The 72,089-nt window shown below is 39.9% G+C and overlaps 2 protein-coding genes and 1 pseudogene across 2 annotated transcripts; 1 reads left to right on the top strand and 2 right to left on the bottom strand.

Moving 5' to 3' along the window:
- Positions 1-2,412: 2,412 nt before the first annotated feature.
- LOC149214194 (phospholipase A1-Igamma3, chloroplastic-like) lies at positions 2,413-3,108 on the bottom strand. Its single transcript, XM_089389321.1, has one exon. The coding sequence runs from the start codon at positions 3,106-3,108 to the stop codon at positions 2,413-2,415; it is 696 nt and encodes a 231-aa protein (XP_089245447.1).
- A 28,821-nt stretch (positions 3,109-31,929) lies between these two features.
- Positions 31,930-35,399, bottom strand: LOC149214193 (phospholipase A1-Igamma1, chloroplastic-like). Its single transcript, XM_089389320.1, has 2 exons — positions 34,130-35,399; positions 31,930-32,132 (listed from the first exon to the last, which is right to left on the bottom strand). Exons 1-2 carry the CDS (start codon positions 35,397-35,399, stop codon positions 31,930-31,932), a joined length of 1,473 nt encoding a protein of 490 aa, XP_089245446.1.
- Positions 35,400-62,786: 27,387 nt separating this feature from the next.
- On the top strand, positions 62,787-63,800 carry LOC149214192 (tubulin alpha-2 chain pseudogene; annotated as a pseudogene).
- Positions 63,801-72,089: the final 8,289 nt, after the last annotated feature.

The following is a 72,089-nucleotide window of genomic DNA, read 5'->3' as shown; positions in this document are numbered from 1 at the left end:
TGGGTTCAGGAGCCATCTCATGGGCTTCTAAGAAGCAGTCCATTGTAGCATTGTCTACAGCAGAGGCTGAATATGTGGCAGCTACAGTAGCAGCATGTCAAGCAGTGTGGATGAGAAGAATGTTGAGAAGCTTAGGCCAAGAGCAGGCAAAAGCGACAGTGATTTTTTGTGACAATAGCTCAGCTATTGCATTGTCAAAGAATTCAGTGTTTCATAAGAGAACGAAACACATTGATACCAGGTTTCACTACATCAGAGAATTGGTGAACAATGGAGAAATTGTCCTAGAACATTGCAGGACTCAAGAACAGGTAGCAGACATCTTGACAAAGCCACTGGATCAGAAGAGCTTTGAATTTTTGAGGAACTGTCTCGGTATGACCGAATGCCCAGCTGTTGAAATTAAAGGGGAGTGTTGAAATCTAATTTCAACGCAGACCATCAGAAACCGTGAACCAAGCCAGAAACCGTTCACCGGATTTTCTCGGAGCGATTTGCCGACGAAGGAATAATCCGGCAAGGAGCTCTGATATAATTTGGAGCCGACACGTGGTTCAGCCCTGACGTAACGCAACGTAAGAATCTCGGGAGTTAATGTTCAGCATATGTTGGCTTTCCGATATTCTCCTCCTCCGTTCGATCTACTCCACCTTTTTCGTCCGTTGATTGCCCAAACCTGCATACGGAAAACATTAAAGCTCATGCGTGGAGTAAAATTCAAGATTTGCTGTTGACCCCCGAAAAGGGAATTAAATGTCTTTAATGATGTTCGTAGTTTTTTTTGGTGGAGGGCTTTAATTTTGGTTATGGGCATATGTCCCATATGGTATATGTTTCATGTTTTTTTACGGCACGTAAAGTTTTTTTTATGTGTGTTAGTTGTATGTTTTTAATAGGCATGTTTTGTATTAAAGTTTCATATGTATATGAGCCAATGTGCTCCATGTTTTTTAAGAGTTGACTTTTATTATTGTGTGTATGGCACATGGGAGAAACATAAATCTGGTGTTCCCAGCAGCAGAACCAGAGGATGTATGCACAACAGTGCACAAATATATTTTGTAATGTTTTGTGAGGCATTGAAAAACAGAGGAGTAAGAAAAACCATGTGTGCAAAATGTGTGGTTTTGCACAGCAGTGCATAAAGAAAATGGTGGAACGAATTTTTGTAAGCTTGTGTAATTTTTATTTACAGGAGTAAAATTATGTAAACTTTTATTACACCAGTAAGTTGTTTTTCACAGCAGTGAATATAAAAGGGATTTTACAGTGGTAAATCTTTGTATCAGTTTTTAAGGAATAGAATGTTTTTATGGTGGTGAAATACTCTGCCTCTCAGTGAAATTTTTTTTAAGTCTTGCCTGAGCACAAATGATCCTGGAAAAGTAGAAACAGAGCATTGCCTCTGTGTGAGTGAATCTTGGTTTTTGATATTTTCTCCATTAAAAATTCCCAACAGTTACACTACGTTAAAATACATATTGTTTACGGTGCAGCCTTACGTTTGTCATATAACAAGCATTGATTACTCTGTTCGTGAGTGCATATTGTTTGCCCCACAGCCTTAGCATCCACAGCCGTTTCAATTGATGATGATGAAATAATAGATACTATTATGCTCATCCAACATATTCCTGTGCCCTAATCACAATGGACTTTTGATTTGCATTATCTATTTTATGATCACATATGATTGGAATTGGATTGCATGATCAACTAACCACTTTTTCGCTAACAGATCACTGATTGGCTGACAACCTCATTCTATGACAAATACAGCTAACAAAGGCCATATACATCATGGAAACAGCCCGATACGATTTCTTCATGGGGTTTCGGGAATACTAGAGTAGCCATATTCAGCCTTGCAAATTCCATCTTCGTGTTGCTGCTGGAACCAATGAGGACGAATGCCAAGGTTTTCGATCAGTAAGTCGCAGCTCTTATTGACAAGAGCAGGGTCTCTTCCAGAAGATATGAAACGTTTACCCTCTCCTACATAACCGTCGATCAGGTGAAGATACACCTCTAAATTGTGCGCGTTAACAAGATTGCAGGTATGTTTCAAAAAGGGGGAGTTATTGTTGTCCAAAATAACTTCGACCCCCACATGAAAATACGCCCAGGGAAGCCAATTCAACAATTTTCTGAACCATCCCCATGAACTCTCATTCACAATAAGTCCAGGAAATTTGGGAACAATATCGTTCTTATTCACCAAACGAAGCACCTTAACGCCAAGTTCTTCCATTCTTTGGGCGAAGGCTCTATTCCCTACGCGTGGAGAGGCGAATGCAAACACAGTAACAGGTATAGGGCGTGCTGGTGAATGTAAGTTCAGAATTTGTTTAACATCATATGAGCATAAGGTTGCGAGAGCATCTCCTAAACTGTGCCCAGATAAAGTAACACTCAAGGCCTCGTCCTTGTATGTAAGAGTCTTATAACTTCTGAACGAGCAGATTTTCCTGTAGAATTATAACAATTTAGAAATCCCTTCTCTACTCGGACGCCCTTCTCGTTGAGACCATTAGTAGTTGATAATCGAGCAGGAACTAAAAAATCGGTGAGATCTTGTATCCATTCTTGAGATGTTTGGGTTCCTCTCCACGCTATTATAATATCTCTCCGGCCCGCTCTTCGTATTTGTTGAGCATCTGTGCAGACAGCAATAAAGCCAATCCAAATAGATTGCTCTGTCTGGCTCCCCAATATAATATCAGTCTCAGTATACAAATACTTGGTGACTCGATACCCGTAGTAAGCTTGCCAATTACCGGCCACGTTATAATTACTATAAAATATTTCATCAGGGCTGTATTTACACCCACCATAAGAACTCATGCAAACTTTACTATCGAATGCATCATAGCATAACTGTGCGAAATCACCATATCTAAGTATCTCCGCTTTCAAAAGTGGATTGATTGGATTTAATAACCCATTCCACCAGTTTGCTCCTTGGATATCTCGCCACATATCGGCAAGTAGTCCGGTGTGATGAATCCCACTCGAATTGATTTTGATTGGTTTTGGTGCCCGGAATTCTTGATGCAGAAGAGTACCATCGAAGCTTGAAGTTGTCAAACATGAAGGAATTACCCTCATCCTATACGGGTGCATCATCTGATATAACATTCTAACAATTTCTGAGTTTCAACTACAGTTCTAAGATTTCTGAATTGCAATGTCGTGATCAAGTGAAGACCAGGGGGGCTAACGAGGGCTTAGCTTCAGCAGTTTTACATATGTGCAAGTAGGTATGTATACACAGATCATGTGGCTATATATAACATAGATTAGAGCGTGGTGCTGTGTGGATATGATAATTTGCAGAAACACGCACGTTTGATTTTGAATTTTGAAATTTTGACATGGTTGCAAAAGCGTAAGAATTCTCTGTGATTTTCCGATCCTAAATTGACTGCAAATTCCTGGCGTCAACGAAATACTAGGAATTGTTCAAACCTAGGGACGTACGATTACATATTTCTCATCCTCGTTGAAGGTTGCCAGAAAATTTGGCGTGCCATGTCTGTCATGTAATTGGACAAATAGTTTGATGGCGGGCGCACTTGCGGCAGCCAGCTTCGCATAGCAGCAGGTTAGACTTTGTCCATCGCATCAATCTAATCGTTGTCATTTCATCTTATCCACAGTAACACATGCCCATCTTTATCTCAAGCTGTAATTATGTTATTTTTTCAAAAACGGCGAATCTCGTCAAGTTTAACTATTAGGGGCTTTGCCTTTTTATGGTTGTTTTTTGTTAAAAATTTCGTACAGATTTTTTTTAATTATAAATTTAAACCATAAATATAATTTTGTAAAAATATGGTAGGATTGTTTGAAATTGAGGATTTATAAGATTTATGAGTTTTGATTGAGATAAATCTATTTTGGCAACCTAACTCATTTTCGATTATCATTTAATCCCGTTAATTTATTTAATATTACCATTTTGCACGTTTACACTCTTGTTATTTCACCGTTGTTCATTGAATCCGTGACCTTTTAAATCATCTTATAATTTAAAATTTCTAAAATTTCTAAAAATCACACATTTAACAGACGGATATTGCATCTAGATCATATGTGGAAACAAATCGTATTACTTTTCAGATTATCACGTAATTCAGCAAATAATTTATTATTGATTCTTAAACTGTACGACACATCTGCAACATCCTTCTTCTTGAGTAATTGTTTCTGCTTCTCTGAATTCTGTAATAATAAATTCGTGTCGTCGCCGCCAACTTCTTACGTACCGTTCGACCATTGGAGGCGAGAACCTTATTTTGCTATTCACGATTAACGATGTCAATAATTTTAGAATGCAATAAAAACGATAACAGTCTTGGCAGCTTATACACCGTGTCAAATAATGTAGTTTTAACTGTTTGGTATAATTTTCTGAAACAATTTTGACTAAAATTTGATAGAGATCTTTTCGCTTCAGAAGTATAATATGTGGTTTTCGGAGCTATAGAATTCAAATAAATTTATTTATTAAAAATTATATTTTAAACAATAATAATGGTAATTTCTGAATAATTTATCAATCGTAAATGATTTGTTTTTCAGTTGTGTGCGTTTAAGTCTTTTGAAATATCTAGCCAATAGTGACATCTATAAAATATTATATCTAGTGTATTGGAAGTTACCTATTTTGGAGAAATTCCAATTCATAGTAAAAGAAATGTTATATGATCACTAAAACATACAATAAACAAAGTGTTTAGTTAAAAGTTAAAAGACATTTAACTCATTAATGAGTGTTTCATATAGTTTATAGTACATCAGCCTTATAAATTAAATTATAATGTCAATATATCTCAAAACACTTATCTAATTATTACACTTTATCAAATTTTAAAAAATAGTAAGTTAATTTTTTTATTTTTTTTAAATTATTATCATTATTATTAAAAAAATAAATATAAGAGTTATATATATATATATATATATATATATATATATATATCTTAAAATTTGTAATAAGATTTCTATTATAACTATATTAGTAATCACATTATTATGAAAATTTTTAACTTGTAAATAAGTTCTGTTATAATACCATGGTTTATTATGACATATTTTTAATTACTTAATTTGATTAAAAAACAAAAAAAAATCATAAATACTTTATAAATAAATATAAACTATTAATTTAAGACTATTATTCAAAATATTTTGTAATATTTTATGAATATTAAATCTGTACCATCTAATTAAGAATTAAATAAAATTCTTAAAATAGTATTTCAAAATAAATGCATATATAAATATAAGAAAATATTAAAATAAATTCAAATTAAAATTCTGAAAATCTTATTTCAAAATAAACACATATATAAATATAAAAAAGCATTAACAAAATAATTCAAAATAGTATTTAGTGGTTTCAAAATAGTATTTAATGGTATAAATGAATAGATAAAATATATTTAAACAAATAATAAGCATGATTTTGAAGCAGTTTTCGAAAGGACAAAAAGCAAGAAGGGGACAATTTCTTAATTTGCTGCTATGAGGGGAAAGTCTGCCACATTATTTGCGGGGAATTTCAACTTTGGGAGTTTTCATGGAAATCTTATTACTATCGCCCTTGCTTGCTCAATTCTATTTAATAATTTAAATAGAGGATCTACTCTCTAAATTTCATGTTGAAATCTTAATTGGTACTTTAACCATAATGAGATAGCAGGTTTCCTTCTTTCCACTTATTTTTAGTGAATTTAGGAAGGAAGGGGGATATTTGAGAATTTTAGAACGGAGCTTCTTTTATCAAGAAAAGTTTAACTTGCTCTCATTTAAATCATAAAATTGTTGATCTGCCGAGAGAACATAGTATAGATAGATATAGATATAGATTTTACCATTGAAGAATTTCATGCCACGAGCATGAAGGGAGATGCATGATGTCAAATACTAGATCTAAAAAGGAAAATGCGGACTTATGAGATTTTGACTTTGGAAAATACGTTGATCGTTTCCAATACAATTACAAAAATACGGGTATTTTTAGGTCGATTGCAGATTCTCCAAATATTTAGGAATCGGATAGACATGGGCACTATCAATTTTTTGACTGTGCCTATGTCCGTCCAATTCCTAAATATTCGAAGAATCTGCAATCTACTTAAGCTCATGGCAAACATACAAACTTTGGGTGATTTGTGAACAGCGAGAACACTTTGATTATAGATACATATTGTTCCTGAGTTGTTTATATATTAGAATAATGTCAGCGAAGTGGTACATCTATGCAACTGTGCAACAACACTTTCTTGCTAAAACAATGTCAGTGAAATCCTAGTGAATAATGATCTCAAACTTTCCTAATTTATTTATTTCTTTAGAACTTATTAGAAGCTCCATTAGATTTCATCTCTCCCTCATCCCCAGTAGCAAACTTCTCTATCCGTGGATCTCTCATTGAAAATTCCTTGGAATCAGAAATCGGTAGGGCGGTATCTCTCATTGATAAAAGCATTCTAACCAGTGGAGATTTCTCTGATCCGCTGTCAGATGGACCTGCTATTGCATCCGCGGTTAACCAGCCTTCCGCCCTCGAAATTAACTTTGGTCCCTCTTCAATCCTTCCCCTTGACCCCTTGTGTAAGGACTTGCGGTCCGTGCGACAGATCCGATGCGAGGAGGCGAGCTATGGCTAAGGCAAACGAGCAAGCATGTGATAATGTGCGTGGAGAGTCTTGGCTGGGCGAGTTTATACCATGGGGATGAGTTGGCGAGTCGCCCACGGGCCAACCTCATAAATTTTCCATGTTGGCGAAGGTTTGTGGGTGGTCCCGGGTGATAGGCGGGCCGACCAACAAAGCTGGATGAGTTTGCAAGTATGGAGGGCGTCGATCGGACGAGTTGGACAAGTCGGCCGGGTGGCACGACTCGCCCACCCGCCATATATATGGATGGTGCGGTTGGGGAGCAAAAACGATCAAGCAAATCAATCAACAAGCATTTGGAGGAGTCAAAGGATGAGCTCGAGGTGCAAAGGTGCAAGTTTGAGTGTGGAGAAGCAAGCTTGAGGTGCAGGTCGCATGGAGGCACATGCGCCCACCTGCCGGGCAGGCTGCATGAGGTTGAACGGTTCGGTTGACAGCACGAGTGGAAGGCTGCACGAAGGTGCATTCGCCCGTCAGTTGTGACACGGGTGGAGGGTGCACCGAGGTGCCCGCTCGTCGGTTAAGAGCGCAGATGGAGGGTTGCACGAAGGCACCTGCTCGCCGGTCGGTTGTGTGCACAGGTTGACGGCTGCATGAAGGCGCCCGCCCATCGGTTGGCGAAATTGGGTGGGGGGCGAACGAATATGCCCAACCGATAGTGCGAAGGTGAGACGGTGAACTTGGGTAGGGGTGAAATGAAGACGCTTTCCCGCGGTTGGAGTTTTGTGTGAGGCTGCATGGAGGTGTTGTCGATTGGAAAATCTGGCTGTGTGGAATGTAAGAGTAACCACCATGAAAAGCATGCACGAGGTGGGAAACTCGGTTGCAAGACACGAAGTCGGAATTTTGGCTAAGTATAAAACTTGGGGTTTCCAAGGTATACTTGTATTTTATGAAAGATTGAAAATATATTGAATTAGGGCAAGACTCATATTCAGGGAGTTTCCCCTCCGTTTATACTATTGTAATTGTGTTGTATATTTATAATTGATGTGGATAATGAATGTGTATAGGTGTTCATTAGTATAAAGGCTAATAATAATACTTGGTGAAGAAAAATAAAACTAAGTATCGAATGTTAAGGCGTAGTCGATGAACATAAGTATTGGTGAAAAGAAAGTGTTCGGTGGTGCCACACCTCGCTGTAAGCGGTTGAAAGACTACCACAGGTGTAGTGGCGTGACAGTTGGTATTAGATCAGCTGATTCGGGCATTGAAGGTTGAAGCTGCTACACAACTACACTATAAAGTGCAATTGGTATCAGATCTCATGGTTGAAGCTAGTGATCGAGAGCAGGGTTGCTCCTGACGAAGTGACAGTGGAAACAGGTACTTGTAGGTGAAGGAAGTTGGTTTCACATACAAGTGAAACAAGAACTGGTTCAGTTTGCAGGGAACTGGTGAAGCTGGTGGATGGTCTATACTAGATCACAAAGAAGGAAAGAGGAAGCAGAGATGGTAGGTGAAACTCATGATGTATCAGGTGAATCTAACCACAATGCGACCGAGGTTTTCATAGATAGGATACTAGAGAGAATGGAGGAATTGGAATCTTACTGGTCTACAAATATGACTCTGGTCACGAAGGAACTAGAGGCTAATGTGTAGATGAGGGAAGAGCTCGATGAACTCCAGACTCGACATGAGTACACTGATCTTAAGTGTACACAACTTGAAGATGAAGTCAAGGAGATTGGAGAAGCGAGGGATCGAGGTCTGGTAGGGCGCTTAAACTTGCAGAAATATCTTGACGATGTAAGAGATGAGATCGTGGTGTTGAAGAAGGTCATGAGACATAACTCAGGTGGAGGAGTATCTCATCTGAAAGTCAATGAACTGAAATCTTATGATGCTACAAGAAGTGTGAAGACTCTTGGTAACTTTCTTTGGGATATGGAGCAATACTTGGAATTCTTGGGTCTATCCGATGATGAGACAAAGGTGAAAGTGGCTGCTCAATTCTTGACGAAGGATGCCAATCTATGGTGGAGAAGGAGAATGGATCAGATTTCTAATGGTAATGTTGATGACATTACTTCTTGGGATGATATGAAGAAAGCTTTGGAGGCTCATTTCAGTCCTCAGGATGAAATGTGGGAAGCAAAGATGAAGATTAAATTTATTAAGTAGACAGGGAACCTACAGACATATCAGTGGGAGTTTGCAAGTGTGGTTCTGGAACTTCCTAACATGGCGGAGAGGGACAAGGTGTTCAACTTCATTATTGGATTGAAACCTTGGGCATGCAATGAAGTGAAGAGGCAGAAAATAAAGACGCTTGAAGAAGATTTTGCTGCTGTGGATCGATTGGTGGAGCATTATAACGAAGCTTCTGATGAGAAAAAGAAGAAGTTCGATAACCCAAAAGAGAAGAAGAAAGATGATGGTTTGAAATCGGATGAGAAGACGAAGACAAAGAAACCATTGAAGTGTTGGATTTGTGTTGAACAACATATGGTGAAGAATTGCCCTTCTAGACCAAAAGTGGCCACTATTGCATAATATAATACGAAGAAAGAAGAACCTTTTGTGGGGATGATGTAGATTCTTGGAGCTGCTACTGCTACAAAAGTGGTCTCTCGGAGAGATCCTGAAAGGAACAGTTTGGAGTATGTTCGGATGAAGATTGGAGGTATGGAGGTACTCACTATGGTAGATAGTGGAGCTACTCATAAATTCATGAGTGAAGATGTTACGAGAAGGATTAGGCTGAAATTTGTACCGGTGAAGGCACAAATGAAGACGGTGAATTCTCCTCCTGATTCTATACTTGGTGTAGCTGAAAGGGTGGACACAACACTAGGTGAGTGGACCGGGAAAGTCAACATCACTATAGTGTGGATTGATGACTATGAGGCTGTGCTGGGGATGGAATGCTTGAAACAATATGATGCTATGATTGTTCCACATTTGAAGAAGTTGTACATTTACGATGGAAGGGAAGATGTACCCATTGGTGTTCCAACCATTGGTGTGACAAGGCCAGATTGTAAACTAGTAGTGATGTAGATGGAGGATGAGAAGTGATTGGATGATGTATGTAACCAGCTGTCTATTGCTGAGGCAAAGATTACTGAGCAGTCATTGGTTATCAAGACACTATCTGATAGTATCTTGGATTTGTCAAGAAGGCCAGAGGAGGTCAAGTATGATGATGACGAGGATGTTTATGTGAGACCGAATGTCCATGAGGAGGATCGGGTGGTATATCTGCAGAGGATGGGGATAGAGGATCCTCACAGATGGATTGAGCTTATTAGTGAGGGTGAGCCTTCAGGCTCTACTCCCTCTACATTTTCTTAAATGACATAGAAGATGGGGCTCATTGTTAGCTGCTCATGGTAGTGAGTCCTTAAAACAAGTTGAGCAGGTATGATAGATGGTGTATGAATGGTTTGGCATGAGGATCATGACATGTTGTAGATGGGATGGAGCTTCCATGGACCTGAGCATGGCAAAGATTCTTGGTGAGTCCAGGATGTGGCAGAGTCTGAGAAAGACTGGTGTAGGCATAAGGATGTGCATTCTTATGGTTTGAGCGTGACAGTTGGACTGATCACCCGACTAGTTCGAATCATGAGGTTGGGAAGTGTGCAGAGAGAAGTTGTCATTATGTTGGAGTATCTGACGACAGTTCATAGAATGGGATGACACATGATGGAGACAATTGTTTCACATATGTTGCAGGGATGTTTGTAGTGTATGGACTGGCTGATATCATGGACCGAGGATGAGATGATTATCGTGATGAGATGATGATCTTGGTGGCAGGATGGTTACCGAGATGGCTTATTTTCTAGGACGACAATGACTTCTCGTGGAGGAGGATGTATGGACCTGCGGTCGATGCGATGGGAAGGATGCACATCCGGTGCGAAGCGGCAAGCTACGGCTAAGGAAAAAGAGTGAGCATGTGATAATGCATGTGGAGAGTCTTGGCTGGGTGAGTTTATACCGTGGGGACATGTTGACGAGTCACTCACGGGCGGACCTCATAAACTTGTGATGTGGGCGAAGGTTAGTGGGTGGTCCCGGGTGATAGGTGGGCCAACCAACAAAGCTGGATGAGTTTGCGAGTATGGAGGGCGTCGCCCGGACGAGTTGGATAAGTCAGCCGGGTGGCATGACTCGCCCACCCGCCATATATATGGATGGCATGGTTGGGGAGAAAAAATGATCAAGAAAATCAATCAACAAGCATCCAGACGAGTCAAGGGACGAGCTCGAGGTGCGAGGGTGCAGGTTTGAGCATGGAGGAGCAGGCTTGAGGCACAGGTCACACGGAGGCACATGTGCCCGCCGGCCAGGCAGACTGCATGAGCTGCACAAGGTTGAACGGCCGCATGAAGGTGCACCCGCCCATCGGTTGTGGCACTGGTGGAGGCTGCACGAAGGTGCCCACCTGTTGGTTAAGATCGCGGGTGGAGGGCTGCACGAAGACGCCCGCTTCCGGTCCATTGTGTACATGGGTGGAGGGCTGCACGAAGGTGCCCGTCCGTCGATTGGCGAACTCGGGTGGAGGGTGAACAAAGGAGCCCACCCGATAGTGCAAAGGTGAGACAGTGAACTCGGGTAGGGGTGAAATGAAGACGCTCGCCCGCAGTTGGAGTTTCATGTGAGGCTACACAGAGGTGTTGCTGGTTGGAAAATCTGGCTGTGTGGAATGCAAGAGTGACCACCGTGCAAGGCGTGCACAAGGTGGAAATCTCGTTGGCAAGACACGATGTTGGAATTTTGGCTAAGTATAAAACTTGGGGTTTCCAAGGTATACTTGTATTTTATGAAAGATTGAAAATATATTGAATTCGGGCAAGACTAATATTCAGGGAGTTGCCCCTCCCTTTATATTGTTGCAATTGTGTTGTATATTTATAATTGTTGTGGATAATGAATGTGTATGAGTGTTCATTAGTATAAAGGCTAATAATAATACTTGGTGAAGAAAAATAAAACTAAGTATCGAATTTTAGGGCATAGTCCATGAACATAATTATTGGTGAAAAGAAAATGTTCAGTGGTGTCAGACCTCGCTATAAGTGGTTGAAAGACTACTGCAGGTGTAGGGGCACGACAATTGGTATCAGAGCAGCTGATTCAGGCATTGAAGGTTGAAGTTACTACACAACTACACTATAAAGTGTAGTTGGTATCAGAGCTGACGGTTGAAGCTGGCGATCGAGAGCAGGGTTGCTCGTGACGTAGTGACAGTGGAAACAGGTACTTGCAGGTGAAGGAAGTTGGTTTCACATACAAGTGAAACAAGAACTGGTTCGATTTGCAGGGAACTGGTGAAGCTGGTGGATGATCTATACTAGATCGCAAAGAAGGGAAGAGGAATTAGAGATGGTAGGTGAAACTCATGATGTATCGGGTGAATCTAGCCATAGTGCGACTGATGCTTTCATAGAAAGGATACTAGAGAGAATGGAGGAATTGGAATCTTACTGGACTACAAAGATGACTCTTGTCACGAAGGAACTAGAGGCTAATGTGTAGATGAGGGAAGAGCTCGATGAACTCCAGACTCGACACGAGTAAACTGATATTAAGTGTACACAACTTGAAGATTTAGTCAAGGAGATTGGAGAAGCGAGGGATCAAGGTCTGGCAGAGATCTTGAACTTGCAGAAATCTGTTGACGATGCAAGAGATGAGATCGCGGTGTTAGAGAAGGTTGTAAGACATAACTCAGGTGGAGGAGTGTCTAATGTGAAAGTCAAGGAACCAGAATCTTATGATGGTACAAGAAGTACGAAGACTCTTGGTAACTTTATCTGGGATATGGAGCAATACTTAGAACGCTTGGGTCTATCCGATGATGAGACAAAGGCGAAAGTGGCTGCTCAATTCTTGACGAAGAATGCTAAGATGTGGTGGAGAAGGAGAATGGATCAGATTGCTAATGGTAGTGCTGATGACATTACTTCTTGGGATGATATTAAGAAATATTTGGAGGCTCATTTCAGTCCTCAGGATGAAACCTTGGAAGCAAGGATGAAGATTAAATTTATTAAGTAGACAGGGAACCTACAGACATATCAGTGGGAGTTTGCAAGTGTGGTTCTGGAACTTCCTGACATGGCGGAGACGGACAAGGTGTTCAACTTCATTATTGGATTGAAACCTTGGGCATGCAATGAAGTGAAGAGGCGGAAAATAAAGACGCTTGAAGAAGCTTTTGCTGTTGTGGATCGATTGGTGGATCATTATGACGAAGCTTCTGATGAGAAAAAGAAGAAGTTCGATAAACCGAAAGATAAGAAGAAATATGATGCTTCAAAATTGGATGAGAAGATGAAGACGAAGAAACCACTAAAGTGTTGGATTTGTGCTGAACCGCATACGGTGAAGAATTTCCCTTATAGACCGAAAGTGGCCGCTATTGCACAATCTAATATGAAGAAAGAAGAACCTTCTGTGTGGATGATGTAGATTCTTAGAGCTGCTGCAGCTACAGAAGTGGTCTCTCGGAGAGATCCTGAAAGGAACAATTTGGAGTATGTTCGGATGAAGATTGAAGGTATGGAGGTACTCACTATGGTAGATAGTGGAGCTACTCATAACTTCATGAGTGAAGATTTTGTGAGAAGGATTGGGCTAAAATTTGTACCGGTGAAGGCACAAATCAAGACGGTGAATTCTCCTCCTGATTCTGTACTTGGTGTAGCTGAAAGGGTGGACACAACACTAGGTGAGTGGACAGGGAAAGTCAACTTCACTATAGTGTGGATTGATGATTATGAGGCTGTGCTAGGGATGGAGTTCTTGAAACAATATGATGCTATGATTGTTCTAGATTTGAAGAAGTTTTACATTTACGATGGAAGGGAAGATGTACCCATTGGTGTGACAAGGCCTGATTGTAAACTAGCAGTGATGCAGATGGAGGATGAGAAGCGATTGGATGATGTATGTAAGTGGTTGTCTACTGCTGAGGCAAAGCTTACCGAGCAGTCATTGGTTATCAGGACACTATCTGATAGTATCTTGGATTTGTCAAGAAGGCTAGAGGAGGTCGAGGATGATGATGACAAGGATGTTTATGTGAGACTGAATGTCCATGAGGAGGATTAGGTGGCATATCTTCAGAGGATGGAAATAGAGGATCCTCATAGATGGATTAAGCTTATTAGTGAGGTTGAGCCTTCAGGCTCTACTCCCTCTACATCTTCTTAGATGACATAGAAGATGGGGCTCATTGTTAGTTGCTCATGGCAGTGAGTCCTTAAAACAAGTTGAGCAGGTATGATAGATGGTGCAGGAATGGTTTGGCATTAGCATCATGACATGTTGCAGATGGGATGGAGTTTCCATGGACCTGAGCATGGGAGAGATTCTTGGTGAGTCCAGGATGTGGCAGAGTCTGAGAAAGACTGGTGTAGGCATAAGGATGTGCATTCTTATGGTTTGAGCGTGATAGTTGGACTGATCACCCGACTAGTTCGAATCATGAGGTCCGGAAGTGTGCAGAGAGATGTTGGCATTATGTTGGAGTATTTGATGACAGTTCACAGAATGGGACGACACATGATGGAGACAGTTATTTTACATATATTGCAGGGATGTTTGTAGTGTATGGACTGTTCGATATCATGGACCAAGTATGAGATGATGATCTTGGTGGCACGATGGTTACCGGGATGGCTTATTGTCGAGGACAACAATGACTTCAGGTGGGGGAGGATGTAAGGACTTGCGGTCCATGTGATGGGTAGGACGCACATCCAGTACGAAGAAGTGAGCTGCGACTAAGGCAGACGAGCGAGCATGTGATAATGCGCGTGTAGAGTCTTGGCTGCACAAGTTTATACCATGGCGACGAGTTGGCGAGTCACCCATAGGCCGACCTCATAAACTTGCGATGTGGGCAAAGGTTGGTGAGTGGTCCCAGGTGATAGGCGGGTCGACCAACAAAGTGTGACAAGTCGGTCGGGTGGCACGACTCGCCCACCCACCATATATATGGATGGCACGGTTGGGGATCAAAAACGATCAAGCAAATCGATCAACAAGCATTCGGATGAGTCAAGGGATGAGCTCGAGGTGTAGTTTTGAGCATGGAGGAGCAAGCTTGAGGCGCAGGTCGCACAGAGGCACATGCGCTCGCCCGCCTGGCAGACTGCACGAGTTGCACAAGGTTGAATGGTTCAGTTGACAACACAGGTGGAGGTCTGCACTAAGGCTCACCCACCCGTCAGTTGTGACACAGGTGGAGGGTGCACGAAGGCGCCCCCTCGTCGGTTAAGAGCGGGGGTGGAGTGTTGCACGAAGGCGCTCGCCCGTCGATTAGCGAACTCGGGTGGAGCGTGAACGAAGGCACTCGCCGGATACTGTGAAGGCTAGACAGTGAACTTGGGTAGGGGTGAAACGAAGATGCCCACCTGCGGTTGGAGTTTCGTGTGAGGCTACACAGAGGTGTTGCCTGTTGGAAAATTTGGGTAAGTGTGGAATGTAAGAGTGACCACCGTGTAAGGCATCCATGAGGTGGGAAACTCATTGGCAAGACACAAAGTTGGAATTTTGGCTTAGTATAAAACTTTGGGGTTTCCAAGGTATACTTGTATTTTATGAAAGATTGAAAATATATTGAATTCGGGCAAGACTCATATTCAGGGAGTTGCCCCTCCCTTTATAATGTTGCAATTGTGTTGTATATTTATAATTGTTGTGGCTAATGAATGCGTATGGGTGTTCATTAGTATAAAGGCTAATAATAATACTTGGTGAAGAAAAATAAAACTAAGTATCAAATGTTAAGGCATAGTCCATGAACATAAGTATTAGTGAAAAGAAAGTGTTCAGTGGTGCCGCACCTCGCTATAAGCGGTTGAAAGACTACCGCAGGTGTAGGGGCATGACACCTTGCGCTCCGCACCCTCCTCTCGATTCCCCTCGTCCCTTGTTTTGGACCATGTTTCGGATCCATTGGCAACAACACAGTAAGAAACCCTTCCCCCCTCTTCGAGTTTGACACCCTCCCCTCACTCTCCCATCCCAAACCCTTCTTGCTCTTCCGTTATCGCTCACCCTCTACATTCCAACTCCCTTTCATCACCAAATTCCGTTATCCCTGACCCTCTTCATTCGAGCTCCCTCTCTTCAAAATCCTATTCCCTCTATCGCTTTGAGTCTGTTGGCCTTTGTGGTTTTAGTGGAACACCTTCTTCTAGGTTTGATAATCACTTGAATAATATGAATTTTAACATTAAGAGTATCAATTGTATGAATAACAATAGCACCTCTAATTTTAATAAATCTCTTCATAATAGAAATAATGGACTTTATGAGAAGAACAATTTTAATAATAATAGATTTAATAAATATTCTTTTAACTTGATTAAATTTAAGGATAAGAACTTAATTAGTAATAGAAATAATATAGATCTATTGTATTATAATAATAATAATATTATTATTATTAAATCCGTTTTGGATTTAGATAATAATAATAATAATGATAACAACAATAATAACAACGATGACGACAACAACGATAATAATGATAATAATAAAAATAATAATAATATCTATTTTACGTTTTAAGAATGTGATTATTTTTTTTGAGCAAAATCTTTGATTCTTTAGTCTTCTTAATAAGGTGTCAATTTTTCCCTTGCCCCGAATAAGATTCCTATTGATGACATTATCTGTAGCATTGAGTACTGTATTAAGGACCTTCTGGATAATGTTAAGGAAATTATTAGAGAAGATTGCGCTATTGTTCTTAGGAAGGATAAACCCCCTAGGAAAAACCTCAACAAGGTTGAATTGCTTGACCTTAAATCCATAATGGATGACCCTGACATTGTTGTCCTTAGAGCAGATAAAGGTGGAGTTGCTGTCATTCTCAATAAGTCAGATTATGTCCAAAAAATGTTAGACCATCTATCTAACAATGGTAGTTACATCAAGCTTAAGAACAATCCCATCAAGTCCTTCTCAAAGGAGGTAGCCACTACTATTAAGTCAGACCTGTCTCTTAGTCCCCCTTCCCATATGCTCTTTGAAAGCAATCCCCTCACCTCGAGGATCTATGGCCTCCCAAAGATTCATAAATCCAGGGCTCCACTAAGACCTATTATTAACACAATATGTGGACCCACCTATCTTGTTGCTAAATTCTTAGCTCAGAAGCTTATCCTCTTGTTGGGGGCACTGATCCTTTTTGTAAAGGCTCTTCCACCTTTATTGAAGAGTGGAGAGATATCAAAATAGAACCGGTTGATTTGCTGGTTAGTTTTGACGTTGTCTCCTTATACACCAAAATCCCCATCCAAGAAGCCATTGATATCATAAATCGCATCACTGACAAAGGCACTGTCGAGTTAGTCAGCCTCTGCCTCACCGCGACCTTCTTTAGTTTCCAAGGTGATTTATATGAGCAAATTTGTGGCATTGCGATGGGCTCCTCTCTTTCCCCTATTGTCGCAAACTTGTTTATGGAAGATGTTGAGATCAAGGCCTTAGCCACCGCTCAATTTTGTCCTAAAAAATGGAATAGGTTTGTTGATAATACCTGTGTCATCTGGCCTCATGGTTAGCAGAAGCTTAACATGTTCCTAAACCATGTTAATTCCAAATCTGACTCCATCAAGTTCACGACGGAAGTTAAGGTGGATGGTCGCTTTCCCTTTTTCGACATTCTCCTTTCGAGGATGAGTGATGGTTCCACTTGTTGCCAATTCTATTGGAAAAAGACTCACACTGAACATTATCTCCATGCAAGTTCTCATCATTTCTCGACTGAGAAATTTGAGGCTATTAACACTCTTGCTACCCGTTCTCTAAGAATATATAATGATAGCCACCTTGAGAAGGAGAAATCTCATCTTCTTGAAGTGTTTAGAAATAAAGGGTATAGCAGATCTCAAAGTCTCAAGGCCTTTCACAGAGCCTGCAAAGAGTCTAGAGTTAAGCGTTCTCGTGATGATCCTATCTCTAAGGTTCATCTCCCGTACATCCAAGGAACCACAGATAAGATTGTCCATATCCTCAAGAAGATTAATATCGCTTCTTCATTCAAACCACTCAAGACCATTAAGAACTCTCTTAGATCTGTTAAAGACCCTATTGATCCTAAGGACTCGAAAGGGGCCTACCTTGTTCCCTGCTCCTACGGTATTCCCTACATTGGAGAAATAGGTAGATCTATTAAATAGATAATCAATGAGCATGCTACAGACATTAGACACAACTTCTCCCACTCATCAGCCTTAGCTGAGCATGCAGAAAATCAAAACACCATGTCTGCATTGAAGAATCCAAAGTCATCACTAAGGTCTAGATCACTTCCACCACAAGAAGCTTAGGGAGGCGATTGAGATCGAGAGGCATGCCAATAATATAAATAGGGATGATGGTTGGAAATTGAGTAAGAGTTGGATTCCAGCTCTCTCATCGTAACTCATCATTCCTTTCTTCTCCCCTCTCCTCCCTTTTTTTATTTATTGATTTATTTATTTTATTTGTTTTTTCCTTGATCCCTTATTTTTATTGATTGATTTGTTTTGTTTATTTATTTATTCTATTTATTTTATTTATTTTTTGCCTTGATCCCATATTTTTATATTTATTTATTTATTTAGTTTTTGTTTTGTTTTATTTTTTTTCTTCCTTGATTCCCTATTTTGATTTTTATTTATTAATTATTATTATTATTATTATCAATTAATTATTCATGTATTTATTTATTTATTTAATTAATTTTTATTTTTTGTGTAACAATATAAAATTTATAGTATTATATTTCTTCTTTCTATCCTTTAACTCTAATTCGATATATTTTGCATGGCTTCCTCTTTGAAGAACTTATTCATCCCTTTCTAAAATATTATAAACTTGAATTTAATAATTTTTTATTCATAATGTCTAGTTTTCTTATTAGTCAACCTATAACAAATAAAATGAAATAATTTATTATTAAATGACTAATTTACATTAATTTGATAATATTAAAACTCAATATTTTATTTTTATTTATTCCTTAACAACTAGTTTCCCCTTACCACTAACTCCCTAATAATTAATTTCTTTACCTATTAACCAATTCACCAACAACTACTCTTTTACGGCTAACCCTGGGCAATGTTGCATCCTTACTATTTATTCCTTCTGATTGATGGATTTCACCTAGTTCTGAGGATGAACCACATTAGTTGGTTCGAAACATCAACCAAATCCTACCAATGTGTTTAATCCGAAAGACTTTCTTCTACATTATGGATGACAAAAGTCTTAGATCTAACTTTGTATGTATTTCAAAGCCTACTTACTAATAGATACATATGTCAGTATTTATGCATACAAGGGCATACCTTAAAACCATTTTTGTTTAGTAGGTAGAATGAGAGAGATGGTTTTGTTATGAATATGTGCATATTTATATAGGAAAGAACAATGTAGTTAGTGAATTAGTAACTTTACATTTGTGATGGTTAGTTTTCAATTATAATGATTGATTAAGAATAATGATAATGATAATGATGATGGATAATGTTCATTGAGGTTAGATTTAGTTTATAAGATTATTTAGATTTCTTGTTTATGTGCTCAAAAAGCATCAGGGTAAATTTTCAAGGATTATTATAGTTTTTATGGATTAAAAGGTTATGAGGTTGATATTGTGAAAAATATTCTAAAATTGAGGTCTAATAATGGAATTTGGAACAAATTTGAAGAGAGTGTTTTTTCCGTTTCAACTTTTATAGTGCAACAAAGATGATATATCTTTCCAACCCATTGTGCTTTAGAATTTGTGTAATTTCTAGTTTGGATATGGAGCTTGTGAGAGTCTATTTTTTTTAATAATGTCAATACTCTTATTTACAGTAGTCAAAATAAGGAGATATTTTTTATTTTATAGATCAGGGTTAATCGCCTATTTATAGTATCTTAATTTTCTTTTATCCTTTAATTCTTTATCACATCCCAATTTCTTCTTAAATTTTGATGTTATAATATTTCTAATGTTATCATTATTTTGTAGATCTTCCTTTATTCTTAATGGCTTAACCAAGATTTAATAGTTGCATGTCATCCCTTTTTAGTCATAGTTGGCTTTGGCTAGACTTTGAAGAAACATTTGGAAGCCATGTGGATGATTTGTTCTTGTACATTAGATACCTTGTCATATTTGTATCTTTAGATGAAATATTCTCATTTATGGGGAGGGTAGGAGAGGTGTATTTCCTTTAACTTTGGTGTTTAATTTATAAAATCCTTTTGATTCTTTTTTTTAATCCGTGATTCTATAGAGATATTGCATCCCTAAATTTCATATCCATATAAGGTAACAAAAGAGGATTTTCATCGTAAATCTAATATTTGAATTTCAACTAGTTTATAATTATTTTCAAGACCATGATAAGCTTTCTACCCTCCATTTATTCTTATTTTAATGTTGCAAATCTAGTTTAGTTTATGATAAATATATATATTTCAAAATATCTATGCAAAATCAATATAATTTGTTTTTGTTCTATATGAGTGCACCATAATTGGTCCTTTTCAATTTAGTTATCATAATATTTACTTTGTTAGTTTGAAAAAGTAAAACCATACTAGAGTACAAATAATTTGGGATTCTTGGTTTCTTTCTATGATCACAAGGACTTCTCACCAAAAGAACATTATAAACAATATAGAAAAGAAGGATGATGACTAAACCAATGATTTGTTGACATAATCTGTTTCCTCAAAGCATTATTAGGTGACCTATTAATGTATATATAACAAAAGGTAGGGGATAGGGGTGAGCCTCTATTAACTCCTATATTGTAATTATTTCCTTTTACTAACCCTTGGTGTTCCTAAACTTGGAAATAATTTTCTCATATAGCCTTAGTGTAAAAAATCTCAACTTGAAAAGAACTTTCATCTCTTCTAACCTATTCCAAAGTTTCATTATGGGCATTATGTCAAAAACTTTTGTAAAGTCAATGAAGCAACAAAGAGGATCAACTTTATTATCGCAACACCTCTTCATAATGATCTAAGTGTAACAAGGTGCTCTATACCTGAATTCTAACCCTCAATTTGGCCTAGGCTTTAGTTTTTTTGCATGGACATTAGAGGAAATTTCAGCCTAAAAGTAGCCTTCTAAGGAAAAATAATAAAATAATAGTTAAAATAATAAAATAATGATTATGAATTTTGGAGCAGAAATGAAAACTACCTTTTTCATTTGTATTTTTCGCTTATCTACTTATTGTTTTATTCAAATTTCAATTGTAGACACTAGCATCCAACGAGTACCCATTATGTATACTTCTTAGAAGGCCCACATTGATAGTTTTGAGAAGTATGCATAATAGGTACTCTTTGGATGTGGAATGAAGAAAAAAGTGCATACACTTGAAATTTAAGTAAACCTATAAGACGATACGTCAAAAATACAATTAGAATTTTTTATTTTCCCTCCAAAATATTTACATGTACCTCTTTTAAAATTGAAGGTATTTTGATTGGTTTACATGTTACGTATATGAAAATTTCATTGGCACTTTTAGGATGAATTCCACATAGCTTTCGCTGAAATTAGACTAATCATAACCTTGTTGTACTTAGAGGCATTATTTTTGTCCCCAATTTGAAAAATAAGTACAATGAGGCTTTGTATCCAAGGTTTGGGGAAACCTTGCTTGGATAATAAATTGAAAATATTATGTCTTTGGAGTGAGTGAATGGGCCCTCCAATTTAAAAATGTAATCTTGGGGAATTTGATGTCCTTAGATTTCCCTTTTGTGATCTTTTTATCCTTTATATTGATGATTTCTATAGAAAGGTTTTGTCCTCAAATTTGGAGTTTTCTCCTTGGTGTTAAGAATTTATAAATGTTTTCAAATTACGATTTCCAATTCTTAAACATATCATTTTTTTTTTGTCATAATTTACATCCCAAATTTCTAATGATCTAGTTTAGTTAGCTACAAATTTTTATATTTCTTCTTACTTATACAAAAATTACTTGGCAATATTTGGTGCTTTGTATCTATTTATGATATCAAATTTTAATAACTCATTAGAGACATCCCTAATGAATTTTCTAACAATTTCACACTTAGTATCCCACTTATTATCATATCCCAACGGTTGATTTTTCTATTTCTCTTTTCACATCACAATGCCTCATATAACTTCGTTAACATAATCCAAAGGATTATTGCAAATACCGCAAAGATGTTTCAAATATTGTTCTTATAATATAGGATATGTATTGAATTTAAAATCCTTAAAAAATTGTAATTTTCTTTAAGAAATAAATTATCTTAATTTATAATTTTATTTAATTGGTCTTTATTTAATTGGTCTTTTGTTTTTATTATGAACATTAGGATAATTGTGATTTAAAAGATTAAAATTTATTATTTGATTTTTAGATAGGGATATCATATATCACATATCTACCTTTTATATAGCCCATGAATACATGTAATTTGGTTGGATGTTGTCCACTTCATAAGACCATTGCAAACTTCTAGATCATGACAATTATAAAGCTTTATTAGCTTTGTTTTGTATATGTTAGCAAAAAAAGTCCCCATTTAACTATACAGGAGTAGGTTTAAAATCATTAGTCAAACGAATAGATTGATTACTTTCATTTCTAGCATTAAAGTGTCATAACAAAAGCCTACCACCATCGTTTCTAAACTTTAAATATGTTGTTGTAAGTTATTGTAGGTAGAGAAAAATTTGATCTAGGTTGCTTTCCTTACAAAAGGTAAAACTACTAGGTATTGAAAAAAACATTACATAAATATTATATTATGAAGATTAATGTTTAAAATATACATTAATATCTAAGGAGAAATGATTTTTATATAATAATATATCTCTTCAATCCTTTTATGGTAGGGATATTCTTATGCTAATAGGCATGTATATTTAGGAATTGGGCTTCAGAATTCTAATTTAGTTATCAATAATTATTACATGGATGATAGTGATTTAACCTCCATAAAACTTTCAAGAATATACTTAGTAGTATACATATATGAAAGGCTAATAAATAATTTCAAAGTAGTTACCCCTTTAGCACCTTTTTATTTAAATTCATTAATTGAAATAAAATTAATTAATTGAAACAAAAATGTCATATGCATGATTATTATATGAAATGAGTTTTTATTTTTTGGTCATAAGGTATTGATAACCTATGGTATTGGTCCATGGTATTTTGACAAATGCTATTTATATATTAATAACCTTCATAATAAATGTTGGAATATTAATTCCAACTGCAGGCAGCGTGGACGCGGACGTGGACAGCAACTCAGCCAGCACGCAGCAACGAAACCGCTCAACAAAACCACCTGACATTTCGGACCGCCCATCTTGCGATTGTGGTTTCTGTACACTCGCCTCCGATACAATCATCTGTGGACGCGTGGTCTTTTGTACGTCCGCTGAACCTGCCATATCGGAGCCTAACGTTCAGCAACAAAAGGCCTCTTGAAATCTTCGTCCACCGTCCGATTGTCTTCATCGTTCTCCGCCGTCCATCAATCAAAGTTGCATACGAACCTTAATTAAATACATTGCGTGGCGTAAATCAAACTTCTGTTTTGACCGCCGACTAAATTAACTAACCGCCATGTTGAGAATTAAATGGCATTCGTAAATGTTGGTGAAGTTTTTATTTCACGGAAGTATGGCAGCGAAAGAAAACAGGGGGAGCACATATGTTTTAAGAAATGGTTTTTATGAGTCGACCAGTGTGTGAGGCATGTAATGTATCGCACAGAAGTGCGTAGAGTGAAGCAAGGAGTGTTTTGCACAGCAGTGCAATGTGTTAATGCAAACAGAACGAAGATTGAAATGGAAATGTAAGTTTTTGGATGTTGTCCAAACGAAGGGGCAGCGAAAAAGAGGAAGAATGCACACCAGTGCATAAGGAGTTCAGGTCGTCGTTTATTGCACACGTATGGGTTCATTTGCATAATGAATGAAACGAAAAAGGGGCAGCGTATGATTATTTGCACATGGGATGAATGAGAATGTGTGCGGCAACAGAAGAACGGGAGGAGATGCACAGCAGTGCATAGAATATATGTGTTGAATTATGTAAGGAAAAAATGATGAAGCGCAACAGCGTGAGGATGATTTCTTTTTATATGCAAGTAATGCAGTGTATTGAGTGAAACAAAAAGGGCAGCGAATGAAGAAAATAGAATGAGATGCACAGAAGTGCAATGAGGGTAACGAACACAACAGTGTGAGAAATTTTTACGCACAGCAATGCGAATTGCAGAGGCAAGGCATTAGCGAACAACTAAGGGATATGCACAGCAGTGCCATCATAGAAGAATGATCCAGGTGGATATTGGTGGCCACCTGCCAAGTCCACCTGGACCCCCACCATTGTCTTTCTCAGCATTTTCAGTTTCCTTAATTATAGCACACTTACTATTTTTAGCAGTTTTTCGAGTCCTGAACTTCCGGAGCCGTTTTGAGGCCCTAAACGACGTTTTTTGGGGAATCCGGGGAAGTCCATGGAATGGATTGGTGTTGCCCGTTCCAACAATGATAGTGCTTGGATAGATCTTTCTAATGAGCTATTGTACGCATCAAACGGAGATCATATGCCAAAGTTACGACCCCGGGAAGTTGATGTACCAACTTACCCCAAAACGGGGCCCACAGTTTGGCGTTTCATCTCCTAGGGTTAGGTTTTGGAATGTTAAGGGTTTTTCCATTGTTTCTCAACAATAAATAGGCCTTTGAGCCTCATTGTAACACAGTTCAGAGGCATGTAGCCATCACATCTCTTCTCAGAGATAAGCTACCATCGCCCTAGCTAGTTTATTTCCATTTCTGTCTGTAAGCATATTTCAGTATTTTCCATTAATGAAATGAAGTATTATTTCTGCTGCATCTTTGTGTATATGGTTATCTCTGTAATTTGTTGCGTTCCTGTTTAAATCCGGATCAGTGGTATCAGAGCGGTCTGCTTTTTCTCTATTTTTCTTTGCATGTCCCCAACAAGGTCGGGATATAAGGAGTTAGGGCTTGAACTGGTTGAACCTTTGCAAGACCAGCCTCGCAAATCCCGACGGCCTCCCATGTCGGACGAGAAGAAAGACGAGGGGGCAGGAGATCCCATCAAAATCTTGCTCGAAGAAGTGCTCGAGCGACAATGGAACGCGATGATGGACAACTTTGCGCAGATCCTTCAGCGGCTACCCAGAAGCGGCGCATCGGCTTCCAGCAGCTCCTCTGGAAACGCCACACCCTTTAAGGTACAAGTTAATTTTGAAATCCCCATATTCGAGGGTCAGATAGACGCCGATGCCGTAGATAAATGGTTAAATCTGCTAGAGGGTTATTTTTCTGTTCATGAATTTTCGAGTCGTGAAAAGATTGTTTTTGCTCTTCTCAAAGCAGCCCCCCACGTCAATGACTGGTGGGAAACCTACTGCGAGTAGAAGGATGAAAGTACTGCCTCACTATTTTCAGCCGCACCCACCCGGGATTCGTTCCGGGATGCCATCAAGGAGCAGTACTACCCTGTCGGAAGCTATGAGGATGAATACATAAAGTGGACCACGCTGCGGCAGGGAAGGGACCAAGACGTGCCGGAGTTCACCAATCTTTTCCATACCCTTCGCACAAAGTTGGGTATCAAGGATTCAGAGAAACATTTGATACTCAAATACCGTGGCTGCCTGCACAAGTACATCCAGGAAAAAATACAGTTCCTAAACATCCCCTCGCTCGGCGCAGCATACCGGTATGCCGTCAAGGTCGAGCAGAAGTTTAAACAAAAGAAGCGAGACTTTGGATCTGCAAATCCAAAGAAGGGGAAAGGTGCCCCTAAACCACAGAACAAAGGACAAAGCCAAGGCGGGACAACCCAAGACAACCAGCCGAAGCTGCAAGCAAAGAGCAACACCGCGAAGCCGAGAAAGGACACCGGAAAATGGTACGAGTTCCATAAGAGCTCCACTAACAACACAAGTGAGTGTCGGGCCAAGCAGTCACTGGTGGCTGAGCTAAAGGTTTCAAAATCAGATGCATGTTCCGACTCTGAGTCAGAACCCGATAAGGGGTATGAAAAAGGGAAGCAGATCATTGATGCGGATCCCAGCGCCACTGTTGCTACCGCAAAGATCCAGAAAAATGAACCCGAAGATCCAGAGGAGGAGGAGCGTCTCTTCCACTCCCAGATGTGGGTAAAGGGCTCCCCGATACAGTTCATTGTTGATAGCGGGAGTCAAAAGAACCTCATTTCGGTAGAGGTCGTGAAGCGGTTGGGCTTACCGACCACAGCACATCCACAACCATACACCATTGGGTGGCTTCACCAAGGGCGAGATCTTCGCGTGAGCCAGCAGTGTCGCCTTCCATACAACATCAAGCCCTTCACGGATGAGGTATTGTGTGACATTGCTCCCCTTGAAGTTTGTGATGTATTACTAGGACAACCATACTTGTGGAAGCGACATGCTGTGTATGAATCAAGGCCCCGTGCTGTTATTATTACATTGGGAAATAAGTTGTTCAGGATACCAGAGGTAGCACCACCTCCCTCCATCTCTTTGATTACTGCAAAACAATGCAGTAAGATCATTTCCAAAACCAGGAAATTTGTTTTCTTGATGATACGCCCTCAAGGGAAGAAGAAGACAGTGGCCGCGGCCTCCAAACGGGGTCCCTCTGCACGGCAGCTACAGATGGACAAGATTGTGGAGGAGTACGAAGACATCTTCACCTCCCCGGCAGGGGTTCCTCTGCACTGTCAAGTCAAGCACTCCATCGATCTGACCCCAGGTGCACCGCTACCCAATGGACCAATTTATCGGCGCTCCGTTCTGGAGAACAATGAAATCAAGAGGCAGATTCAGGAGCTCCTGCAGAAAGGTCACATCCGTCCGAGTTCTTCGCCCTGTGGGAGCTCGATAGTGTTGGTACAGAAGAAAGATGGGACGTGGAGACTCTGTATTGACTATCGGGCGCTGAACAAGATCACTGTCCGTAATAGGTACCCGATCCCGCAGATTGATGACCTCCTAGACCAACTAAAGGGGGCAAAATATTTCAGCAAGATCGATCTGAAGTCAGGATATCACCAGGTACCAATTGAACCCTCAGATGTGTGGAAGACTGCCTTCAAATCCAAGGAGGGCCTCTTCGAATGGTTGGTCATGCCTTTCGGATTGACGAATGCTCCTGCAACCTTTATGAGGCTAATGGATGACATCTTGCGGCCATTCACCAACTCCTTTGTAGTAGTATACTTGGATGACATTCTGATCTTCAATCAGAGTTGGGAAGAGCACCTCCAACACATCCGACAGGTTCTCCAAACACTGCGACAACACAAGCTATGTGCCAATTTGGAGAAATGCACTTTTGGCATGACCGAGGTTCAGTATCTGGGATACATCATTGATGAACAGGGGGTGCATGTCGATCCAGCCAAGATCCAAGTCATTCGGGATTGGCCCTCTCCAACCACTCTAACAGAGCTCCGCAACTTTCTAGGTCTTGCCAACTTCTACCGCAGGTTTGTGTTGGGGTTTTCTCATATTTCTTGGCCCTTGAGTCAAGTCACCAAGGGCGGGGCGAAAGAAAAATTCTTTTGGTCTGAATCTCAACAGAAGGCATTCAGGGAGTTGAAGGATCGCCTCTGCATGGCACCAGTGCTCGCGTTACCAGATTTACAACAACCATTTGAGGTCGAGACAGATGCCTCTGACTATTCTATTGGGGCAGTCCTTACTCAACATGGACATCCAGTGGCATATCACAGTGAAACACTTTCAGACACAGTCCGGAAGTACCCCACTTATGATAAAGAGATGTATTCCATAGTACAGGCCTGCCGACAATGGAAGCATTACATTTTGGGGAAGGAAACGGTCATCCACACAGACCACCGACCTCTGCAGTTCATACAGACCCAAGGGAAATTGCAGAATGATCGCCATCAGAAGTGGTCTACATACCTGCAATAGTTTCACTTGAATATCAAGTATAAAAAGGGCAGCACCAATAATGTTGCAGATTGCCTCAGTCGACCACCGATCATGGCGCTAACCACCGTGCTCAACTCTTGCGGGCACGAGACTTCTGATTGGCCACTTCTCTACAAAAGCGACCCAGAATTCGGCCACACATACCATACACTCTTGGAGGGTCGGCAGGTTGCAGATTTTCACCTCCAAGATGCCCTATTATGCCACCTCGGTCACCTTTGTGTTCCTTCAAGCGAGCGTGCCAAGATGATTTGGGAAGCACACTACAGTCGGGCTGCTGGGCATTTCGGGGTCGAGAAAACAGTGGCAGTACTGCAAAACTATTTCTATTGGCCGAATCTTCGACAGGATGTTAGGAAGTACATCCGATCATGTACTGCCTGTGCCATTGCCAAACCGACCATTAAGAAGCAAGGCCTCTATACCCCGTTGCCTACCCCTAGTCGACCTTGGGAATCCATCTCCATGGATTACATGTCAGGCCTTCCTTCCACTAAGCATGGAAATGACTGTGTTTTTGTGGTCGTCGATAGGTTCTCAAAGATGGCCATTATGATGGCCTGCAAGAAGAATATCACAGCACAAGCCACTGCTAAACTCTTCTTTGAACGAGTGTGGGTGCACTTTGGGATCCCACAGTCTATCATCTCAGATCGGGACAGTCGGTTTCTCAGCACCTTTTGGTCCAGTCTCTGGTCAATGCTGGACACCAAACTCACGAAGTCCACAGCCTTCCATCCTCAAACTGATGGCCAGACAGAGGTTGTCAATAGGATGATTGTGCACATTCTGCGCATGTATAACTCAAAGCATCCACGCACATGAGACGAGAGCCTCCCCTACGTTCAGCACAGCTACAACCGAGCTCTTCACAGCTCCACTGGCCATAGCCCTTTTCAGGTGGGTTTGGGATTCCAGCCACTATGCCCCATTGATGTGGCCATGCCACTTGCAGCTACTCACATGAATTCATCTCATGTCCAGTCCGAAACAGATAAGGCCACCAGCTTCATTGAGCGCATCCAACATATTCGCCAGCAGGTCCATGAAATTCTTGAGAAATCAAATGCCAAGTACAAGCAGCGACATGATCAACATCGGGTGCCACACAAGTTTCAGGTGGGCGACAAAGTCTGGTTGCATTTGCAAAAGGAACGCCTTACTGGAGCCTATCGGAAATTGAGACCACTCCGATATGGTCCTTACACCATTACTAAGGCTATGGGAGACAATGCATTTGAGCTCAGCATTCCCCCATTCCTTGGCCTGCACCCAGTATTCAATGTGGACCGCCTTCGGCTATACTTTCCACCATTGCTAGACACATCCGACATTGCAGAACAGCTCAAACCCACAGAATTAAATCCAGATTGCATGGAACAAGCTGCAACTGATCAGATCATGGACACACAGATCAAGAACACTCGCCAACAGAATATCCAACTGTATCGAGTTGTCAAAGTGGGCCAACTCCTTCAGCAGGGCAAGTGGCTCACCAGGGAACAAGTTCAGCAGAAGTTTCCTCATCTCATGGAGGAGCTCAACGCAATGGGGACCATTGCTTCCTAAGGGGGGAGGAATGATCCAGGTGGATATTGGTGGCCACCTGCCAAGTCCACCTGGACCCCCACCATTGTCTTTCTCAGCATTTTCAGTTTCCTTAATTATAGCACAACTTACTATTTTTAGCAGTTTTTCGGGTCTTGAACTTCCGGAGCCGTTTTGAGGCCTTAAACGATGTTTTTTGGGGAATCCGGGGGCAACACGAGTCCATGGAATGGACTGGTGTTGCCCGTTCCAACAATGATAGTGCTCGGATAGATCTTTCTAATGAGCTATTGTACGCGTCAAACGGAGATCATATGCCAAAGTTACGACCCCGGGAAGTTGATGTACCAACTTACCCCAAAACGGGGCCCACAGTTTGGCGTTTCATCTCCTAGGGTTAGGTTTTGGAATGTTAAGGGTTTTTCCATTGTTTCTCAACAATAAATAGGCCTTCGAGCCTCATTGTAACACAGTTCAGAGGCATGTAGCCATCACATCTCTTCTCAGAGATAAGCTACCATCGCCCTAGCTAGTTTATTTCCATTTCTGTCTGTAAGCATATTTCAGTATTTTCCATTAATGAAATGAAGTATTATTTCCGCTGCATCTTTGTGTATATGGTTATCTCTGTAATTTGTTGCGTTCCTGTTTAAATCCGGATCAAAGAAGCAGGGGAGAACTCTTGAACAGGTTTATATTGTATTGAAAACATTTGTGAGATTTTGTAATGTGCAGGAGCACATAATGTTTTTTTTTTGAGAAAGCATATGTAAAAGTTCTTTACAACAGTAAATGTAAAACTCTGTTTTTACATCAGTAAATGTAAATGAGATTTTTACACACAACAGTGTAATATCTCAGGAGGAAAACAAAGTAATTTTTGTTGTTGAAATGTTTTCTTGGTGGATCCCTTAGTTAAAGAGGAAGGTGATTTTCAGCACACTGTCATGGTGAATCCTCTGTCAAGAGGAAGGTGCTCTTCAGCACAATCTCAGGTGAATCCCTCTGTCAAGAGGAAGGTGCTCTTCGGCACAGTCTCAGGTGAATCCCTCTGTTAAAGGGAAGACAACTTTGATTGTTTGTGGAACTGCATGTGAAGCAGTGTTGGTGAATCCCTCTGTGTGAGGAAGATGTCTATGTAACAGCAGTGTTGGTGAATCCCTCTATGTGAGGAAGACTCTTTTTGTAACAGCAGTTTTGTAATCCCTCTGTTAAGAGGAAGACCTTTTTTTTGTAACAGGCAGTCATATTGATGAATGCAAAGTGTTTTTTTTGGGGTGTAGAAAAACTCTGTTTCTCTGAGACAAAATAGCTTCCCTGTGCAAAAGATCTTGTGGAGAGAAGGAAATAGAGCATTACCTCTGTGTGTTCAATTTGTTTGTTTTTGGGATTTTACCAGAAAAATCCCCAACAGTGGTATCAGAGCTGGTCCATGCTCTTTGAAGGTGACAAAGAAGCTGAAGGAAGGAGTTTATTTGCTGCAGCAACTTCTCCAGCAGAGAGAAGTCTCAGCTAAAAGGATTCAGATATTTCTCAAATTAATTTTCTGTGTTGCTGTTGAAGAAACAATGAGTCATTTTAAAAACACAGTCAAGAATTTCAAGCATAGTTAAGAAGTGCAAGGAATGGCCAGCACCAGCACTAGCATGGGTATGTTTAACACCCAGCTCCCACAGCTTAATGGGAAAAACTATGACTATTGGGCAATAGTTATGAGAGCTTTGCTTTTATCAGAAGATTTATGGCAATTTGTTGAAGATGGTTTTGAAAAACCAGCAAATGATGATGAGTTTAATAGCTTAACTCAGGCAGAGAAAGAGCAGTTGAAGAACTATAAGAAGGAGGATGCTAAGGCCCTCTACTTCTTGTATCGAGTGGTGGATGAGAGTGTGTTTCCAAGGATAGCAACAGCTAAGACATCCAAAGAAGCATGGGAAACTCTCAAGATAGCCTATCAAGGCATGGAGAAAGTAAAGACAGTAAAACCTCAGTTCATTGAGGAGGAAGCTTGTGATGAAAGCTTAGAGAAAACATTAAATGTTAAAAACTGTTTGTCTCGTGATGAAGGTGATGAGGAGATGGCTGAAGTACATCCTCAAACAACAGCACCAACACAAGGGCAGCAAATCACACCCTTGAGGAGAAATGAATGTGCTTCTCCAAGCACACCACAAGAAGCAACAAATGAAGGTACGAATTCTTTGTTTGCTTTATCTAGTCATGTTGATGACCCTGTTCATTTACAAGATGGAGTTAAAAATAAAAAATGGACAGAACCCATAAATGGGAGAAAGGAATTGAAGTTCCTTAAAGATTTGTTTAAAGGGTATTGAGTTCAATATGTAACTCTTGCCAAGATGGTTGAGATGGGCTTCACTGCCAACACTCTTGTCAATATGACAGAGGAAGAAATTGAAGATTTGATGAAGACCCTGGTAGAACTCTATCAAATGAATATTCTTATAGGGGAGATATGAAATTAAAACTCCCATGAGAGCAGAGAAGGAGCATGTAGCAGATATTCTGACCAAACCATTGGATCAGAAAAGTTTTGAATTTTTGATGAAGTGTTTGGGTATGACTGAACGCCCAGCAGTTGAAATTAAGGGGGAGTGTTGGAATATTAATTCCAACTGCAGGCAGCGTGGACGCGGACGTGGACAGCAACTCAGCCAGCACGCAGCAACGAAACCGCTCAGCAAAACCACCTGACATTTCAGACCGCCCATCTTGCAATTGTGGTTTCCGTACGCTCGCCTCCGATACAATCATCTGTGGACGCGTGGTCTTCTGTACGTCCGCTGAACCTGCCATATCGGAGCCTAACGTTCAGCAGCAAAAGGCCTCCCGAAATCTCCGTCCACCGTCCGATTGTCTTCATCGTTCTCCGTCGTCCATCAATCAAAGTTGCATACGAACCTGCATTAAATACATTGCGTGGCGTAAAATCAAACTTCTGTTTTGACCGCCGACTAAATTAATTAACCGCCATGTTGAGAATTAAATGGCATTCGTAAATGTTGGTGAGGTTTTTATTTCACGGAAGTATGGCAGCGAAAGAAAACAGGGGGAGCACATATGTTTTAAGAAATGGTTTTTATGAGTCGACCAGTGTGTGAGGCATGTAATGTATCGCACAACAGTGCGTAGAGTGAAGCAAGGAGTGTTTTGCACAGCAGTGCAATGTGTTAATGCAAACAGAACAAAGATTGAAATGGAAATGTAAGTTTTTGGATGTTGTCCAAACGAAGCGGCAACGAAAAAGAGGAAGAATGCACAACAGTGCATAAGGAGTTCAGGCCGTCGTTTATTGCACACGTATGGGTTCATTTGCATAATGAATGAAACGAAAAAGGGGCAGCGTATGATTATTTGCACATGGGATGAATGAGAATGTGTGCGGTAGCAGAAGAATAGGAAGAGATGCACAACAGTGCATAGAATATATGTGTTGACCTATGTAATGAAAAAATGATGAAGCACAACAGCTTGAGGATGATTTCTTTTTATATGCAAGTAATGCAGTGTAATGAGTGAAACGAAAATGGCAGCGAATGAAGAAAATAGAATGAGATGCACAGAAGTGCAGTGAGGGTAACGAACACAACAGTGTGAGAAATTTTTACACACAGCAGTGTGAATTGCAGAGGCAAGGCAGTAACGAACAACTAAGGGATATGCACAACAGTGCCATCATAGAAGAAGCAGGGGAGAACTCTTGAACAGGTTTATATTGTATTGAAAACATTTGTGAGATTTTGTAATGTGCAGGAGCACATAATGTTTTTTTTGAGCAAGCATATGTAAAAGTTCTTTACAGCAGTAAATGTAAAACTCTGTTTTTACATCAGTAAATGTAAATGAGATTTTTACACACAGCAGTGTAATATCTCACGAGGAAAACAAAGTAATATTTTGTTGTTGAAATGTTTTCTTGGTGGATCCCTCAGTTAAAGAGGAAGGTGCTTTTCAGCACACTGTCTTGGTGAATCCCTCTGTCAAGAGGAAGGTGCTCTTCAACTCAATCTCAGGTGAATCCCTCTATCAAGAGGAAGGTGCTCTTCAGCACAGTCTTAGGTGAGTCTCTCTGTTAAGAGGAAGACAACTTTGATTGTTTGTGGAACTGCATGTGAAGCAGTGTTGGTGAATCCCTCTGTGTGAGGAAGATTTCTATGTAACAGCAGTGTTGGTGAATCCCTCTATGTGAGGAAGACTCTTTTTGTAACAACAGTTTTGTAATCCCTCTGTTAAGAGGAAGACCTTTTTTTTGTAACAGGCAGTCATATTGATGAATGCAAAGTGTTTTTTTTTGTGTAGAAAAACACTGTTTCTGAGACAAAACAGCTTCCCTGTGCAAAAGATCCTGTGGAGAGAAGGAAACATAGCATTGCCTTTGTGTGTTCAGTTTGTTTGTTTTTGGGATTTTACGAGAAAAATCCCCAACAATAAAGTGAGAATAAATTTTCATAGTCAAAAATTATTTTTTAAATGTAATAAATTTTCATAGTCAAAAATTATTTTTTAAATGTATATATATAAATTTTATATTTATATAGAAATTTAACAGCCGTGTCTATGTTAGTTATATTTATATGGACATTTAACAATCGTTTCTATGTTAGTTATTAGTCGTTTCTATGTATATTAGTTAATATGTTCCATGAACATAGATGCTATTATGGTCATCGAACATATTCCTGTACCCTAATAACAATGGAATGCTTTTGATTGGCATTTTCTATTTTATGATCACTTATGATTGGAATGCATTGGATTGCATGATCAACTAACCACTTTTTCGGTAACAGATCACTGATTGGCTGACAACCTCATTCTATGAAAATATGTAGGTACCAAAGGCCATATACATCTTGGAAACAGCCCGATACAATTTCTTCATGGGGTTTCGGGAATACAGCTAGAGTAGCCATATTCAGCCTTGCAAATTCGATCTTCGTGTTGCTGCTGGAACCAACGAGGACGAATGCCAAGCTTTTCGATCAGTAAGTCGCAGCTCTTATTGACAAGAGCAGGGTCTCTTCCAGAAGATTTGAAAGGTTTACCCTCTCCCACATAACCGTCGATCAGATGAAGATACACCTCTAAATTGTGCGCGTTAACAAGATTGCACGTATGTTTCAGAAAGGGGGAGTTATTGTTGTCCAAAACAACTTCGACCCCAACATGAAAATATGTCCAGGGAAGCCAACTCAACAAATTTCTGAACCATCCCCATGAGTTCTCATTCACAACAAGTCCAGGAAATTTGGGAACAATATCGTTCTTATTCACCAAACGAAGCACCTTAACACCAAGTTTTTCCATTGTTTGGGCGAATGCTCTATTCCCTACGCGTGGAGAGGCGAATGCAAACACAGTAACAGGTATAGGGCGTGCTGGTGAATGTAAGTTCAGAATTTGTTTAACATCATATGAGCATAAGGTTGCGAGAGCAGCTCCTAAACTGTGCCCAGTTAAAGTAACACTCAAGGCCTCATCCTTGTATTTATCTAAGAGTCTTATAACTTCTGAACGAGCAGTTTCTCCTGTAGAATTATAACAATTTAGAAATCCCTTCTCTACTCGGACGCCCTTCTCCTTGAGACCATTAGTAGTTGATAATCGAGCAGGAACTAAAAAATCTGTGAGATCTTGTATCCATTCTCGAGATGTTTGGGTTCCTCTCCACGCTATTATAATATCTCTCCGGCCGGCTCTTCGTATTTGTTGTGCATCTGTGCAGACCGCAATAAAGCCAATCCAAATAGATTGCTCTGTCTGCCTCCCCAATATAATATCAGTCTCAGTATACAAATACTTGGTGACTCGATACCCGTAGTAAGCTTGCCAATTACCGGCCACGTTATAATTACTATAAAATAATTCATCAGGGCTGTATTTACACCCACCATAAGAACTCATGCAAACTTTACTATCGAATGCATCATAGCATAACTGTGCGAAATCACCGTATCTAAGTATCTCCGCTTTCAAAAGTGGATTGATTGGATTTAATAACCCATTCCACCAGTTTGCTCCTTGGATATCTTGCCACATATCGGCAAGTAGTCCGGTGTGATGAATCCCACTCGAATTGATTTTGATTTGTTTTGGTGCCCGGAATTCTTGATCCAGAAGAGTACCATCGAAACTTGAAGTTGTCAAACATGAAGGAATTACCTTCATCCTATACGGGTGCATCATCTGATATAACATTCTAACAATTTCTGAGTTTCAACCACAGTTCTAAGATTTCTGAATTGCAATGTCGCGATCAAGTGAAGGCCAGGGGGGCTAACCAGGGCTTAGCTTCAGCAGTTTTACATACTAGAGAGATTTGCAATCTTATGTGCAAGTAGGTATGTATACACAGATCATGTGGCTATATATAACATAGATTAGATCGTGGTGCTGTGTGGATATGATAATTTGCAGAAACACGCACGTTTGATTTTGAATTTGGAAAATTTGACATGGTCGCATAAGCATAAGAATTCTCTGTGATTTTCCGATCCTAAATTGACTGCAAATTCCTGGCTTCAACGAAATATTAGGAATTATTCAAACCTAGGGACGTACGATTACATATTTCTCATCCTCGTTGAAGGTTGCCAGAAAAGTTGGCGTGCCATCTCTGTCATGTGACTGGACAAATAGTTTGATGGGAGATCATTCGGTTTAGTCCGGCGTGCGCACGTGCGGCAGCCAGCTTCACATAGCAGCAGGTTTGACTTTGTCCATCGCATCAATCTAATCGTTGTCAGTTCATCTTATCCACAGTAACACATGCCAATCTTTATCTGAAGCTGTAATTATGTTATTTTCTCAGAGCAGCGAATCTCCTCAAGTTTAACTATTAGGCGCAATGCCTTTTATGGTTGTTTTTTCTACTTTATTTTGCTAAAAATTTAGTACAGATTTTTTTAATTATAAATTTAAGCCATAAATATAATTTTGTAAAAATATGGTAGAATTATTTGAAATTCAGGATTTATAACTATCAAGTTTTAAGATTTGTAGTTTTTTTTTGTTTTTTTAACAAGGGATTTCTAGGTTGTTTTTGTTTTTTTTACTGAGCTGAATTTATTTCCGCAATAAAAAATTATTTAAATATATTTAGAGTAGATTTTTGGAAGATTTTCTCACTTTATTTTAGTGAGAAATTCGTTGTCATGGGTTAGTTATACAACCTTTAAGTTCAAGTGGTTTAATTTGAGAATTTCCTAGATTTCTAAAGTGCTAAATACATTTACCTATTCAAAAATGCATTTTAAACAACACAAATCACAATCTTGCTCAAAATTGTATCAAAAATTCCAGCTAAAAAAATCATTACTTCTATTAGTTAGACTGAACCAATATCAGTTTATCATTTTCAATTAAAAACATAACAATAATACTTATTTTTTAACAAAATGTAATTTATCCATATACATAAATTTTTATTTTTTATTAAAAAACAAATTAATATTCTTTAAAAAATTAACAACTACAATATTCTAAAGAGTAAGAAAACTATTCATAACTCAATTATTAAACCAATAATAAAACATCATCACTAACTACTATCAACAAAACAACATCAATAACTGTTATCAAGAAACACAAATTGATAACTCAAATCTCCAATTAACTCTTATCAAGAAACACAAATTGATAACTCAAATCTCCAATTACACGTGCAATGATTATCTTTAAAATTTAATATCCTAAACTTCCTTATATTCCTAAATATCCTAACGTTTACTCAACCTTAATCATTTTCGATTATCATTTAATCCCGTTAATTTATTTAATATTACCATTTTGCACGTTTACACTCTTGTTATTTCACCGTTGTTCATTGAATCCGTGACCATTTAAATCATCTTATAATTTAAAATTTCTAAAAATCGCAGGATTTTCACACATTTAACAGGCGGATATTGCATCTGGATCATATGTGGAAACAAATCGTATTTCTTTTCAGATTATCACGTAATTCAGCAAATAATTTATTATTGATTCTCAAACGTGTACGACACATCTGCAATATCCTTCTTGAGTAATTGTTTCTGCTTCTCTGAGTTCTGTAATAATAAATTCGTGTCGTCGCGTCGTCGCCGCCAACTTCTTACGTACCGTTCGACCATTGGAGCCGAGAACCTTATTTTGCTATTCACGATTAACAATGTCAATAATTTTAGAACGCAATAAAAACGATAACAGTCTTGGCAGCTTAAACACCATGTCAAATAATGTTGTTTTAACTGTTTGGTATAATTTTCTAAAACAATTTTGATTAAAATTTGATAGAGATCTTTTCGCTTCAGAAGTATAATATGTGGTTTTCGGAGGCTATAGAATTCAAATTAATTTATATATTAAAAATTATATTTTAAACAATAATAATGGTAATTTATCAATGGTAAATGATTTGTTTTTTAGCTGTGTGAGTTTAAGTCTTTTTGAAATATGTTTGTTTTTCAGTTAACTAAATTAAGTTTCCCAAAAATATGTTGTATCTAGCCAATAGTGACCTCTATAAAATATTATATCCAGTGTACTGGAAGTTACCTATTTTGGACAAATTCTAATTCTATTAAAAGAAATGTTAGTGATATATGTGAACGGTAATGACCTTATGGGTTGCATGAACAGAGATTGAAGTTATCAAACATATATTTAATATATATGTTGGAAAAAAGGCATGGAATTAATGCAAAAGTATAAATTTTTAGAGTTCTACACAAGATAAATAAATTATGTAAGTTACCATGAGAATCAACAGAATCAAGAAACTTCGTAAGCATCCAGGATGGAAATAATTATATAGCTTCATCGGTTCAGGGAATAAAATGAAAAACATATATATATCTAATGATTTCCATGGCTATGTCGAGATTCATGTGAAAACGGGTTGGTAGTAGTAAATTGTTGTCTCACACAAGAAAATGTCTGATAGACACATATTAAAGATAAAAATATCGGGTTAGCCGGGTGAAATAAAAAGAGGAAAATAGCTTGGTCACTATTATTTCGTCTATGTAAATGATAATTGTTGGTCAAATGCCTTTGGAATTTAGATATAATCCAGATTGAAGTACCAAAAGAAACATTGTACTTATGATGCAGCTACTAGAGTGTGAGAAAATACTGTAGAATTCTTATCCAGCACTAAGTACGAAGAAAGCGACTGGTCGTATTCACACTAGGGACGGTGTGAGTTTAAGGGGGAAAGAATGAAATATCGCTCTATGGATGTGATGAATTAATTAAGATGACAATGTGAATAGTGGGAAAATGTTGGAATATTAATTCCAACTGCTGTGGAGCAGCAGCGATGCGGGACATTGCCGATGAGTGATCGCCGATATCGCATCAGCGAGTCGTAATAGAGGACTTACAAAAGAGTCGGCGTATCTGCGGTAGAACTGCAGTGAACAGAACAGCAGTAGCTACTTTATTCATTTGTCGTGATCCGGCGCCCCACATTTTTTCCCGATCTTTTAAATCACCGCCATTACCATCTTTTCACTCTTTAATTATTTTTGAGTTCCCGAAGGATGAAGATCAGATCCAGCGCTACACCATTACTTCTCAACAACTGTATTAATGAGCAGAACGGCTGAAACAGAAAAGAACCAGCCTCGAGCCGACGCAACATTTATCAGTTATGGGTTTCCACATAACCGACTCAAGAAGCACAGCAGAATGTCAGAAAGATCAGATTCGTTCATTATGAGCAGCAGAGTACAGCAGAGACTTCATCAGCAAGATAAAGCGGTGATGACCCTTTCCCGCACTATAAAATGCAGACACAGCAGTGAAGAAAGAACCGAAGCAGAAACAGAAATAGAAGTAGAAAACAGAAGAAATAGATTGAAAGTCCTTTTGTAACACACAGCAGTGTAGAACAAGAGACTTTTTTGTATTGCACAGCAGTGCTGAAATTTTCTAAGATAGTTGTTTTTTGGAACTGAAGCGTTCCTGATGTAATCCCTCTGTCAAGAGGAAGATGCTTTTCAGCATAGTTTGGTGAATCCCTCTGTCAAGAGGAAGATGCTCTTAAGCATAGATTGGTAAATCCCTCTGTTAAAGAGGAAGATGTTCTTTAACATAAATTGGTGAATCCCTCTGTTAAGAGGAAGATGTTTTGTAACAGCAGTTGAGAAATCCCTCTATGTGAGGAAGACTTATTTTATCAGTTAGTTTATCGTTCATAAATAGAAGTTTCTTTTTTGCCCGTTGCTGTTACACCGTAACTCACAAAATACTTGACGTCAAAAATTTACGTTGCTGCAACACCACGAACAGCGTTGCTGCAACACCAGTTACAACAACTGAAAAAAAACTGTGTTGCTGCAACACCGTTTCCAGAGAACGAATTTTTCTGTTTTTCTGAGTTAAAAACAGAGTATTTTTCTGTGTCAAAAATAGGGTATTATTTTGATCAGTTTTTGATCCTGAGGCAAAGTAAAGTATTATTTTATGCTTTGTTCTTGTGTTTTTGAATTATCAGAAAATAGAGTATTACTCTCTGTTCATATTTTTGTTGTTTCGGAATTTATCAGAAAATTCTCAACAGTGGAAACAGAGGATTTTTTCCACTGTATTTTGTTTGGAATAACCAGAAATTCCCGACAGAAAAGGCCATGAAAATACATGGATATATTATGTAAATTAAATGAATTGAATAAATAGACAAGAAAAAATACTTTGGAAGGAAACACGTAGAAACATGATTCTTCCCGAACAAAAGAGTATAATGTTATGGGTAAAGGAGATTGGATAATTTGTTCATGATAAGAAATCTAGATAGAATTCTAGATAAGCATAATGGATAGGAGAAAAATATTTATTAAGTTTCTTAGCTGGATAAATATGCTAAGCTTAGAGAAATCTTAAAAGCACTGCCAGAGAGAAAGGTAGGCTTTTATGGAAAAGGCTAGGCAAGTGGATACAAAAGTTCCACAAAAGCACGACAAAACTTTATCATGAAAGATAGCTATTAAGTAACTATAGAACCCATCAACACGGGGTTGATGCGGAGGCAATAGCATCCCATCATGGGGGTGAACTGAAGGATTACAGTGCAAGGTTGGGTGGTGAAAACATGCTTGATTCCCACAAGAGCTATTACTGATCATTTTGGCTAGATTTCTTTTTTTACGTGATTTTAATTATTTATTGTTTCTTTCGAATCAATTAGGTTGGGTATATTACAAGATTTGGGTATTATATATTAAGTAAAAGATGTATCTTGTACTCATTCATAGTGTTAAGCTACTTGACATAATGACAAAGTAATTTATAAATGTGGAAAGATTGTGGTTGCTAGCTCTTATGATCGCATGAATTATTTTATGGTGGATTTAGTTACATGGAGTTTCAATCTGTCTTTATATTAAATTGGTCTTTATATTACACTATACTATTATAAGAATTTTATTTAATAAGAATAGGAAATTAAGTAATAATCTTGTGCACTGAGTATGGTACATAATATTGTTCGATTTCATTACTTGTTAGTTAAAGAGTATAGGGTTGAACAATTATGTAGAAGTTATTGTTGGGAAATAGGGGGAAGGTTAAAAATGTGGCCAAATCTAAACTGAAGAAGATAAAACTATACTCGTTAACCTAGTAGTACTACTACACTATAGATAGGAAATTAAAATGTGATATTTCGAAATTAAATACTAAATAGAGAAATAAGAGAAACATAAATACACCTCAACACTTCTAAGTAATTACAACGGGTTGAGCATTGGTTAAACACTCATAAATTAAACATACATGTAATTTTCGTGGAATTTTAACAATAAACTCGATACTTTATGAGAGATTTATGAGAAGCATGCACCCTTGACTAGCAGATAGGAAAGAGATAGCCACTTTCGCTATAGATATAAAAAGGGAACTCGAGCAAAAGAGTAGATGTTAAGACTTGAAGAATGTGACAACAAGGGGAGTAACAAAATAATTTCCTTACAGTAGATACCAATACTTATCTATGAAGTTTAAAAAACCATTAGGGGTAAGTTTTATAGCGGCACTTAGCCGACAACAGTAAAAAAAAATCACCATCACTAACATCCAATTAGAAATTGGAAACGAATATATAACTTACAGAATTATTCATTAAGGAAATAGTCATTTGTAAAAACCTTCAAGGTGTAAATTCATCACTATCATTAGATAGGAAAAATGGTAAAATATTGGAACATGACATAATCAACATTATTGTTAGCATGTACTCCAAAAATTATATGTTATTACATGCAAAAACCACGTTGGGCCTAGAACAAATTATACAATAGTCGTGCAAGGGACTTAAAGTACGCTAGGAATTATTGAAGTATTGTAACTATGTTGTAGTAGAACAGGGCCACCACGGTACAAACCTGGCATGCAAACCAAGAACCTAGTCTAAATCAAACCGGTTTAGTAGTCACCCATGGAAGGAAGGGTGAGAGAAGAAGAACCCTTATAACCCAAAAACGCTTAATATCTGAGTGTTTAATTGAAAAGGGAAATTGAAATGGTACCCCAAATCTACTTAATTGAAAACTCACGGATACACTACAGCAATTGAACATTAAAGATAAGTTCAAACCAACCTGGCAGTGAAATGATGACAAGTAATTGTGGAGGATGGTCTATCGGCTGATCGGAGGATAGATTGTTACAAAGAAGAGGTATACCGGTAGGAAAAGAGAAAAGAGCAATAGAATCTAAGGGGAAACCCTGCAACTCTGCGAACTCTAAATTGAATATAGGACACAAAAAGAAACCAATACCAAAGTTTCACCTGTACAAGAGCAAAGAGCTGCAGAAGTAGGTGAATACCGGAGCGTATATCATGCCAGTGTCAAACCATCACACCAGCAGATGAGGACGAATGTGTGTAAGTCAAGTGACTAAGTAGTAGCCATAGCTGAGTAAAGTCCTACCGAAAGGGGGAAAGAGGGTCATCATTAGAACCCATGCAACAGAAAAAAGGAAAGAAGAAATAGAAATCATTATCATATCGAGTAGGTTATCCAAGACCATTAACTCTACCCTGTCGTTCCAATGGGGTAGCCGGGAACGGAGTCTTAGCGACAAAACCTGGAAAATTCCCTACATGAAAAGTCGTATGGGTGGGGGTAAGATAAAAGCAACTATATTAAATACAAAACAAAAATGATACATTGTGGTTTCGAAATTGATGGAATGAAAATGAATAACTGACTATAATTTGGGTGAAGAACTCGAGACACCAACTCAATTATAACTTTATGAAAGGAAAACGAGCCCTCTCGTTCCAAAGAAGGCTAAAATCTGCAAGGAGAAAACTGTTAAAAGGTAAAAGACAAACATGGAATTCCAAGAATAAAGTTACACTAGTCCGTAATAGATTATAAAACATACCAAGAGGAGTCTGCGAATGACAAAATTCTGATCGACCTCCAAAAAGCAGGACTACCTCACAAGGGAGGTCGGTGTGCTAAAAAGCCCCTACATCAGCGACAACAAATAGCAATGCGAAGGGTGGGCAAGGTTTTAACTAATTCGAGAGAAACCACACTAAATTAGTTGACAACATCACAAAAGAAATGCTACTTCCCACCTTAGAGAATAGAAGTATATCGTTCCGATGGCAGGGAGGCATGGAAGCGGAGACCATGGAAAATCACTATTTGGGTGTACCCAATTTCAGACGGCTGAACCTATCATTAAGTCCGTCCCTCAAGGCACGTGAGTACAGGTGTAATCTCAAGCAACGAAATCAAATATCCTCGTTGAAATATGGAACGAGGAAATATCTACCACATTTCAAATCAAGGAGACTAGGAAAAAATATATTCCACCTCATGAATGTCCCCCACCTTGTAAACCTTAATAGGTGGATTCAATTACATGATCTTATAATTGAAGGGGTGGTAATAAAGAATATCAAACCTTATAGTTTTATATATAAACCTTATGATGACGGGTATCACGATACCAAAATGGTAAGAGCTAGAGGTATATACCACGTCGGACTTGGCTCATGTTAAAAGATGGATATGTAAGATTTAGAAAAAAAATTATCGTAGGTTAGCGGGAGGTACATGACATATGCCATGAAACATTTATTTCATTAAATGATGTTTTGTTTGTAAATAATAATATCTAGAGTCAACATTCTTTCCACCATTAGTATTAGTACTATGTATCATGCACATTTATATTTAAGAATTTTTCATAGACTTTTTCTCCATATGTCAATGTTTTAATTTCTATCATAAGTTGTAGTAGTAATTCATCATATACAAACCCTCAACCCAATAACATTAATTGGGTCATTTTCCTTATTTCTTCAACATTCAATCAAGCCTTCACTTCTCCTAATTATCATAGTTCTCCGTATTAAAATTATCCAATATCATGTTTAAATAATTTTTTGAAACCAAATTATATAGTTCTTAATTTGCTATTCTTATAATACACAACCAAATGAACACTTTCTTCATACACATGAAATTAGATTTCTTGAAAACTTTATTTTCAACGGACAACATATAAGTTTTATTCAAGATAATAATCGATAATTGAGAACCTTTTATAGAAAATTAACTAGATCTTTCTCTTGTTGCTACTCATCAACAACTACAATCTATCTAGACTATTTTCATATCTTCACCCTAAAATATCTACCATTTACATAAACACTTCTTACTAATAATATTTTTAAAATGTGTATAAAAACTACCATTACTAAACAATCATTGTTAATAATATATAGAAGTTCAGATATATACTACCATAACCAATATTCAACTTAAAAGTAAAACTCTTTTAATAATAAAGAGCATCAATCTAAAACAAGTAGAATGATTACTTATGTCACAATCAATATTAAACATGTTATAGGCTTTCAAACACTTTTTCATGTTTATAATTTAAAAGGTATGAGAAAAATACATAACAAACTAAACAATGTTCTTTAAGGGAACTCATAATGTTTAAATTTGTTCCACTAAGCCCTTCAACAAGATTATCTAAAAATTTATACCCGACTTATCCAAAATAAACCTATTTTAAAAATAAAGCTCCTCAATTAAAAGATGGCCAATTGCAAGCACAAGTTTATTAAACCTCCAAAAAAGATGGCCAATTGCAAGCACAAGTTTATTAAACCTCCAAATTTTCATATTTAAGAGATTTCTTTAAGTTATTTTACCCTTGATTACACTTGTATATTCACATTAAAGATAGAAAGTAGACTTTATAGTAAAATACTCAATTTTATACTTAAATATAATACCAATCAAATGCCAATGGCTCCCAAAAAAACAAAACAGTGCACCATATTGAAATGGAGGAGGGATGTAATCTAAATAGGCTAAGTGTTACCATTACCTTGAACATCTAAGTATGTGGAGATAAGTGTTTCTTCAGCCATAACAATCATAAAAAAAAAATCCTTAAATTAATTATTGGTTCATACTAAAAGTTTATAAAAATATATTAAAGTTATGTATACACGTAGTATATCAATACCCTAAAAAAGAACTACTTATTCTTAAATAAAAGCAACTAAGCAGATCAGGGATGTGGTGCTTATTCAAGCACATGTATAGTGTAGAGTCTGGTCTGAACCATTTGATATACTATTTTTAAGGAAATTGTGGGCATCTCATGGAAAAAGTAAGTGGAAGACAATAATCAACTCAATTGGTGACTTCTGAACCATTTTATATATGGGTGTAAGACAATTGTTGGGGTCTCATGGAAAAAGTAGGTGGAAGACAATAATCAAATTAATTGGTGAGTAATGAATGGATATGGTTAGGATAATTCTCAATTTTTTTGTGTGAGAAATTTTCGATAAGGATTTTAAGTAAGATTGAAATCGTTAGTGATTTGCAAGTATTTAAATTTAGAGTTTTTGAACGTCTTATTTTTAACTATAGAATGGATTTACATAAATAGTAATAATGAGAGGAGAAATTATGACATGTGGTGATGGAAACCATCACCAACAACTGAACTTTACTTTAAATTTTATTTTAGAAATTTACACTAAATAATATTGGGAACCAGATTATGGTAACTAAATTTACAGTATATTGGATCACAAATGACACTATATCTCATCCCTAGTTATAGTGTTTCTAAGTTTATTCAAAGGAGTTATTCCATATGTTGTTAGGAGCAACTAAAACTGTAGGCTAGAAAAGGAACAATGATGTAGATGAAGGGTTGAGGTCTAGGAGGAAGGAAGTGGTTTACTATGATTCATTATCACAATAATAGGCATCCTCCGGATCTAGGAAAAATAAGAAGGGTTTAATAATCAAAATTGCATAAGAGGAAGAATTTCAGAAAATCTAATCAAATATAATTAAGAAAAAATTAAGTCAAATGGAAAAAATAATCATTAAAAGAAAAACATTATGACATATGTAAAAACCAAACTCTAGATAAAATTCTTAATTAAATAAATAACTGACTTCATTAACATACTAGCTATTTTAAAAATTTAAAAATAATTTTATATAAACATAACTATTACTATTTTACAAATCACATATTTTAATCCATATCTTTAAAATAAATAAATAAATAATATATATAAATATAAATATAAATATAAATTAAAAACATAATTCTCGGCCTACCTAATGCCCATTATACATATCATTGACTCCAATAACGGTTTCTTAATAGTTTATGATTCAAAAAGGGCCAAACTCTCTCAATATTTCGCTTGCTTTCCAGACTATTATATATATATATATATATATATATATATATATATATATATATATATATATATATATATATAGATATAGATATATATATATATATAAAAGAAACATGAGTATCATTGTTGTATTGCTCAAACAATAAATAAATCGAAGTAAAATATGTAAAAAATAAAACATAGATTCTGCGTGAGTATGTCTTACTGAAAAGTTCAGATGGCTGAAAAGATCCATTGAGACTGATTTTGTCATGCCCCCAGGTCTACGGTAGTCTTTCGACCGTTCTCCGGCGGGGTGCGGCACCAACGTGTATTTTCTTTTTCGTAATACTCATACACTTGGACTACGCCTTTCACATTAATGTACTTAATTAATCTTCTTTAACCAAGTAGAGCACATAAAACTTCATAAACATTCATAACCAATATAATCAATATGCAATGTAAACCGAGCACATAACATTGACACACAATTATAATGGGAGGGGCAACTCCCGAACGAGTTCGCCCAAATATATTATGAACCTTCTTTTCAATAATACAACAAGTGTGCCAGGCAGCCCACTGCCAACACTTAGAATTTATACAACGAAGGCAAGAATGCCTTTTACAATCCGATACCAATTACCTTCGATTAGAGCGAGCTCACCCGAGCCTCTTAGAACTCCACCGAATCAATTTCCGCACCAAATCGTCTTCACCGTGAACTGTTCGTCCTCCAAACTAATCCCTGGTTTGAACTGCGCACTTATTCGCTTATGCGCATGAGAGATGCGTACTTCTGCGTCCTCTTAACTCTATATCGAAGTCCCAGAGGAGAGCGAAGTGCTTGGTTCCAAATGAGCTTCTTGCGCCATATATATATATAGCCATCCTAGCTCCAAAACGAAGGGGTGTCAGCTCTTTAAGCCGACCCCCAAAACATATGCGTTGAAGCCCCTTTGTTACTTATGGGCAGGTCGGCCCTTGCCTAAAGGCAAGGCCGCCCTACGCCCTTATAAACTCTGCACTCCATCGCATTATTTCATATGTATTTCGTAAGTGCTCCCAAGAACGTCGCAACCGGCTCATGAGAACGTCGCACTCGTCCGCCTTATGTCGCATTGTTGTCTTGCTGTCGCACTCCGTTTGCTGTCGTGTTCTGCCCGCCCGTCGTATGGAGGGGCGCCCGCCCGGGTCGCCCTCCCTTCGTCCACGTCTACACGCTCAACCGCCCACACTTGTGTCTGAACCAACTCGCGCCCATGTCCGTGTCCACCAGCTCGCGGTCATGCCTTTGTTCGTTGGTTCGCCCACCGGGTGTGGGTCGCCCTTGGGTCGCCCGCCCGTTGGGCGCGGGTCGCCCTCGGGTCGACTCGTCGTTTCGGCTCGCCCGAGCCTCAACCGTAACTCGTCTCGCCGGTTCGGGTAGCTGCACCCGCGTACAAGTCTGCTGCAGCTCGTTCGCAGCTCGTCTTTCGTGCGCCGGATGACATACTTGCCCAACCTGCCATAGCTCACCGTGCACGGGTTGCCCGCGGGTCGCCCACCCGGGTCGCCCACCCGTCGTGCACGGGTCGCCCACGGGTTGCCCACCCGGGTCGCCCACCCGTCGTGCACGGGTCGCCCACGGGTTGCCCACCCGGGTCGCCCGTCGGGTGAAGGCGCGCTTCTGCCCAAAACACCAGGGCGTTACACTCTCCTCCACCTGAAGACGTTGTCGTCCCGACAACATTCCATCTTAGTGATCCCTTCACCAAGACTAATATCGACCGTGATGTAGACTCCTCTTCATGATGCAACACCTCTGCAACATATATAAGGTCCCGTCTCCACCAAGCCATCTCCATGTGCCAACTGCCCATGTATAACAAGTGTTACACATCCTAGCCATGTGCCAACACTCATCTCCACGATTCCATGCACAGGTCCATGGAAACCCCATCTTTCTGCAGCATGTTATGATTACCACACCTGCTCAACCAAGTTTGAGGGCTCACTGCCATGAGCAGCTTAACAACGAGCCCCATCTTCTATGTCATCTAAGAAGAGAGAAGGGCCAGGAAGTTTCCTCCCTGACTCTCATCCACCCATGTGTCAGATTGATGTTGTGTCCTCAAGTATTCGTGCACAGCTTCAACCTCTTCACATGTACATCCAAGCTCTTCTAGCTTGTTTTTTGTCAACTGGAAGTCATATATGCCCATAGCATATCTACAAAAATCCACTATCCCAGCAGGGTCTCTACCCTCAAAATCTTCATCAACCACTGCCTTTGAAGTAGTTCTCGGGCTTACTTCTTTTGCAACTTCCTTGTGAAGATCTTTAGTAGAGTATGTCCCCAACAAGTGTTTCCAAGTTCGTGAGGTCCTTTCCTCACTCCCTTTGTTCTCCTTTCCGGCCTTTGCAACGAAGTCGATCAGCTTCCTTTCCTTCGTCGTTTGGACCACACTCCCAAGTCCTCTTGGTTCCACATCTCCATGCTTAACCTTCGGATCTTTGGGATACAAGGTCATAGAAGCCATTCTTGGTCTATATCCCAAGCAACTTCTTCTATTCATTGGCACGATCACGTTCTTCCCTTCGGCTGTGATCAAGAGAAGGTCTCGGGTCATCATTGGTATGGCTTGTGCAAGTCTCATAAAGTCCAACCCCAACACCATAGAATGATCGTCCATATCTACGACCCTCAAATCCAGCTTCCCGAACCATGATCCAACCTTTACCGGTGTGTTTTTCAACACACCATCAACAGCTCTAATGGAAGAGTTAACTGCCTTGAAGGCACTGCATTCCCCTTCCATCTTTGCTTTCTTTCCAAAGGACCTTGCCGCCTTCCTGCTTACGAAGCTATGAGTAGCCCCTGTATCAATCAAAGCTGCAAGCCTTTTGCCCTTCACGGTTGCCTGCACAAAACTTAACTTCAAGGAACCATCTTCCTTTGTTGGCTTTGTTTTGCGTCTTATTTCAGCAACCTGCTTCAAAAATTCGGCCTCAAAAGTGTCAATAGACTCATGTTCCTTTTCGACATTTCTCTTGAGAAATCTTACTTCCTTGCTTGGTTCTTCTGGGGAACTCGGCCTTGGTCTAGCTTGACTTGCCTCAAGCTTTTCCTTCACCGAATCTTGTTCAAGCGCACTGACCATGTGCTCATCGACCAAGTCCATGGAGCTAAACTTCCGGATGTCTTCTGGATGTTCACGGTAGTGAGTCTCCAACTTGTCAACATAGTCGAGCTCCTCTTGCTCGATCACAACCAGCTTCTTACCAAGAAGTTTCTTTTTTATTTCTTCCTCAATTCGCTTGACCTCGGCCTCCACTTTGGCACTTTCTTTCCTCAATCGGGCTCTTTCCTCAAAGAGCTCTTGAAGACCAAGTTCGCCTTGTTGGATTTCTTCATCAAACTCATTGAGTTCAACACTTGCCGTACTTTCGCATTGGCTTCTGAGTTCTTCAAGTTCCCTTCGTAGTTCCGAACAGCTTTCTCGAATCTTCATATTCTCAGTTCGCATCGCAACCCAGTTGGAACTCCACCGACTCATGTGTTCCAATATTTCATACCGGAGAGCCTTAACTGCGCTATGGCCATCATCCGCCATTACCGCCTTGTCGACCTTCTCCATGTTTAGTCACCTGCTATAGATCAAGCAGATTCACCTTCAATTTCAATCAAGATAACCTTATCCAAGTCTTCACGAGCAACCCTGCTCACCAGTTCTAGACCGAGCTCTGATACCACCTGTCACGCCCCCAGGTCTACGGTAGTCTTTCGACCGTTCTCCGGCGGGGTGCGGCACCAACGTGTATTTTCTTTTTCGTAATACTCATACACTTGGACTACGCCTTTCACATTAATGTACTTAATTAATCTTCTTTAACCAAGTAGAGCACATAAAACTTCATAAACATTCATAACCAATATAATCAATATGCAATGTAAACTGAGCACATAACATTGACACACAACTATAATGGGAGGGGCAACTCCCAAACGAGTTCGCCCAAATATATTATGAACCTTCTTTTCAATAATACAACAAGTGTGCCGGGCAGCCCACGGCCAACACTTAGAATTTATACAACGAAGGCAAGAATGCCTTTTACAATCCGATACCAATTACCTTCGGTTAGAGCGAGCTCACCCGAGCCTCTTAGAACTCCACCGAATCAATTTCCGCACCAAATCGTCTTCATCGTGAACTGTTCGTCCTCCAAACTAATCCCCGGTTTGAACTGTGCACTTATTCGCTTATGCACATGAGAGATGCGCACTTCTGCGTCCTCTTAACTCTAGATCGAAGTCCCAGAGGAGAGCGAAGTGCTTGGTTGCAAATGAGCTTCCTGCGCCATACATATATAGCCATCCTAGCTCCAAAACGAAGGGGTGTCAGCTCTTTAAGCCGACCCCCAAAACATATGCGTTGAAGCCCCTTTTTTACTTATGGGCAGGTCGGCCCTTGCCTAAAGGCAAGGCCGCAGTACGCACTTATAAACTTTGCACTCCATCGCATTATTTCATATGTATTTCGTAAGTGCTCCCAAGAACATCGCAACCGGCTCATGAGAACGTCGCACTCATCCGCCTTATGTCGCATTGCTGTCTTGCTGTCGCACTCTGTTTGCTGTCGTGTTCTGCCCGCCCGTGGTATGGAGGGGCACCCGCCCGGGTCGCCCTCCCTTCGTCCACGTCTACACGCCCAACCGCCCACACTTGTGCTTGAACCAGCTCGTGCCCATGTCCGTGTCCACCAGCTCGCGGTCATGCCTTTGTTCGTTGGTTCGCCCATCGGGTGTGGGTCGCCCGCCCGTTGGGCGGGGTCGCCCTCGGGTCGACTCGTCGTTTCGGCTCGCCCGAGCCTCAACCGTAACTCGTCTCGCCGGTTCGGTAGTTGCACCCGCATTCAAGTCTGTTGCAGCCCGATCGCAGCTCGTCTTTCGTGCGCCGGATGACATACTTGCCCAACCTGCCATAGCTCGTCGTGCATGGGTCGCCCGCGGGTCGCCCACTCGGGTCGCCCGCCTTTCGTGCACGGGTCGCCCACGGGTTGCCCACCCGGGTCGCCCGTTGGGTGGAGGCGCGCTTCTGCCCAAAACGCCAGGGCGTTACAGATTTTGTGTAAGGCATCATGATCATTTACTGCTATGGGTTCAATAGGTTAAAGTAAGACCTCTGTAACTCGTTCAGCCATAAAGAAGGTGATCCATTCATGCAGCATTCCTTAGAGTTTAACATTTTGTGGATGACATGAACATGGCTCTCTCTATGCATGGCACTTGGCTAAGAGACTCATCTCAGAGATGACCCTCTATATGCATAGCCTTGTGATTTCTAACGTATTTTGAGCTCGTTAAACTGACACATTCTCGGCAACGCATTCAACCAAAGTTCAGGTAATATATTAACACTTTTTCTTCCAATCCATTCAATCTAAACATTGAATTTAGGCGTGTCATATGAACTCCAGGTTGGGTAGTCCAGGGTTACAGAAGGATGGGTTCTTAAAAGTTTAGGGAAACATACAATAATATTCCTTCAAAGGAAAAAAATTTCAATTTCATCCCTTGGAATAAGGCAGTGTGGGGTTGGGAGATAGTTACGAAACTCCAAAGTTTTGAGTGATTGGCTATCCATTAAAACGTTCCCACTTGGTATAATTTACACAGCAGAGGGTTTCAAGGGCAGGGAATATGTTCCATGTGCAGGATGAATGATGAGGAGGTTGATTATATTTTCAATGGATGTTTGTTCGCCAGGTAAGTATGGTCTGGGATGATGGCCGTTTTTAAGCTGGGTCATTTGAGAAGTCAAAATTCTCTTGAAAACGGTATGGTTTACACAGAAGAGGGTTTCAAGGTCCGGGAATATGTTCCATGTGCAGGATGCATGATGAAGAGGTTGATTATATTTTTATTGGAGGTTTGTTAGCCAGAGAAGTATGGTCTGGGATGATGGCTTCAGATTCATCTGCCTTTCTTCTTCTTGCATCAATATCCCTGACATCTCTTCAAAGGTGGGAGATTTCTCCCTCATTGTTAGCCTTGTAATAAACATATGAGAATCATCAATCATACCATCTAACGTAATTGAGACGAGATTAGTGTTGGACACTTTCTCTCCTATGTTGCCCAACTTGACTCTCAACACTTTTATCCAAGAGATGAATGCAACAACAGATTCATTATCCTCCATTGTGATGGAGAGAATCTTACTCTTAAGAAACAAAAGGTGATTTGTATTCTTTATCTCATACAGATCCTTCATAGTAACCCAAATATCATTGGCACTTTTTCACTCTTTGACGTGATGGATGATGTTTTCTTTCACTGACATCTTCAAGAACACCTACACTTTGCTTTCCCTCTTCTCCCAATATTGAATTGCTGCAGTTGTTCCACCTTCAGCTGTAGTCAACATAACTTTGTCCCGATTTACAATTTCCCACGCACTTGAACCCTTTAGCAGTCTGCAATTTGAACTTCCAATTGTTGTAATTCGACCCATTGAGCTTATTGCTCTCATTCACATATGCTTTTTCATATGAGCGATATATGGATTTACTTCAAGATCTTCAATCTCCAACAATCAATCTGGTCACCGTCAAAACTACACAAACACCGACGATCTCAATCTTAAGAAAAAAAAAAAAAAAATGTACCAAAAGGAGCAACCTGAGGAATGATGTTCTCGGCCTCAACACATCAAAGCACCACCAAAAGAAAGTTCACCCAAAAAAAAACTACATCAAATGAGAATTGGATCGATCTTGACCTCTAATGCATCGAAGTCAGCTTCATAAAAAAGAAAGCACCAAAACCGAAGTAGGGTACCATCCATAACCGGAGCAAACTTACAACACCAAAATACACAAACCATGAAATCTCAGGGAAGGTGTGAATAGCAGCAGCGAGAAAAACATTCAAAATGCTGAAGGAGAAATAATTGGAAGGGCAGGCTTCTAATATGCCTCACAGAAATTAGAATTTGACATCAACACAGCACCACATGCATGTGATCTCAACTGTCAGCGTAGAGGATTGATGAAGGTCTTGTCAGAACTTGCACTCTTTGCTCTGCGTGGAGGCAACACAAAAGACGTACCAAAAAACAAAGGATCTCACAACAATCCTCTCTGCAGTCTACAACGATTTTTTACAGTCAAAATCCACCAATCGATCTCGAACTTCAAAGATTTTGATCTACCAACTCACCACGAATCACCACGCTTTCCCATCCGCAAAAGTATGAATAGGCACCAACTGGGCACAATTGCCACCCTAACATAGATCGACATCACACTATGGTTTCAGCGATGACATGTTTCAGCACTCTCCATGAATGGCGAGGGCACGAGGGTAGGTGACTATTACAGCCAAAGCGATCACCATGATCTACACAAACCCTAATATAAGCTAAAAATCCAACATCCGGCTCACCACTACACCAGTATGCCAATGATCCACCATGATCTTCCAACTCACGACGACCAGCGCGAGATTAGGGTATCATGTCTATGCTTTTGAACCGTGATGGACGTGATTCATGTAAGGAAACCCCGATAAGCATGGGATTAAGGGGAAAATGTTGCACTATTCCCTTTGTTGACCAGTACATAAATGTTGGAAGAAAAATGCACTAAGATGGATCTACAGAGGAAAACAATAATGAATTTTGCAACAGTTCCTTCGCCACTGAGGCTGTCTTGAGAGTGCCTCTCTCGTACCACTAAGGATCTTAGTAATTTAGCCACCAAGACTCTTAACTCCACTCTCAATTCAGCCACAAAGGCTCCACACTCCCGCTAAGGCTCTCCACCCACCGAGGCTCTCAACTCCGCTCTCAATTTAGTCACAAAGGCTCCACACTCCCACTAAGGCTCTCCAGCCACCAAGGCTCTCAACTCTCCACAAAAGCACTCAATTTAGCCACCTTGGCTCACTAGCTCTGATACCATATTAAAAATCGAAGATGAAACTTATATACTGAAACTAGCAGCTCACAAGTGAGCAAGCTGCACTTCGAGACTACCCAAATAGAACCGCTATATTCAATTAATCATAAAATCACAAATATATAATTTTACATAATTTTAAAGAGATTAGAACTCTGTCCTATAAAATAGGAACTAATCCTAATGATCCGGATTTAAACAGGAACGCAACAAATTACAGAGATAACCATATACACAAATATGCAGCGGAAATAATACTTCGTTTCATTAATGGAAAATACTGAAATATGCTTACAAACAGAAATGGAAATGAACTAGCTAGGGCAATGGTAGCTTATCTCTGAGAAGAGATGTGATGGCTACATGCCTCTGAACTCTGTTACAATGAGGCTTGAAGGCCTATTTATTGTTGAGAAACAATGGAAAAACCCTTAACATTCCAAAACCTAACCCTAGGAGATGAAACGCCAAACTGTGGGCCCCGTTTGGGGGTAAGTTGGTACATCAACTTCCCGGGGTCGTAACCTTGGCATGTGATCTCCGTTTGACGCGTACAATAGCTCATTAGAAAGATCTATCCGAGCACTATCATTGTTGGAACGGGCAACACCAGTCCATTCCATGGACTCGTGTTTCCCCCGGATTCCCCAAAAACGTCGTTTAGGGCCTCAAAACGGCTCCGGAAGTTTAGGACCCGAAAAATTGCTAAAAATAGTAAATTGTGCTACAATTAAGGAAACTGAAAATGCTGAGAAAGACAATGGTGGGGGTACAGGTGGATTTGGTAGGTGGCCACCAATATCCACCTGGATCATTCCTCCCCCCTTAGGAAGCAATGGTCCCCATTGTGTTGAGCTCCTCCATGAGATGAGGAAACTTCTGCTGAACTTGTTCCCTGGTGAGCCACTTGCCCTGCTGAAGGAGTTGGACCGCTTTGACAACTCGATACAGTTGGATATTCTGTTGGCGAGTGTTCTTGATCTGTGTGTCCATGATCCGATCAGTTGCAGCTTGTTCCATGCAATCTGGATTTAATTCTGTGGGTTTGAGCTGTTCTGCAATGTCGGATGTGTCTAGCAATGGTGGAAAGTATGGCCGAAGGCGGTCCACATTGAATACTGGGTGCAGGCCAAGGAATGGGGGAATGCTGAGCTCAAATGCATTGTCTCCCATAGCCTTAGTAATGGTGTAAGGACCATATCGGAGTGGTCTCAATTTCCGATAGGCTCCAGTAAGGCGTTCCTTTTGCAAATGCAACCAGACTTTGTCGCCCACCTGAAACTTGTGTGGCACCCGAGGTTGATCATGTCGCTGCTTGTACTTGGCATTTGATTTCTCAAGAATGTCATGGACCTGCTGGCGAATATGTTGGATGCGCTCAATGAATCTGGTGGCCTTATCTGTTTCGGACTGGACATGAGCTGAATTCATGTGAGTAGCTGCAAGTGGCATGGCCACATCAATGGGGCATAGTGGCTGGAATCCCAAACCCACCTGAAAAGGGCTATGGCCAGTGGAGCTGTGAAGAGCTCGGTTGTAGCTGTGCTGAACGTAGGGGAGGCTCTCGTCCCATGTACGTGGATGCTTTGAGTTATACATGCGCAGAATGTGCACAATCATCCTATTGACAACCTCTGTCTGGCCATCAGTTTGAGGGTGGAAGGCTGTGGACTTCGTGAGTTTGGTGTCCAGCATTGACCAGAGACTGGACCAAAAGGTGCTGAGAAACCGACTGTCCCGATCTGAGATGATAGACTGTGGGACCCCAAAGTGCACCCACACTTGTTCAAAGAACAGTTTAGCAGTGGCTTCTGCTGTGATATTCTTTTTGCAGGCCATCATAATGGCCACCTTTGAGAACCTGTCGACGACCACAAAAACACAGTCATTTCCATGCTTAGTGGAAGGAAGGCCTGACATGTAATCCATGGAGATGGATTCCTAAGGTTGACTAGGGGTAGGCAACGAGGTATAGAGGCCTTGCTTCTTAATGGTCGGTTTGGCAATGGCACAGGCAGTACATGATCGAATGTACTTCCCAACATCCTGTCGAAGATTCGGCCAATAGAAATAGTTTTGCAGTACTGCCACTGTTTTCTCGACCCCGAAATGCCCAGCAGCCCGACTGTAGTGTGCTTCCCAAATCATCTTGGCACGCTCGCTTGAAGGAACACAAAGGTGACCGAGGTGGCATAATAGGGCATCCTGGAGGTGAAAATCTGCAACCTGCCGACCCTCCAAGAGTGTCTGGTATGTGTGGCCGAATTCTGGGTCACTTTTGTAGAGAAGTGGCCAATCAGAAGTCTCGTGCCCGCAAGAGTTGAGCACGGTGGTTAGCGCCATGATCGGTGGTCGACTAAGGCAATCTGCAACATTATTGGTGCTGCCCTTTTTATACTTGATATTCAAGTGAAACTGTTGCAGGTATGTAGACCACTTCTGATGGCGATCATTCTGCAACTTTCCTTGGGTCTGTATGAAGTTCAGAGGTCGGTGGTCTGTGTGGATGACCGTTTCCTTCCCCAAAATGTAATGCTTCCATTGTCGGCAGGCCTGTACAATGGAATACATCTCTTTATCATAAGTGGGGTACTTCCGGACCATGTCTGAAAGTGTTTCACTGTGATATGCCACTGGATGTCCATGTTGAGTAAGGACTGCCCCAATAGCATAGTCAGAGGCATCTGTCTCGACCTCAAATGGTTGTTGTAAATCTGGTAACGCGAGCACTGGTGCCGTGCAGAGGCGATCCTTCAACTCCCTGAATGCCTTCTGTTGAGATTCAGACCAAAAGAATTTTGCTTTCACCCCGCCCTTGGTGACTTGACTCAAGGGCCAAGAAATATGAGAAAATCCCAACACAAACCTGCGGTAGAAGTTGGAAAGACATAGAAAGCTACGGAGCTCTGTTAGAGTGGTTGGAGAGGGCCAATCCCGAATGACTTGGACCTTGGCTGGATCGACATGCACCCCCTGTTCATCAATGATGTATCCCAGATACTGAACCTCGGTCATGCCAAAAGTGCATTTCTCCAAATTGGCACATAGCTTGTGTTGCCGCAGTGTTTGGAGAACCTGTCGGATGTGGTGGAGGTGCTCTCCCAACTCTGGCTGAAGATCAGAATGTCATCCAAGTATACTACTACAAAGGAGTTGGTGAATGGCCGCAAGATGTCATCCATTAGCCTCATAAAGGTTGCAGGAGCATTCGTCAATCCGAAAGGCATGACCAACCATTCGAAGAGGCCCTCCTTGGATTTGAAGGCAGTCTTCCACACATCTGAGGGTTCAATTGGTACCTGGTGATATCCTGACTTCAGATCGATCTTGCTGAAATATTTCGCCCCCTTTAGTTGGTCTAAGAGGTCATCAATCCGCGGGATCGAGTACCTATTACGGATAGTGATCTTGTTCAGCGCCCGATAGTCAATACAGAGTCTCCACGTCCCATCCTTCTTCTGTACCAACACTATCGGGCTCCCACAGGGCGAAGAACTCAGACGGATGTGACCTTTCTACAGGAGCTCCTGAATCTGCCTCTTGATTTCATTGTTCTCCAGAACAGAGCGCCGATAAATTGGTCCATTGGGTGGCGGCGCACCTGGGGTCAGATCGATGGAGTGCTTGACTTGACAGTGTAGAGGAACCCCTGCCGGGGAGGTGAAGATGTCTTCGTACTCTTCCACAATCTTGTCCATCTGTAGCTGCCGTGCAGAGGGACCCCGTTTGGAGGCCGCGGCCACTGTCTTCTTCTTCCCTTGAGGGCGTATCATCTGGAAAACAAATTTCCTGGTTTTGGAAATGATCTTACTGCATTGTTTTGCAGTAATCAAAGAGATGGCCGCAGGTGGTGCTACCTCTGGTATCCTGAACAACTTATTTCCCAATGTAATAATAACAGCACGGGGCCTTGATTCATACACAGCATGTCGCTTCCACAAGTATGGTTGTCCTAGTAATACATCACAAACTTCAAGGGGAGCAATGTCACACAATACCTCATCCGTGAAGGGCTTGATGTTGTATGGAAGGCGACACTGTTGGCTCACGCGGAGATCTCGCCCTTGGTGAAGCCACCCAATGGTGTATGGTTGTGGATGTGCTGTGGTCGGTAAGCCCAACCGCTTCACGACCTCTGCCGAAAAGAGGTTCTTTTGACTCCCGCTATCAACAATGAACTGTATTGGGGAGCCCTTTACCCACATCTGGGAGTGGAAGAGACGCTCCTCCTCCTCTAGATCTTCGGGTTCATTTTTCTGGATCTTTGCAGTAGCAATAGTGGCGCTGGGATCCGCATCAATGATCTGCTTCCCTTTTTCATACCCCTTATCGGGTTCTGACTCAGAGTCGGAACATGCATCTGATTCTGAAACCTTTAGCTCAGCCACCAGTGACTGCTTGGCCCGACACTCACTTGTGTTGTGAGTGGAGCTCTTATGGAACTCGCACCATTTTCCAGTGTCCTTTCTCGGCTTCGCGGCGTTGCTCTTTGCTTGCAGCTTCGGCTGGTTGTCTTGGGCTGTCCCGCCTTGGCTTTGTCCTTTGTTCTGTGGTTTAGGGGCACCTTTCCCCTGCTTTGGATTCGCAGATCCAAAGTCTCGCTTCTTTTGTTTAAACTTCTGCTCGACCTTGACGGCATACCGGTATGCTGCGCCGAGCGAGGGGATGTTTAGGAACTGTATTTCTTCCTGGATGTACTTGTGCAGGCAGCCACGGTATTTGAGTATCAAATGTTGCTCTGAATCCTTGATACCCAACTTTGTGCGAAGGGTATGGAAAAGATTGGTGAACTCCGGCACGTCTTGGTCCCTTCCCTGCCGCAGCGTGGTCCACTTTATGTATTCATCCTCATAGCTTCCGACAGGGTAGTACTGCTCCTTGATGGCATCCCGAAACGAATCCCAGGTGGGTGCGGCTGAAAATAGTGAGCTAGTACTTTCATCCTTCTGCTCGCAGTAGGTTTCCCACCAGTCCTTGACGTGGGGGGCTGCTTTGAGAAGAGCAAAAACAATCTTTTCCCGACTCGAAAATTCATGAACAGAAAAATAACCCTCTAGCAGATTTAACCATTTATCTACGGCATCGGCGTCTATCTGACCCTCGAATATGGGGATTTCAAAATTAACTTGTACCTTAAAGGGTGTGGCGTTTCCAGAGGAGCTGCTGGAAGCCGATGCGCCGCTTCTGGGTAGCCGCTGAAGGATCTGCGCAAAGCTGTCCATCATCGCGTTCCGTTGTCGCTCGAGCGCTTCTTCGAGCAAGATTTTGAAGGGATCTCCTGCCCCCTCGTCTTTCTTCTCGTCCGCCATGGGAGGCCGTCGGGATTTGCGAGGCTGGTCTTGCAAAGGTTCAACCAGTTCAAGCCCTAACTCCTTATATCCCGACCTTGTTGGGGACATGCAAAGAAAAACAGAGAAAAAGCAGACCGCTCTGATACCACTTATCCGGATTTAAACAGGAACGCAAAAAATTACAGAGACAACCATATACACAATTATGCAGCGGAAATAATACTTCGTTTCATTAATGGAAAATACTGAAATATGCTTACAAACAGAAATGGAAATGAACTAGCTAGGGCGATGGTAGCTTATCTCTGAGAAGAGATGTGATGGCTACATGCCTCTGAACTCTGTTACAATGAGGCTCGAAGGCCTATTTATTGTTGAGAAACAATGGAAAAACCCTTAACATTCCAAAACCTAACCCTAGGAGATGAAACGCCAAACTATGGGCCCCGTTTGGGGGTAAGTTGGTACATCAACTTCCCGGGGTCGTAACTTTGGCATGTGATCTCCGTTTGACGCGTATAATAGCTCATTAGAAAGATCTATCCGAGCACTATCATTGTTGGAACGGGAAACACCAGTCCATTCCATGGACTCGTGTTGCCCCCGGATTCCCCAAAAAACGTCGTTTAGGGCCTCAAAATGGCTCCGGAAGTTCAGGACCCGAAAAACTGCTAAAATAGTAAATTGTGCTACAATTAAGGAAACTGAAAATGCTGAGAAAGACAATGGTGGGGGTCCAGGTGGATTTGGCAGGTGGCCACCAATATCCACCTGGATCACCTAATCTAAGACACACACAACTTTGAAAAGGTTCTCTCCAATAATACATATTCTCCATTATTTTCTACTTCCTCTAAGGCGATGGATCATTTCAAAACATAATGTGGCTCGATTTATTGTCATTCAATTCAATGTATGGTCTTCATGAGGAGCAAACTCTTCAACTTTAACAACTTTAAACGCTAAAGCTGATAGCTCTTAAAATATCTCGTTGGTGCCAATCCTTTTTTATGAAGAACGGGAGGTGCTACAAGCAATGCACTGGCTATTAGAGGAGATTGGTCACTGATTTTAAAAGGATTTTAACCCATTATAGGCCATATTTCAAATGCTATGAGGATGTAAGCTACTTGGTTCCTTCAAGGATATAAAATGAACATATCTCTCTTCACTAATCTCTACAATTTATAATTAGACTAATTAGACTAGAGAAATCTTCCATCTGCTGGCTATTGTAGTTTATACAACTAACATTGCTAGGTTGATGATATAACTCACAGTTGGAAATAATTAATTCCTACTTGTCTATAGTTGTAATTTTCTAATTGAGGAGTTTGTTCCTACATAATAGGAATAAGCTAGAATATAGTTTCTCCTAGTTTAGTGTGTGGTTGAGAGAATCTCTCAACCACACTATTGTACGTCTAAGATAGCATTCCTATCTTAAGACTATTGATTGTATAAATATGTGTGTAATTTCCTCATTCAGTAATTAATAGAATATATTTTGAGTGACTGCAATTTTATCTTGGTATCAGAGCCTGAGGGCCCAGCCCCTCGTGGGCTTGGCTGCTCCTGGGCTGAAGAGAATAAAAGTTTTATGAGTATTTCTTTGTCCATCATCCATTGTCTGAGACCTGTGGCTGTGTTGAGCGAATAGGCAGACTTGCGGCGAAGAAGGATTTGTTTGTCTCCCGGGACAGTGCCCGGAAGGCAATCTGCATCTCGGATGAGGGCGGGGCTGCGATCCTCGCCGGAGTTCTAAGGGAAAATGGGGACGAAGAGGCGGAGCCGGCGGCGTGGAAGGGAAGGAGAATCTGGAGAAATCCACAGAGATCCAGCTTGTTGATTGATTGAATCTAAGTGATTTCTCGGGGGAATTGGTACGGTGATTGAATTTGACCTTTGGATTCGTCGTTGTTGCTTGCTGTGCGTATTTTTGTCACGTCTCTGGAGCCTTGCCGACATATTGCGGTTGCTGCTGTTGTGTTTTTAATGGGCGGGCAGGTGACTATGAGCGCAGGGGAAGAAGGATAGGTTTTGCGGCAGTATCAAGCCTTACTTCTTCTACCTTGCAGTTACTGTAGTCGGTCGGTCGATCGATTCTGTGAGCATTTTGCTTTGGCATGGGCGACTCCAGCAGTTCTGTGTCGATGGACATTGAAATAATCCCCTGGGGAGGAAAGGAGGAAGTTGTCCAGACCAGCGATGGACCCGTGTCGGTCTTTGTATGCGGAGATCAGGGGAAGCCAGCTCTCATCACTTATCCAGACGTGGCCTTGAATTATATGTCATGTTTTCAAAGTTTTGGGTGTGCCAGGGCCGGTGATGGCCGACAGGGATCCATAGTCCAGATCCGTAAAGTTGGTTGAGGAGTCATGGAGCTCTGCGCCGGTGGTGAGCTGTTCGACCGAATGGTAAAGAGGGACCACTTCAGTGAACACAAGGTTGTCGATTCCTTTGGAGGTTCCATGGTGGAGCCATGGCTTGCAGCTCACGGCGATTCTTCCATATGTGTACCTGTTGGTGTAAGCTCTAGCGCAAATATCGCAGACCATGTAGCTCGTAAGGCAGTTCAGGCTGGAAATCGCTTAGAACCGGTAAAAGTGGTTGCTCAAGTGGTTATGTACCCATTTTTCATCGGCATCAATTTTCTGCGTTATTAGGGAGATAGTAGAGCAAATCCGTTTTAACGAGAATGCGAAGAGTCAAAATTGAAATTCGATACTGCCAAAGTCCAATCGATGCACTAGATAGAACATGAAAAGAGGTAAATTCTGCTACTCCTCAACAGATCAGGGCTGCCTCAATCGACAATCGTGGTGGTTGCGTGTATTGAAGTTGCGAGAAGCTACAGCTTGGACGAATTCGCAACTCTCTCAGTGGTGTAGTGTGTGGAAATTATTTACTCGTTCGCTCCTCGAAGCCCTTGGCCGCTTCCCATTTACAATAACTCGGGTTGTTGCGGATTTGCACATGGCGTATGCTGCCGACCCAGAGGAACCCCGGATCGTATATTTCTGCTACGCCGAGGTTGAGGCTTGGGATTTTGATCCAGATCTGTGTTACTGTTCGATTCCGCAAGCTTGGGGAGATCAGGATCTGCTGGTGTGCTGCGTGAACCATGGAGATCGTTGGCGAATCTTCTGCTGCTAGATCTGGTGTGGTGAGCGTGGAGACGTGATCTGCTGCAAAGGAAGCATGGATCTGGAACGAAGGGGCCGAAGATACGTGCTCACAGTGGCCGTTGAGATCAGTGTAGCCGCTGCCAAGCTGTGGTGTGGAGGTCGAGCCGGAGGCCGACCTGTGTGAGTTTCAATCCACAAGATCGAAGCACCGGAAAGTGGAGTAGATTAAATACATAATATTGGCTGAGGAGGCTCGATCAGTGATCGGTGCCAGCTATCTGAAGTCTGCAGGGTGGTGCTGCTCATGAGGAGCTGTGTAATGTCGGAGGTCTGCAATTGTAGCAGTCTCGTGCAGAGTTGCAGACACGTCGTGGTGGCCGTGTTGAGCTGCTGACCTGTGCGAGTTTCCCCTTCTGTGTTTATCATAATAGTAACTCTACTCTCTGTGGCAGGGACTTCTTTGCTCGCGTCTTCTCAGTCATAAAATTTTAGTTCCTGAAACACAAAAAATGAGGGAATGCATTTCAGTTCACATCGGCCAGGCCGGTATTCAGGTTGGCAATGCCTGCTGGGAGCTTTACTGCCTTGAGCACGGTATCCAGCTTGATGGGCAAATGCCAAGTGACAAATCAGCGGGAGGGGGAGACGATGCATTCAACACGTTCTTCAGCGAGACAGGAGCAGGAAAGCATGTCCCTCGTGCTATATTTCTAGATTTAGAGCCCACTGTGATCGACGAAGTTAGAACTAGAATCTAAAGACAACTCTTCCATCCCGAGCAGCTTATCAGTGGCAAAGAAGACGCTGCCAACAACTTTGCCCAAGGCCATTATACCGTTGGAAAAGAAATTGTAGATCTATGCCTGGACCGCATCCGAATGCTATTCGACAACTGCACTGGCCTCCAAGGTTTCCCAATCATCTCTTCGTTGACCACCTCCCTCCGGTTCGACGGTGCCCTGAACGTGGACATAACGGAATTCCAGACGAATCTCGTGCCCTACCCACGCATACACTTCATGCTTTCTTCCTATGCCCCGGTCATCTCTGCCGAGAAAGCCTACCATGAACAGCTGTCGGTTTCAGAGATCACGAACAACGCGTTCGAGCCGGCGTCCATGATGGCGAAGTGTGATCCGCGCCACGGGAAATACATGGCGTGCTGTCTTATGTACAGAGGTGACGTGGTGCCCAAGGATGTGAATGCTGCCGTGGGCACCATTAAGACTAAGAGAACAATCCAGTTCGTGGACTGGTGCCCCACGGGGTTCAAATGTGGGATAAATTATCAGCCCCCCACTGTTGTTCCAGGAGGGGATCTTGCCAAGGTACAGAGGGCAGTTTGCATGATTTCGAACTCGACTAGCGTGGCGGAAGTGTTCTCCAGAATCGATCACAAGTTTGATCTCATGTATGCTAAAAGAGCGTTTGTGCACTGGTATGCTGGTGAGGGCATGGAGGAGGGTGAGTTTTCTGAGGCCAGGGAGGATCTGGCTGCCCTGGAGAAGGATTATGAAGTGTGAACCTGCGTGCAGGAGCAAAGAGTTGCTGCGTGGAGAAGAAAGCAGCATGGGTAAATTTTTGAGCTGTTGGTGTGTGCAGACCTCCTCAACGTTCTTGATGCCTTGCTACTACGCCAGTCTGCTGCGTGGTTTGTTTGCTGAATGGTCATGTGAGTAAAGTAAATCTGGTTGGAAAAATTTAATTTACTTATTGTGACAGTTAGCTTGGCAAACTATTGTCACGAGTATAAATCTATGTTGGAATTTGCCATCCCAACAATAGACAAATTTATTTGCAGGAATGTTCTACTACCAGATACGATGATGACATGACAATGAAAATGGCATCAAACAATAGTGGTTGGAGCTGCATGATGATCGCGTTTGTGTGATAATGCGACGGAGAATAGGACCATGGAGTCCTGGATTATTGTTTTTGAAGGGAAAATTGTGTTCTCTTCGTGTGGCTGTGAGTGCCTATGTTCTGGTTTCTTTATCAGTGGACCCCTCATAGATGAAGGAGCATCAAGAATGTTTATGGTGGACAACAAAGTAGATGTTTGTTTGACTTAGTGTGATTTGTGAAATAGACTCCCTAGCATGTTATTGTAATAGTCATTGTATGTACTCTGAAACTCCAAAATGTGGAATCAGATGTAAGATTTTTAAGGGCATCTGAAAGTTCGTGGTGATCTTAAAACCACTTTGTAATGGTTTATGGTCAGCCTGAAACCATCTTTTGTCACTGTAATGTGATGGTTGGTGGTGAGCCAGAAACCATCTATATAGTCTTTGTGACTGAAGTGCCTTTGTGGCTGAATGGTTGGTGGTGAGCCAGAAACCATCTATATAGTCTTTGTGACTGAAGTGCCTTTGTGGCTGAATCGCTTATGTGGCTTGAGGTGCCTTTGTGGCTGAGTGTACACGGGAGCTTTGTGCTCGTAGGAGTAGGTGGACTGCAGAACACCTGGCTCGGAATCAGATGATTTTTTCTGAGTAGAAGGGGATTGGCGTGTTTTTCGCGCTGACAACAGTGCCAGGAAGGCCAACTGGCGCGTATGTTAGGCCATTAATCGCGCCAATAGGCGCGGGTTTTTCGTTAAGGATTGCGCCAATTCACCTTCAAGGGGATTTGTGAGAAGCATCAACTTCGTTTGGCGGTCTGCAAGGGGTGCAGGATCGGCGAGGTTGCAGATCTATCTAGGAGAGGCAGATCGGATCAATTTTGATCAGATCAATTCTTCAGCTGTATTGGAAACGCCGAATTTGCAGATTGTGGATCTGTCTGAGGGCGGCAGATTGTGTTTTTGGAGGTTTTGTACATGCAATTCGCCTGATGGTGGTGGATTTGATTATCATGACAAGTAGTCATTAAGGGGGGGAGTTGGAAATAATTAATTCCTACTTGTCTATAGTTGTAATTTTCTAATTGAGGAGTTTGTTCCTACATAATAGGAATAAGCTAGAATATAGTTTCTCCTAGTTTAGTGTGTGGTTGAGAGAATCTCTCAACCACACTACTGTACGTCTAAGATAGCATTCATATCTTAAGACTATTGATTGTATAAATATGTGTGTAATTTCCTCATTCAGTAATTAATAGAATATATTTTGAGTGACTGCAATTTTATCTCTCACAAAGTTAAGAGAATTAGGTATGGTATTCTGAATTCAAGGTAAAGGAGAGAACTATTTGAGATATCCTACTAATTATGTGACGATGCCTCAATAAACATATATATCATTAAAATATTAGTCACATATTTATCCTTCTTCATTCTTATATTTTCATATGTTCTTTTCATGGTTGATGTGTTTTATACAAGCTAAGCCGGTGATCTTTGTTATGCAGATTAAATTTTTTCTACATTCGTTTGATTATGGAGAAAATGGGATTCGTCTTTCCAATCTATATTTAGGCGCAATCCTATGTTCAAGTAACCATAAGAATGATGTGACTTTCAGTGGCACTTACAAGTATTAGCACCAGGTTATGGATAGAACTACAATTACTAATGGTTCTATGCTATTTACTAGTTGAAAGGACGCTTAACCTATTAGTTTTTTGGTTAGAAATGTTTTCAATTTTTTTTCCCCTGATATAAAATTTCTTAGTGTTTTTCTGTGCTAACAGCTAATACATCTACTAGGTTCATTTTTTTGTTTAATTTTTTTTTTCGTATATAGCAATTTACTTTTGGGTTTTCCTTGTGTTTATAATTACTCGGAGTTTCATGATTGTAATTAGAGTAAAGCTATTCAATGTTATATTATATTTCATAGATGAAAGAAATAGAGCAAGCTAAGAACTTAGTAAATCATAGCTACAACTGCTGAATTACACAAACAAGCAATAAAGCCGAGAGTGGATCATGTTTCCCTCTAGCTGATCCTTCTATTTATAGAAAAAATTAAGTCGGTTACTTCATCTAAACAAATAATTTTCTAGGCAGTGCTTCCCCTTCGCGTTTGAATCATTGTTGCACTTTCAAATCCGACGAGATGAGGTGATGTGATCAGGTGGCAGTGATTTTTTGGAGTTTTAAGCATCATGGAGGTGTGCAGTGATGGAGGAAGATAGTGTGAAATACTTACATTCTCCCCCTTAATTATTTCACAAAAAAAATAAAAGAACAAAACTTTTCTATTAGATCAAAATGTCGTTATGTCGTAAATACCTCTGTGTTTTCCTTGTGAGTTTCAAACAATTATTTTCCCAAGGGTTTCGTAAATATGTTTGCAAACTGGTCTTCTTATCTGCAAAACTCCATATATATTTGATTATTGCTTACTAATTCTCGAATGAAATGATACCTCATATCAATATGTCTACTCTTCTTATGGAAAACATGATTTATTGGCAACAATAGCAAATTTTTTGTCATAGAAAATCTGAGTCATTCTTTCTATTCATGCAACAACTATTTCAAAATTCTTCTCATCCACACAGTTTTACATGTTGTTGTTGTGGCTGCGACATACTCTACTTCAGTTGATGATAGAGTCACAATGGATTTCTTCACTTAGGCCCATGAAACTGCACCTGAACCAAAAATGAATACATACCTAGATGTGCTCTTTCTATCATCAATATTTCCTACAAAATCATTATCTATATATCGAGTCAGTTTAAAATCTAAATAATATGTACACAAGATACCATAATTTCTTGTTCTAGCAACATATCTTAAAATCTTTTTTATAACTAGCTAATTGGTACTCTTCGCATACTCCATGAATCTACAAATTAAACTTACAACAAACATTATATTGGGCCTTGTTGCAGTCAAATAGATAAGACTTCCAACCAATTGTTTAAAAAAGTTTGGATAAATATTAGAACCTTGATCATCCTTAATGACTTTTGTACCAATTTCAATTCGGGTTACAATTGGCTGACATTTTTCCATCCTAAACCTTTTCAATATATCGTTTGCATACATGGATTGACAAATGAAAATACCATCTTCAGATTGATTTACTTCAATACCAAGAAAATATTTCATTAGGCCTAAATCAGACATATCAAATTATGTTTTCATGCTTGTCTTAAAATCATCTATTGAGAGATCTCTAGTGGAAACAAAATCATCAACATATAGGCACACAATCAAAATTTTACCTTCCTCGTTTACTTTTGAATACAAAGATGGCTCACTTGGACTCCTGATATTCATCAATTCTACTATACCATACTCATGGTTCTTGTTACAATCCATATAATGATTTATTTAATTTGTAAACTTTATCTTCTTGATAATCAATTTCATATCGATGAGATTGTTTCACATAAACCTCTTCTTCCAAAAAAACATTTAAAAATGCATACTTAACATCCATATGATATACTTTCCATTTATTTTGTGCAACAATAGCTAATACCATTCTTATTTTGTCAAGTGTAGCTACAAGTGCAAAAGTTTCATTATAACCAATACTAGGTTGTTGACTGAACCGCCAAGCTACATGTATTGCTTTATGTTTTTCAATTTCACCTTTAGCATTCAATTTAGTTTTATAAATCGATTTAACACCTATAGTATTTTTACCTTTAGGAAAATCTAGAAGTTCCCAAATACTATTCCTTTTTATAGCATCAATTTATTCAACCATGGCTTTTATCCAAACTTTTTCTTTCACAACTTCATTAAAATTTATTGTACATCATATCTAAGTAATGAAAAATTTGAAACTTGATCTATTTCATCATTTAACTCATACAATCTCGTTAGACTTCTAGTATTATGACCTTGGATTCTATTCTTTAATGTAGCTATTGTAGGATTAGATCCATTACTCACCTAAGATGTTGTTTTTTGTTGTCCACCATAAACTCATGGTTCGCCACGTTCTCGATTTCTCGATGTTCTGAGTTCTAATCAACTAACTCTTGGTGATTGACTTGTTGAAGTGCTTGCAATAGGTGTATATTGAATCGATTGTCCACCTTGTACTTCTGTCTCATATTCATTATCATCTCCATGAGATAATATGACTCCCTCTGCAACAAATTTATCTATGCTTCCATCCTAAGCTCCTTCTTCCTTAATTCAACATCTCTATTGATAATATATTTCTTGGTGATGGGATTCTAGAGTCTATATGCTTTAGATTCATTATTGTATCCAATAAAGATACATTTCTCACTTCTATCATATGACTTCTTTCTCAATTCTTTAGGAACATGCGCATAAGCAACGCATCCAAAAATTCTTAAATGAGATATATGACAACTCTTACCATTTGTGGCTTATTTGGGAACTCAGTCCTTTACGCTCTTAGTCTGACTTCTGTTAAGAATATAAACAACAAAAGCTACCGCTTCTCCCCAACATTCATTTGGTAGATGGTTTTCCTTCAACATACCTCAAGCCATATTCATAATAGTTCAATTTTTCCTTTCAACTATTCCATTTTTTTGTGGAGTATAACATGTGGTAAACTTCCTCTTGATTCCATGCAATTGACAAAACTCAATGAAATATGTTAACATATATTCACCACCTCTATCTAATCTCAAAATTTTATTATGCTTTCCACTTTCCTTTTTAACCATAGCTTCAAATCTTTTAAATACATAAAATGCTTCAAATTTATGTTTCATAAGATAAACCCATGTTTTTCGATTGTAGTCTTCAATAAAAGTTAACAAATAAACTTTGGTTATTGAATACTAGGTAACCCTTTCACCATTTTTTTGTTCTGCAACAAATCTAGACCACCAAAATATAAGTGACCATATCTTAAATTCCATAACAATGATTCGTCGAAATTATTAGTTTTATAAGAATTCAAGGAGGGAGACAATTCATTTCTCATTATAAGAAGAAACATCCTATTATTTGTCATTTCTACTCTTTCTATTAGTGACTTGATTGGATATTTGTCAATGATATTACAAACATTATTCTTGAATAACACTCTGTACCTTTTCTCTATGGGTTTTTCAATGCTCAACAAATTGGATTTTAAGCTAGGTACGTAATACACATCATCAATTTTTATTCTATAACCATCTCTAATATAAACAACAATCACTCCTTTACCTTTAATGCATACCTTAATATCATTACCCAACATGACTTCAAACTGAATACTGGTGTCTATATTGCAAAACAAATATTTGTTTCTAGTCATGTGATTGTTGCAGCCGCTATCTAAAAACCAAATATCATTCGAACATTCTGGAGTCACGTTACAAGTCATAAACACTTGCTTCTGATTATCATCAAATTCTTCTCAGATGTGTGCATATTTCTTACCAACATCTATTTGCCTCTTCAATAAGTTAGTAGAAAAATGTGCATATCTTTTGCAATAATAACATTGAACTTAAGACATATCATATCCATGATTTCCTCGATGCCACGTTATATTATTACTCCCCCTTAAATTTGAAGGACATTGATGAGATTTCTCTTCATGATCATAATTATCTCTGGATTCCTCTGATCAGCTAGTCTGCCTCCTCTTCCTCTATTACTTAATCTTCCTCTCGTCTTCCTCTATTAAATTGTAGTTTAATTTTGAAGGCATTCTCCAATGTGCTATCATCATATCTTGATATCCTTGATTCATGTGAAATCAAGGAACCAGTCAACTCTTCAATTTGCATTTGACTTGTGTCCTTGAACTCTTCTATGGATGCAACAACCACTTCAAATTTATTTGGCAAACTTCGAAGGCCTTTATTGATCACTCTCTTGTTTGAGAGGTGTTCTCCATATTGTCTCAATTGATTAACAACACTCATGAATTGAGTCATAAAATCATCCACAGTTTCATTGTCTTTCATTTTCAGATTCTCGAAATATCTTCTCAAATTCTGCAACTTGACATTCTTTACTTTCTCTACACCCTCATAACATGTTTCAAGAGTGTTGCATGCCTTCTTTGAAGAATCTGTACTTGAGACTTTTGAAAGTAACACATCATCTAAGCCTTGTTGAATAAGGCAAAGAGGTGTATTGTCCTTCTTTCTATTCTCTCTCAACAACGCTCATTCAATATTTGTAAGAACCATCTAAGCTACCTCATTGAAAGACTTTGGATACCCATGAGTAACAAATCCAAAAAGATCATGATAACCCACCAGTGTTCTCATTCAAATAAACCAGGAATCATAACTTTTCATAGTTAAAATAGGAATTGACTAATTAGTATAAATATGTCACAAATAATTGAAATATTGAGATAAAATTTAAAATAACTTTTACACTATATTACTTTCAGTTACTTTTAAAAATGATGGAGATGACTTCCAAATACCCCTCCATTTATTTTAAAACACCCTCTTATGTCTTTAAAACATTTATACTCCCTTAATAAACCTTTTATTCATACAACATATGAATCATTTAAAAAAAACAAACTTCATAATGATAAAGCATGTTTTCAATATGACTTGAAACAATACTCCCTCTCAAACCTACAAAGGGATTTGAGAAAAAAATTACCCACGTCACCTTTGCATGTTTGACCTTCAACTAATTGCTCTGGTCCCTTTTGAAATAAATCTTGTCATAGCCACATATTGATTCCTTCTAATCTAATGGATCAAAAAGGTGTCTGGCGAATCTCTTAATGTGACCGAATGCTCACCTGAACTCTTCCATTGAACTGCTCTGTCTTCCAAGTAAATGTTTAGTGAAGGTGAGAAAATAGATAAAAGGAAACTATAAGAGAATGTGAATCTCTAAGTAAAATAATACAACAACACTCTTCAAAGAACGACACCCTTGGAATGGCAGAAATGTTGACCTCACACAGGAACATATTCAATATTTCTCTTAGCCTAAGCTAGGATACCAGATAAAAGAAATAGAGCAAACCAAGAACTCGGTAAATCTCAACTGCAGCTACTGAATTACACAAACAAGTAGGAAATCCGAGAGTGGATGATGCATGCTTCTCAATGATCATTCTATTTATAGCATAAATTAAGTTGGTTACATCAATTAAACATATAATTTTCTAGGGAGTGCTGCCTCTTCACATTCTAATAAATTTTTTCCTTTCAAATCTGATGAGATGAGGCGATGTGATCAGGTGATGGTGATTGTTTGGAATTTGAAGCATCATGGCAGTGTGTGGCGACACTGTAAAACGATGTGAAATAAGTATTCTTACAATAGTTTGGATAGCTACTTAGTCATCTATTTTTATACATGTCTTTAACATTTCATACTACTTTAGATTATTAATAAGACTAACCAACTAGATAACCTAAATATAAATTAAAATAACACTTTACATAAATAATAAGATCTATAATATGAATTTCCTAAAACCTATAATCACGCCATAAGGCGTTTCCATTTGAAATGAATTGCCCCAGTCACCGTCGTGTCCTATTGTTCACCGTGGATTTGTGTGTTAGATGATTGAACAAATTTTGATTGTTGATCCAAAACAGAAATAAGTTATGAATAACAGAAAAACAGTTAATGAAGAAGCGTGTTCCATCCATGGAGAAGCTTGATATGAAAGAATATTGCTCCCAAGTTTAGCTCACTGTAAATGTTTTGGGGTCTGTCATGGTGCCGCCTTCCCGACCTTCTCCCAAAGCCTATATCAGTGTTTGGCTTGTATTCTAGCTGGTGACTGACAGCACAACTATAATTGCTTTGCCTACTCCGGATCTAGGCCCTGCTCCAAGGATTGCAGGGTGGTTCCCTTGATTCATACTCCGATAATTATTACAGAGATGGCCATGGGGATCATCATTGTGAGCATTCTGGTATTCGTCACTGTCATCTAGGTTTGGATTAAGTTTAAGGGCGACCCGTCTGAAACCATGACAATGATCTG

The sequence above is a fragment of the Pinus tabuliformis genome, chromosome 1_1 (assembly GCF_031772625.1).
Source record: "Pinus tabuliformis cultivar Carrire ecotype Pingquan chromosome 1_1, CPIR1, whole genome shotgun sequence".
In the NCBI taxonomy this organism is placed as follows: domain Eukaryota; kingdom Viridiplantae; phylum Streptophyta; class Pinopsida; order Pinales; family Pinaceae; genus Pinus; species Pinus tabuliformis.
This window is presented reverse-complemented; position numbering and strand designations above follow the sequence as displayed.

Excerpts from the sequence above, each read along its gene's own strand:
- LOC149214194 (XM_089389321.1), bottom strand. The coding sequence starts at position 3,108 with ATGAGGGTAATTCCTTCATGTTTGACAACTTCAAGCTTCGATGGTACT.
- LOC149214193 (XM_089389320.1), bottom strand. The coding sequence starts at position 35,399 with ATGAAGGTAATTCCTTCATGTTTGACAACTTCAAGTTTCGATGGTACT. Across the intron at positions 32,133-34,129 it reads TGAATATGGCTACTCTAGCT|GTTCGTATGCAACTTTGATT; the intron begins GTATTCCCGAAA and ends TATTTAATGCAG.